Source organism: Lutra lutra, chromosome 11 (genome assembly GCF_902655055.1).
Source record: "Lutra lutra chromosome 11, mLutLut1.2, whole genome shotgun sequence".
In the NCBI taxonomy this organism is placed as follows: domain Eukaryota; kingdom Metazoa; phylum Chordata; class Mammalia; order Carnivora; family Mustelidae; genus Lutra; species Lutra lutra.
The window spans coordinates 16040998-16095746 of NC_062288.1; the positions used below are offsets into that span (position 1 = coordinate 16040998).

Here is a 54749-nt window from a genome sequence, read left to right on the forward strand (position 1 = left end):
CACCCAAAACTATAAGATACCTAGGAATAAACCTAACCAAGGAGACTAAGAATCTACTCACAGAAAACTATAAAGTACTCATGAAAGAAATTGAGGAAGACACAAAGAAATGGAAAAATGTTCCATGCTCCTGGATTGGAAGAATAAATATTGTGAAAATGTCTATGCTACCTAAAGCAATCTACACATTTAATGCAATTCCTATCAAAGTACCATCCATTTTTTTCAAAGAAATGGAACAAATAATCCTAAAATTTATATGGAACCAGAAAAGACCTCGAATAATCAAAGGAATAATGAAAAAGAAAGCCAAAGTTGGTGGCATCACAATTCCGGACTTCAAGCTCTATTACAAAGCTGTCATCATCAAGACAGCATGGTACTGGCACAAAAACAGACACATAGATCAATGGAACAGAATAGAGAGCCCAGAAATGGACCCTCAACTCTATGGTCAACTCATCTTCGACAAAGCAGGAAAGAATGTCCAATGGAAAAAAGACAGCCTCTTCAATAAATGGTGTTGGGAAAATTGGTCAGCCACATGCAGAAAAATGAAATTGGTTCATTTCCTTACACCACACACAAAAATAGACTCAAAATGGATGAAGGATCTCAATGTGAGAAAGGAATCCATCAAAATCCTTGAGGAGAACACAAGCAGCAACCTCTTCGACCTCAGCCACAGCAACATCTTCCTAGGAACATCACCAAAGGCAAGGGAAGCAAGGGCAAAAATGAACTTTTGGGATTTTATCAAGATCAAAAGCTTTTGCACAGCAAAGGAAACAGTGCACAAAACTAAAAGACAACTGATAGAATGGGAGAAGATATTTGCAAACGACACATCAGATAAAGTGCTAGTGTCCAAAATCTATAAAGAACTTAGCAAACTCAACACCCAAAGAACAAATAATCCAATCAAGAAATGGGCAGAGGACATGAACAGACATTTCTGCAAAGAAGACATCCAGATGGCCAACAGACACATGAAAAAGTGCTCCATATCACTCGGCATCAGGGAAATACAAATCAAAACCACCATGAGATATCACCTCACACCAGTCAGAATGGCTAAAATTAACGAGTCAGGAAATGACAGATGCTGGCGAGGATGCGGAGAAAGGGGAACCCTCCTACACTGTTGGTGGGAATGCAAGCTGGTGCAACCACTCTGGAAAACAGCATGGAGGTTCCTCAAAATGTTGAAAGTAGAACTACCCTATGACCCAGCAATTGCACTGCTGGGTATTTACCCTAAAGATACAAACGTAGTGATCTGAAGGGGCACCTGCACCCGAATGTTTATAGCAGCAATGTCTACAATAGCCAAACTATGGAAAGAACCTAGATGTCCATCAACAGACGAATGGATAAAGAAGATGTGGTATATATACACAATGGAATACTATGCAGCCATCAAAAGAAATGAAATCTTGCCATTTGCAATGACGTGGATGGAACTAGAGGGTATCATGCTTAGCGAAATAAGTCATTCGGAGAAAGACAACTATCATATGATCTCCCTGATATGAGGGAGAGGAGATGCAACATGGGGGGTTGAGGGGGTAGGAGAAGAGTAAATGAAACAAGATGGGATTGGGAGGGAGACAAACCATAAGTGACTCTTAAAATATATATATTTTTTAAGATTTTATTTATTTATTTGACAGAGAGAGACATCACAAGTAGGCAGAAAGGCAGGCAGAGAGAGAGGAGGAAGCAGACTCCCCGCTGAACAGAGAGCCCGATGCGGTGCTCGATCCCAGGACCTTGAGATCATGACCTGAGCTGAAGGCAGAGGCTTAACCCACTGAGCTACCCAGGCGCCCCCCATAAGTGACTCTTAATCTCACAAAACAAACTGAGGGTTGATGGGGGGAGGGGGGTGGGGTTATGGATATTGGGGAGGGTATGTGCTATGGTGAGTGCTGTGAAGTGTGTAAACCTGGCGATTTGCAGACCTGTACCCCTGGGGATAAAAATATATGTTTATAAAAAAATAAAATTTAAAAGAAAAAGATGAGAAACAATGAGGCTTCTGGAAGAAATGCTTTCCTTCTGTTGGTGAATGATCTTCCTGTACCCTTTTGTCCTTCTTGCTGGACTTACAATCAAATTGATATGAGACAGATTAACAGAAAAAAATCAGATTCAATAGAAATATGTATGGGGAGTTCACACAGACACAGAAATCCTAAATACAGTGAGGCAAAAGGAAGTTTATATGAACTGAGGAGAGAGGCAAGATCTGAGAACAATAACGGCCAGGAGCAAGAGAGTGAGAAGAAATGTTTGGAAGAACAAGATTGCCCAGTTTTGCAGGTGATTCCTTAGGTAAAGTGGAGTGAGTCCCTGTTAATAGCTGTCTCGCTGCCACAGGCACACCCTTCCTGGGTAAATTTCTGCCATTCAGGGAGAGGCAGAAGTTTTCCTGCATCTGCTGGGTTTTGATGATTTTAACTCAAAATAATCTTCATGCCACTGTGGCTCATCAGGGGAAGCCAGCACTGGTCCCCACTCTTTTTACCTGTAATTGATTAAGCTTTTGTGATTCCATAGCAAAGGGTGATTCCCCAGCATGCTACTTATGACTTTGTTTTAATAATGGGTTAGTCAGGGGTGCCTGGGTGGCTCAGTGGGTTAAGCCGCTGCCTTCGGCTCAGGTGGTGATCTCAGGGTCCTGGGATCGAGTCCCGCATCGGGCTCTCTACTCAGCAGGGAGCCTGCTTCCCTCTCTCTCTCTGCCTGCCTCTCTGCCTACTTGTGATCTCTCTCTGTCAAATAAATAAATAAAATCTTTAAAAAAAATAATGGATTAGTCATCTCCCAAGACAAATGATTTTTTTTAAACTTTTTCCAACACAAAGTGTTATAAAGGCATAGGTTGAAGTTAAAAGAACAAACATTTTATGCACAGTCCTCTCATCAAAATATATCAATTACTTTCCTCTTTTGGGATTTCCAAGCTTGTCTAGTTCACTAAGAGTTGACTCTCAGCCCGCTGAGGCATACAGAAATACTCTTCATAGGTGGATGAACAAGACAGTAAAGGACCTCCAGGTCAGTCATGGTGATTGAATTGAGAAGTTGTTTTGACTACTATGTTTGCTGAATCAGAATTGGTTATTTTCTTCTTAATTCTTTTACTAATTACATACATTTTCAGAAAAAGGACTATAAGAATTTTTAGAATTAAAATATTATTTAACAAAGCCTTTCTTATTTTTCAATAATAATAAAAATACAAATAGACTCAAAATGGATGAAGGATCTCAATGTGTGAAAGGAATCCATCAAAATCCTCGAGGAGAACACAGGCAGCAACCTCTTCCACCTCAGCCGCAGCAACATCTTCCTAGGAACATCACCAAAGGCAAGGGAAGCAAGGGCAAAAATGAACTTTTGGGATTTTATCAAGATCAAAAGCTTTTGCACAGCAAAGGAAACAGTTAACAAAACCAAAAGACAACTGACAGAATGGGAGAAGATATTTGCAAATGACATATCAGATAAAGGGCTAGTGTCCAAAATCTATAAAGAACTTAGCAAACTCAACACCCAAAGAACAAATAATCCAATCAAGAAATGGGCAGAGGACATGAACAGACATTTCTGCAAAGAAGACATCCAGATGGCCAACAGATACATGAAAAAGTGCTCCATATCACTCGGCATCAGGGAAATACAAATCAAAACCACCATGAGATATCACCTCACACCAGTCAGAATGGCTAAAATTAACGAGTCAGGAAATGACAGATGCTGGCGAGGATGCGGAGAAAGGGGAACCCTCCTACACTGTTGGTGGGAATGCAAGCTGGTGCAACCACTCTGGAAAACAGCATGGAGGTTCCTCAAAATGTTGAAAATAGAACTACCCTATGACCCAGCAATTGCACTGCTGGGTATTTACCCTAAAGATACAAACGTAGTGATCTGAAGGGGCACGTGCACCCGAATGTTTATAGCAGCAATGTCTACAATAGCCAAACTATGGAAAGAACCTAGATGTCCATCAACAGACGAATGGATAAAGAAGATGTGGTATATATACACAATGGAATACTATGCAGCCATCAAAAGAAATGAAATCTTGCCATTTGCGATGACGTGGATGGAACTAGAGGGTATCATGCTTAGCGAAATAAGTCATTCGGAGAAAGACAACTATCATATGATCTCCCTGATATGAGGGAGAGGAGATGCAACATGGGGGGTTGAGGGGGTAGGAGAAGAGTAAATGAAACAAGATGGGATTGGGAGGGAGACAAACCATAAGTGACTCTTAATCTCACAAAACAAACTGAGGGTTGATGGGGGGAGGGGGTTGGGAGAGGGGGTGGGGTTGTGGATATCGGGGAGGGTATGTGCTATGGTGAGTGTTGTGAAGTGTGTAAACCTGGCGATTCGCAGACCTGTACCCCCGGGGATAAAAATAAATGTTTATAAAGCTGTAAAAAAAAAGAAAAAAAAAGGAAAAAGAAAGGATGAATACCCAAGTTTTGTAGCAACATGGACGGGACTGGAAGAGATTATGCTGAGTGAAATAAGTCAAACAGAGAGAGTCAATTATCATATGGTTTCACTTATTTGTGGAGCATAACAAATAGCATGGAGGACAAGGGGAGATGGAGAGGAGAAGGGAGTTGAGGGAAATTGGAAGGGGAGGTGAACCATGAGAGACTATGGACTCTGAAAAACGATCTGAGAATTTTGAAGGGGTGGGGGGTGGGAGGTTGGGGGCACCAGGTGGTGGGTATTGTAGAGGGCACGGATTGCATGGAGCACTGGGTGTGGTGCAAAAATAATGAATATTGTTATGCTGAAAAAATAAAAAAATTAAAAAAAAATTAAAAAAAATAAAAATACAACTTGAGAACATCAAAAGGATATATTATTGCCAGGCAAAGAATGTCCTTTATGTTCATTATCATTTTCAGTGTCATGATGTAATTTAACTTTCTAAAAGATATTTTTATGACAATCAAAAATATAGAAACTCAGACATGAAAAAATTAAATTAACCCAGCCACCATCCAAAGGGGTAAGTAATATAGGATGGTACCTATTTTCACAGGTCATTACTAGTATTCACAATAACTTTTTAAGGACCTGATAAATTTTCAAAACACAATGTTAACTAAATGGGTTAAGTGATAGAGGAGGGTGTTTAATTGTTTTTGCAATTAGAAATATTCTCATAAAGACTTGAAGTATTATTCACAATAATACTTTGACCAAAAAAAGAGAATAAAAATCAAATGTGCAAATCTTAATTAAAAATGAATATTTGCATATAAAATTGCAAGCTTGCTTATTTATATTTAAAAATATGTGTGGTACACCTAGGTGGCTTAGTAAGTTAAACTTTGGACTCTTAGTTTGGCTCAGATCTTGATCTCAGGGTTCTGGGCTTGAGCCCAGCGTCTAGTTCTGAGTACAAGGTGGAATCTGCTTGAGATTCTCTCTCCCTGTCCTTCTCCCCCTTCCCCCATCCATTCTCTTCCTCTCTCTTTAAAGATATGTATCTTTAAAAAATTTTACATATGTAGGGAAAAATCAAAGTAAAAGTAAATGATAGGTGCCTGTGTTGTCATTTTTACAGTTCATTTTTCTCAAGACTTCCTTGTCTTTAAGGAAGTATGTTTCTTGTGTGTGCTCTGTTATGTACCAGCTCTGTGTTTTTGCCTCAGTCACTTCTCTTTGTCACTATCCTCATTTGGGAACTGGAGATTAATCATGGCAGCTCTCTCATGAGGCTGCAGAGAGTAATAAATAAAATGATGTAAGAAAACGTTTAGAACACTGCCTGACACATTGCAAGTCCACAACAGACATCGGAATATTAATTGTAAAGCTCATCCTTACTTATGTGACATAACATTCCTTTGCAAATGATCCTGCCTATGACATCATGCTCACAAGACTTTTGCAAGCCCCAGGGCAAGTAGAAGCTGGTTTCCAGAGACTGCTCTGACCCGTGTATCCCCAGCAATTGTAGCCTAGTCCCTTCTTGGAGGCACCCAGATGATAAATGAAATTGCATTTCTCTGAGTCCTAATCTGCCTGGTGACATCTCAGTTAATTTTAAAAATGCTTATGCACAACTCACATTCAACAACATCTATGAGATAGTTCACTGCCTGTTGTTCTGTTGTGCTGTGTTAAAGAAGAGTTAAGGTCAGATTTCCCATCCCAGTCCCAGATCAACAGCAAGTCAGAGACAGACAGACATAGGGGCTGAGCACAGCAGGCACATCCTCATGTTTCTGAGCAATGTTTCTGCAGTATGCGATCCCGGGGGGATGGCTGATGGGTGTGAGAATCATCCTGTCCTACCCCAGACAGACACATTCATACTAGAGATTTCCTAGCAGATACGGAACACTCTCACCCCATTTGCCCAGCAATGATGGGACACAGGAAGCCCCAGACTGCTCAGATCTGTGGCTGATCATGAACAACGTCAGGGAACTATCTAAGCCACCACTTCTGAGAAACCCAAACGAGCCCCACCCTCCTGCCACTGACATGTCAAGTCCTGCCAACAGGGACCTCACTTCTTACCTTGTCACTAGGGAGCCAGCCAGGCCAACGGGATGCCACTTCTGGAAGCAGTCATCTTCTCCTGTCTCTGGGCCTGTGAGTTGTCTCCCAGGCACTTCAGTCTACAGGAGAGATTCAAGAAATTCTTTATTATTGCCTTTTTCTGTATCATTTGTTCATGGGAATTTCTCTTCTTTGCTTTGCAGTTGGCCTTGGGCAGGTGAAGTTGGAGCAACCTGAAATATCAATTTCCAGAGCAAGATATAAGAGTGCCCACATATTATGCAAGGTGTCCTCTAAGGACTTTACCAATGCAGTCATACACTGGTACCGGCAGAAAACACATAAGGAGATAGAACACCTAACATATGTCTTGTCAAGCTATACTCAAGTTTCTTTAGGTGGGAAGAAAAACAAACTTGAAGCAACTAAAAATGCTATTACTTCTACTTCAACCTTGAAGGTAAATTTCTTAGAGCAAGAAGATGAGGCCATGTACTACTGTGCCTGCTGGGATTAGATCCACAGCATCAGAGTTGCTAAGAAATGCTACACAAGAACCAATTTCAGGTCTGACTTACCCACATCCTTTTCAATATGGCAACCACAGAGGTTGCACAGCTGGGTGCCCAGCCTGAGCTCTCTCTCTGCTATATTTCCTGAACTCTGCAGGAAGACATTTTAGATTCTACTCATACAATGAGCTCCACATGATACCAGCAGCACTGGTACAAACATAAACGTTTTGATGCTATTTCCCATGAAATTCAGTTGCCTGGGAACTCTGAAAATGCAAGATGAATGGTTCAGAGAAAAATCCATTTATCTGTTAATTCACCATAGAGAAAGAGATTTTGAGTATTTGAATGGTTCAGAATGAATCCAGGAAGAGGTATACATTTTACATAAATATTTCCTGTTATTACTACTTTCTGATTTTATTCATTTATTACAGTTCTTCAGAGGTGCAATGATCTGTTGAATGTAAATATTGCCTTCTATTTGTATCTGAGGCCATCCTGAAGGGATCTGACCATTAATTCCTGAAGTAAACAGTCAGGTATTTGTTGGTATAGGAGAGACCAAGGTTTAAACCCTGTATTCTAGAGGTAGAAGCAGAAACTCACTCCGCATTCAGGGATCAATTCTGGGAGAAAACCAGCACATTGAGTGTCTCCAACGTGGTGGATATGCCTCTGACTTTGTTCTCTAGGGTTCTACAAAGAAAACTAAGGATCTAAGGACCAAATGGTTAAAGAGAAAGATAATACACCCTGCATACATCTCTAAAGAAAAAAAAAAGGCACTGTCCCTCACAAACCAATGAAACAAAAAATCATTATTGAGAATTGAGTTCTGTGATTAGTAACTGGATGGTTGTGAGTTTATAAGAAATAGGGAAACAGTGGGTCTGGAAGAGATTATGCTGAGTGAAATAAGTCAAACAGAGAGAGTCAATTATCATATGGTTTCACTTATTTGTGGAGCATAACAAATAGCATGGAGGACAAGGGGAGATGGAGAGGAGAAGGGAGTTGAGGGAAATTGGAAGGGGAGGTGAACCATGAGAGACTATGGACTCTGAAAAACGATCTGAGAATTTTGAAGGGGTGGGGGGTGGGATGTTGGGGGCACCAGGTGGTGGGTATTGTAGAGGGCACGGATTGCATAGAGCACTGGGTGTGGTGCAAAAATAATGAATATTGTTATGCTGAAAAAATAAAAATTAAAAAAAAAAGAAATAGGGAAACATGCAGTGTAAAAATTCCACTACCTTTCTTGCTTCAACAGCACATATGCTAAAATTGGAATGATACAGAGAAGATTAGCATGGCCCCTGTGCAAGGATAGCATGTGAATTCATGAAGTGTTCCATATTTTTCTAAAAAATATATAATAATTCCACTCCTGCATCTTTAGAATCCACTTTCAAAGGATGAGGAAAAACCTTTACTTCGCAAACCTTGTACCTTTGGTAACATGGATATCTGATTACATAATTGCCATGCCTGCATTTAATACTTGGTTCCCGAGATCATGACAACATAGTCATTCTTCTTCTCTTTCTAAGAATCAGGTGGTGCTACCAAGTACAGAGGTGCTATAGAAGCAGAATGAAGTCCTCCCACAGCAGTGTCATCCCCTTCTCAGAGGCAAACACATGATCTGATGTCCTACACCCTGTCCATTATGACTCCTATTTGTGGTGGATCCCGGGAGGAGAACACTGAATGAATGGTTTCAACATCGCCTTACCTTTCACCTAATAAGTCTACAGAAGCAAAGGTGAGAAGACCACTTCTTCTTGTGATGTGAATGAAAGATGTGAATGAAAAGAGGGAATAAGGGGCACTGGGTGGCTCAATCATTAAGCATCTGCCTTTGGCTCAGGTCATAATCCCAGGGTCCTGGGATCGAGCCTCACATCAGGCTCCCTGCTCAGGAGGAAGCCTGCTGCTCCCTCTCTCACTCCTGTTTGTGTTCCCTCTCTCACTGTGTCTCTTTCTGTGAAAATAAATAAATAAAATCTTAAAAAAAAAAAAAGAAGCACTGATACGCTTCTCACAGTATCAGTGCTAAATACAGATTATTTCATTTAATCCTAAAAAGAACAGTGCAGACCTTGATTAACACGGTCACATGGCAGTGAATCTCAGGAGATGGAACCGCCCTTACAAAACAACCATGACACACTACAGTGTGAGCAGTAGGGCATAGGGTACCTCATCTATGAGGCTTTGAAGTGAGAGGATACCATATAGCTCTTAAAAACATGCTTTTTGAAGAATTATAAGTAAAATTTACAACTTTACTGAAGGTCAAACCAATTCTCCCCTCACGCGGACCATGGCAGGCATTACTAAGATGTGCATATTAACCTCCAAAGGCACCCAGAGCATGGAGCCTCAAGAGAGGATCTGATCAAGATGGAGGGCCAAAGGTAAATTCAGTATTTTCAGCAGCCCTGCCATCAATATTTTTGGGTTTTTACATTTAATAAAGATTGTTTGTATAATAATTTAAAATGTAACTATATAAAAATAATAAAATAAAACTGTCTATATGACATTTCAAATGGTTATATATTTATATTTTCCATTCTATGGTATTACTGCTTACACCCCCAGAAAAAAGAATAACTAGAAAACTATGATTAAATACAATGACAAGAGTGGTTACCATGGAAAAAGAGGGCCACAAACTATGCCCAAGTCCAGCAAACCCCCAGTTTAGTAAATGAGGTTTTACTGAAACACAGCCTGGACCATATGCTTACAAATTGTAGAAAGCTGCCCTTGCATTACAATGGCAGAGCCCAATATTTGCAACAGAGACCCACAAACCTTAAACTATTGATCATTTCGCCCTCTACAGAAGATATTTGTCAGTCACCTCCCTAGAATGATATACTATGGAGTGACATTTATTTTTATTTTATCTTTCCTTCTGTTTCAGGGTTTCCTCAATGACCCTTTGTTACATATCCACTCTCCCCATATTAACTATCTCACTCTGGATAAATATCTTGCCATATCTTTGATTCATTTTCCTCATTTGGAAATAGAAAACATAAACATATTTACCTGGAGGAACCACTGAGAGAAGTAACTTAGAGAATACATATAAAGTTCTTCCACATGCTTGGAGCAGGCCTAATGTTCATTATGTTGAGGCACTGAATTTCTTATATGGGTTATTATGGCATATTTGACCATAATATAACAAAATATAAAACCAAAACCAAAACTTATTATTTTCTCTACTTCTTAATTTTAAATAATAGAATAAGTGAAAATAGAAAACTTTTCCTCTCAGATTTTCTAACAGAAAACCTGCTGCTGACATTCCTGGAATACAACCATGCCTATTCATTTCCTAACTGTCTGTGATGGCTTTTGTGCTACCGTGGCTGAGGTGATGAATTAGAAGAGAGACCTTAGGGCCAAACAGCCCAAGTAAAGCATTTGTTATCTGACTCTGAACTGAAAAATGTTGGCAGCTCCTTCCATGCGAAAAAAAAAAAAAAAAAGAGTAAAGAAATGAGTTTTTAACTACAATTAAAATTCAAGATACATGAGTACTTTATAGTTTTCTGAGTATAGATTCTTAGTCTCTTTGGTTAGGTTTATTCCTAGGTATCTTATAGTTTTGGGTGCAATTGTAAATGGGATGGACTCCTTAATTTCTCTTTCTTCTGTCTTGTTGTTGGTGTAGAGAAATGCAACTGATTTCTGTGCATTGATTTTATATCCTGACAATTTACTGAATTCCTGTACAAGTTCTAGCAGTTTTGGAGTGGAGTCTTTTGGGTTTTCCACATAGAGTATCATATCATCTGCGAAGAGTGATAGTTTGACTTCTTCTTTGCCGATTTGGATGCCTTTAATTTCCTTTTGTTGTCTGATTGCTGAGGCTAGGACTTCTAGTACTATGTTGAATAGCAGTGGTGATAACGGACATCCCTGCCGTGTTCCTGACCTTAGCGGAAAAGCTTTCAGTTTTTCTCCATTAAGAATGATATTTGCGGTGGGTTTTTCATAGATGGCTTTGATAATATTGAGGTATGTGCCATCTATCCCTACACTTTGAAGAGTTTTGATCAGGAAGGGATGCTGTACTTTGTCAAATGCTTTTTCAGCATCTATGGAGAGTATCATATGGTTCTTGTTCTTTCTTTTATTAATGTGTTGTATCACATTGATTGATTTGCGGATGTTGAACCAGCCTTGCAGCCCTGGAATAAATCCCACTTGGTCGTGGTGAATAATCCTTTTAATGTACTGTTGAATCCTATTGGCTAGTATTTTGGCGAGAATTTTTGCATCTGTGTTCATCAAGGATATGGGTCTGTAGTTCTCTTTTTTGTTGGGATCCTTGTCTGGTTTTGGGATCAAGGTGATGCTGGCCTCATAAAATGAGTTTGGAAGTTTTCCTTCTATTGCTATTTTTTGGAACAGTTTCAGGAGAATAGGAATTAGTTCTTCTTTAAATGTTTGGTAGAATTCCCCCGGGAAGCCGTCTGGCCCTGGGCTTTTGTTTGTTTGGAGATTTTTGATGACTGTTTCAATCTCCTTACTGGTTATGGGTCTGTTCAGGCTTTCTATTTCTTCCTGGTTCAGTTGTGGTAGTTTATATGTCTCTAGGAATGCATCCATTTCTTCCAGATTGTCAAATTTGTTGGCGTAGAATTGCTCATAGTATGTTCTTATAATTGTCTGTATTTCTTTGGTGTTTGTTGTGATCTCTCCTCTTTCATTCATGATTTTATTTATTTGGGTCCTCTCTCTTTTCTTTTTGATAAGTCTGGCCAGGGGTTTATCAATCTTATTAATTCTTTCAAAGAACCAGCTCCTAGTTTTGTTGATTTGTTCTATTGTTTTTTTGGTTTCTATTTCATTGATTTCTGCTCTGATCTTTATGATTTCTCTTCTCCTGCTGGGTTTAGGGTTTCTTTCTTGTTCTTTCTCCAGCTCCTTTAGGTGTAGGGTTAGGTTGTGTACCTGAGACCTTTCTTGTTTCTTGAGAAAGGCTTGTACCGCTATATATTTTCCTCTCAGGACTGCCTTTGTTGTGTCCCACAGATTCTGAACTGTTGTGTTTTCATTATCATTTGTTTCCATAATTTTTTTCAATTCTTCTTTGATTTCCTGGTTGACCCATTCATTCTTTAGAAGGATGCTGTTTAGTCTCCATGTATTTGGGTTCTTTCCAAATTTCCTCTTGTTATTGAGTTCTAGCTTTAGAGCATTGTGGTCTGAAAATATGCAGGGAATGATCCCAATCTTTTGATACCGGTTGAGACTTGATTTAGGACCAAGAATGTGATCTATTCTGGAGAATGTTCCATGTGCACTAGAGAAGAATGTGTATTCTGTTGCTTTGGGATGAAATGTTCTGAATAGATCTGTGATGTCCATCTGGTCCAGTGTGTCATTTAAGGCCTTGATTTCCTTGTTGATCTTTTGCTTGGATGATCTGTCCATTTCAGTGAGGGGAGTGTTAAAATCCCCTACTATGATTGTATTCTTGTCGATGTGTTTCTTTGATTTTGTTATTAATTGGTTTATATAGTTGGCTGCTCCCACGTTAGGGGCATAGATATTTAAAATTGTTAGATCTTCTTGTTGGACAGTTCCTTTGAGTATGATATAGTGTCCTTCCTCATCTCTTATTATAATCTTTGGCTTAAAATCTAATTGATCTGATATAAGGATTGCCACTCCTGCTTTCTTCTGATGTCCATTAGCATGGTAAATTCTTTTCCACCCCCTCACTTTAAACCTGGAGGTGTCTTCGGGTTTAAATGAGTTTCTTGTAGGCAACATATAGATGGTTTTTGTTTTTTTATCCATTCTGATACCCTGTGTCTTTTGATTGGGGCATTTAGCCCATTAACATTCAGGGTAAGTATTGAGAGATATGAATTTAGTGCCATTGTATTGCCTGTAAGGTGACTGTTATTGTATATTGTCTCTGTTTCTTTCTGATCTACTACTTTTAGGGTCTCTCTTTGCTTAGAGGACCCCTTTCAATATTTCCTGTAGAGCTGGTTTGGTATTTGCAAATTCTTTCAGTTTTTGTTTGTCCTGGAAGCTTTTAATCTCTCCGTCTATTTTCAATGATAGCTTAGCTGGATATAGTATTCTTGGCTGCAAAATACTCATGAAAGAAATTGAGGAAGACACAAAGAAATGGAAAAATGTTCCATGCTCCTGGATTGGAAGAATAAATATTGTGAAAATGTCTATGCTACCTAAAGCAATCTACACATTTAATGCAATTCCTATCAAAGTACCATCCATTTTTTTCAAAGAAATGGAACAAATAATCCTAAAATTTATATGGAACCAGAAAAGACCTCGAATAGCCAAAGAAATATTGAAAAAGAAAGCCAAAGTTGGTGGCATCACAATTCCGGACTTCAAGCTCTATTACAAAGCTGTCATCATCAAGACAGCATGGTACTGGCACAAAAACAGACACATAGATCAATGGAACAGAATAGAGAGCCCAGAAATGGACCCTCAACTCTATGGTCAACTCATCTTCGACAAAGCAGGAAAGAATGTCCAATGGAACAAAGACAGCCTCTTCAATAAATGGTGTTGGGACAATTGGACAGCCACATGCAGAAAAATGAAATTGGATCATTTCCTTACACCACACACGAAAATAGACTCAAAATGGATGAAGGATCTCAATGTGAGAAAGGAATCCATCAAAATCCTCGAGGAGAACACAGGCAGCAACCTCTTCGACGTCAGCCACAGCAACATCTTCCTAGGAACATCACCAAAGGCAAGGGAAGCAAGGGCAAAAATGAACTTTTGGGATTTTATCAAGATCAAAAGCTTTTGCACAGCAAAGGAAACAGTGAACAAAACCAAAAGACAACTGACAGAATGGGAGAAGATATTTGCAAATGACATATCAGATAAAGGGCTAGTGTCCAAAATCTATAAAGAACTTAGCAAACTCAACACCCAAAGAACAAATAATCCAATCAAGAAATGGGCAGAGGACATGAACAGACATTTCTGCAAAGAAGACATCCAGATGGCCAACAGACACATGAAAAAGTGCTCCATATCACTCGGCATCAGGGAAATACAAATCAAAACCACCATGAGATATCACCTCACACCAGTCAGAATGGCTAAAATTAACGAGTCAGGAAATGACAGATGCTGGCGAGGATGCGGAGAAAGGGGAACCCTCCTACACTGTTGGTGGGAATGCAAGCTGGTGCAACCACTCTGGAAAACAGCATGGAGGTTCCTCAAAATGTTGAAAATAGAACTACCCTATGGCCCTGCAATTGCACTGCTGGGTATTTACCCTAAAGATACAAACATAGTGATCCGAAGGGGCACATGCACCCGAATGTTTATAGCAGCAATGTCTACAATAGCCAAACTATGGAAAGAACCTAGATGTCCATCAACAGACGAATGGATAAAGAAGATGTGGTATATATACACAATGGAATACTATGCAGCCATCAAAAGAAATGAAATCTTGCCATTTGCGATGACGTGGATGGAACTAGAGGGTATCATGCTTAGCGAAATAAGTCAATCGGAGAAAGACAACTATCATATGATCTCCCTGATATGAGGGAGAGGAGATGCAACATGGGGGGTCGAGGGGGTAGGAGAAGAGTAAATGAAACAAGATGGGATTGGGAGGGAGACAAACCATAAGTGACTCTTAATCTCACAAAACAAACTGAGGGTTGATGGGGGGAGGGGGTTGGGAGAGGGGGTGGGGTTATGGATATTGGGGAGGGTATGTGCTATGGTGAGTGTTGTGAAGTGTGTAAACCTGGCGATTCGCAGACCTGTACCCCTGGGGATAAAAATATATGTTTATAAAGCTGTAAAAAAAAAAAAAAAGAAAGAAAGGATGAATCCCCAAGTTTTGTAGCAACATGGACGGGACTGGAAGAGATTATGCTGAGTGAAATAAGTCAAGCAGAGAGAGTCAATTATCATATGGTTTCACTTATTTGTGGAGCATAACAAATAGCATGGAGGACAAGGGGAGATGGAGAGGAGAAGGGAGTTGAGGGAAATTGGAAGGGGAGGTGAACCATGAGAGACTATGGACTCTGAAAAACGATCTGAGAATTTTGAAGGGGTGGGGGGTGGGAGGTTGGGGGCACCAGGTGGTGGGTATTGTAGAGGGCACGGATTGCATGGAGCACTGGGTGTGGTGCAAAAATAATGAATACTGTTATGCTGAAAAAAATAAAAAAATTAAATAAAAAAAATATTTAGATGCAAAAAAAAAATTCAAGATACAATAAGAAAATATTTTGATAAATTTTACTCTGAAAATGAAAACAAAGCTTGCATGGCAAAAAGCAGCTGAAAGGGGCGCCTGGGTGGTTCAGTGGGTTAAGCCGCTGCCTTCGGCTCAGGTCATTTTCTCAGGGTCCTGGGATCGAGCCCCGCATCGGGCTCTCTCTCAGCAGGGAGCCTGCTTCCTCCTCTCTCACTGCCTGCTTGTGATCTCTCTGTCAAATAAATAAATAAAATCTTTAAAAAAAAAAGCAGCTGAAAATAAATTTAAAAAATTTTTTAAAAATGGGCAAAAGACTTTACAGATACTTAACAAAACAGATGGCAGATAAGCACATGAAGAATTGTTCTGCATCATTAGCCATTAGGGAAATGCAAATTAAAAGCATGACAAGATAACACTGTACAGTTGCTAAAATGATTAAAATTAAAAATACTGACAAAAAAGCAGTATAACTTAAATCAAAAGTCAAATAACAATCCATGAGGAAATACTTTCAAGTTGTACAGCACATGATGATCAACTATCCTCAAAATAAAAATACATTTTAAAAGTGGAAGGAAAATGGCAAAAGATATGAAAATCCAATTCAGAAGAGAAATATAAAAATAGTTCTTGAATATATTCATGTTCAACTTCACCTTTAATAAGGTAAATATCAATTAAAATGACATTGAGATACCATTTCTCATTCATGAGACTGAATAAAAGCAATACACTCTGTTGGGGAAGTTGTGGGAGACACTCTGACACATTGCTGGAAGGATGCAAAATACAACCCTTTCATGGAGGAATTTGGAAATATCTAACAAAATTTCACATGCATTTAACTTTAACCTAGCAAAAACCTTTTAGAAATTTACTCTGAAAGTACAGTTTCAACACTATAAACATATATATATATATATATATATATATATATATGCACAAAAGTATTCATTGGGTAACTGCAAAATGTTAGAAATGATATAAATATCGAAATATAGTGAGTTTAGTTGGATAAATGATGGCACATACACCTAGTAGAGGAGTATACACTGCTAAATAGAATGTGAGATGTAAAATCCATTGTAATACATTTTTCTGGCAAATCACAATTGGAAGGTAAAATTTAAAAAATATTTCATTTACAATAGTCACACTAACAATATGAAGAGAACCTCTATAATATGTAGAGGTTAAATTTAACCAAAAATGGGAAGGATTTGTATGCTAAAATCAATAAAACTTTACTGACAGAAGTAGAAGAAGAAGTAAATAAATCTAGAGTTATACCATGTTCACAGATTGGAAGACTCAATACTGATAAATACGTTCAATGTAATCCCTACTAAAATCCCAGGAGAACCTCTCATACAAATTAATAAACTGATTCCAATATTTATATGGGAAGATGAAGAATAGTGCATTGCAAAATAGTTTTGAAAATAATTTAAGCACTTACTATGAACCTACAGTGGTCAAGACAGTGGGGTATTGGTGAAAACATAGATACATAGATAAGAGGGAGAGAATCCAGAAATAAGGCAACACATAAGTGGTTAACTAATTTCTAACAAAGATGCCAGGGAAATCCATTGGACAAAGAATGGACTTCTCTACAACTGGTTATGAAACAACTTTTCATCTATGTAAAAAAAATAATAAACCACAATCCATATCAAATATCACATACACTAACGAAAAACAGATTCTAGGACAAAAATATTTGTGACCTTGGGTTAGCCAAAGGTTTCTCATATAGAACACAAAAAGTGAGAATCATAAAAGAAATGTTTGGCAACTTGCACTTCCTCAAAATTAACATTTCTGTTCTTCTCATGACTGAGAAGTGAAAAGTCAGGGAGGGAATCAGGAATGTCTCCCTCCCTGACTTTTCACCCGAATGGATGGAAAATAAAAAGTGAATCATATAAATCAAATCAAGACAAATAAAATAAAAAAGCCACAGATTAAAAAAAAATTACCCAAATACCTATCAGAGAAAAGACTGAGATCCACCATATCGAGAGAAGTGTCAAAGCTGAGTATTAACAAATTACAGTTAAAAAATTATAAAGAGATATAATGGGAATTTGGGCAGAACTCAACTGAAATTTAACAACAATTTATACTAAAGAAAAGCAAACAGGGGCACCTGGGTGGCTCACTTGGTTAGGTGTCTGCTTTTAGCTCAGGTCATGATCTCAGGGCCTGGGATTGAGTCAGGCTTGAGTCCCCGACTCTCAAGTCCCAGGCTTGAGCTCCCTGCTCTGTGGGGAGTCTCCTTGTCTCTCTGCCTCTCCCTTCCAGCACTACCCCAACACCACCACCACTTGTGCTCTCTCTCCCTCTCTCTCATTCCCTCACTCTTCCTCTCAAATAAATCAGTAATATCCTTTAAAAAATAAAGGAAAACAAACAAACAAAATATAGGAAAAAGGACCCACATGTGTTCCAAGGTGTTGAGAGCTAGAAATAGCTCAGGTCTCATCTTAAAATAACATCCAAAAAAGGAGGAGCTGAAATGTCATTCTGTATATCCATTGGAGAACTGAGATTGTACTTAAATAAAAATTGGAGACAGGCTCTTGCAGGGAGAAACAGGAAGTGAGCATTTGTTCATCTTGGATAGATGTTGTCAAAACACATTCACCTGGTCACAAGATTAAAGTGGAAATTTCTAAAGAAATATAAAGAGCTGAGTATAGACTAGTGGAAGAGTGTGAACCCTGAGGGACCATGTATAAAGTATTTCCCATCACCTTTTAAGTGTCTTCTCCAGGAACTCCATAAAATTCTTGGAGGGAAGATCAGGGACATTCCAGAAAAATGCTTCTCCCTTGATGCTGCAGGAGGGGAACAACAGCTAAAGCTAAATCCACCCAGACCTAATCTATGCCATCACCACTGTAAGAAACAAGTGACTTCATCTGCAGGGGAAGGTGCTGGTGGAATCCCCCTGCTGTTGAGGGAAGGCAAAGGAGGAGATCACAAAAATGTTCACCAGAAACATCTCCTCTATGTCCAAAAGTACCACCTTTTCATTTACAGAAGGATGGGCATCAAAGTACAACCTGAAGTAGGTGGGTACTTATTGTGGCTGAGGGAGTGAAATAGGGATTTAAAATTTCCTACTTCTGGAAAACTGGAAGGAATAGTTGTGAAGACCACATCCTTAAAACCCATTTTTACTGCATCTGCTTAAAATTGAGACTTAATGAAAATATCAGGAATGTCTCCCTCCCTGACTTTTCACCCAAAGGCCAGCAAACCTTTAGTAAAAGTCACAGTGGAATAGATCTCAGAGACCTTCAAAAGATGGACTCTCTCTGGTGAGCAAAACAAACATTAGACTCAAAGACAAGTGAGGAGAAAAGACAAAGTAGAACTATGGAATTTTTAAGTGTCTGAACACTAACAAAACAAATTTCAACCCTGATAACTTAACAACAACAAACTTCAACTCCAGTCTAACTCCTGATCCATTAACATAAACCCCCAAAGTAAAGGCCTAACAGGAAAGGTGTGTTCACTTTCAAACACAAAACATATTTACTTCAGTATCTACTATACCACACAACATGTCCAGCTTCCAAACAAAAATTTCATAGACGTACAGTAGGTCAGGAAAAATACACTCTGAGGACTCAAAGCCATTACCACAACCAGATTGAGACATGACACAGATGTTGAACTACAGGGAATTCAAAATAACTATGATTAATATATTAAAGGCTCTAATCTAATGGAAAAGGTAAACAATACTCAAGATTAGACAGATAATTTCAGTAGAGAGATGGAAAGAACCAAATTAAAGGCAAGAAATAAAAACACAATAAAGGAAATGAAGAATGCCAAAAAGGCTCACCAGTGGATTTAAGAGATACAAGGAAAGAATTAGTCTACATGAGTACAGACCACTAGAAATTATCTCAACTGCACTGGAGGACTAGAGAGAGAGAAAAAAAGGAAAGGAGGGAGTGGATAAGCATAACTCATAAAAGCAAAGAACTGTAAGAACTTCCTCCATCTCTCTCTCTCCCTCTCCACTGATTTCAACCAATTAGGGACTACAGTCCATTAACAAGAAAATGGCTTCTTTACATTAATATCATTGGATGGTAACAGTCACACAGTGATGAGAGAAATCTGCTGATAAAAAGAGTTAGTAGACCTATTTTGCAGGATGATTTGGTGTAAATACTGTGGCTCCCTTTCTCTGCTGTCTATGGGTCTTACCAGCAAGCCTCGGGATTCACCAAGTTAGTGAGGAAGACGCTGGGCTGGAATACTACACCTGCTCAAATACACTCCAGTGAAGTGTGGAAATGCTCCGCTGCCACTGGACAAAAGCCCTCCCACAACTCCACACCTCTGCCATCATATACATGCTCCTTTCTACCTCCCAAAGGGACCTGACTAATGTCTATACAGGAATTTTCTCCTGAATCTGTGTCCTCAGCAAGGTCTGAGCTAGGAGCCAGGGACCGAACCTGTGATGTTTCTTTCAGTCAGGTCACTTTATCAACTATCCTTACCTTTGTGGGACCTACACTAACTTCTGCAAGTGTTTTGATTTTTATACTTCTGCATCTATGAGAAGTTTCTGGGGAAGGAAGACAAATCAATGTGCAAAATGGTGTGCTGAGTTTGAATGAACGAACAAATGAACAAAGGAATGAAAGGTGGAAGATACAAGACTTTTGAGTGTTACAGATCTGGATTTCAAATTCCTGCTCAGCCACTTAACCAGCAGCATTGACTGAGGAAAGGTACTAAATCGTTGTTATACTGTGTTCCCAGTTTTAGGTATTAACCTGCTGGATTGCTGGGAACTAAAGAAGGTTGCATACAGACAGTTCTAGTATGGGATCAACACATCACAGTGTCCTTTCCCATAACTGAACTACTTCATGAGCCATCTCAGCGAACACAGGATCTCAGGGAGTCTTTAAAAATCACATCTCATTTTGCCCTCTAAACAACAGTAAAGTGTTGCTTTAATTCTAAAAAGCTAAGAATTGTGAAGAGGAAAGAGTCAAGGGTAATAAATGAAAGATATTTTTCCTCCCATATTTTTCTTTATTCACAGTATAGAAATGTCATAGCATCTAAAGCAATAACTATAGTAATTTTAAATATTCATCAAACTTTGTGAACTTTCTATAAACTATTGATCTATAAAATATACTTACTTCTGCATAAGGTTGTGAGATTAGTATCTCGTTTGTTATTATATAATAAGACTTTTCTTCCAATTTGCACGCTAAGTTAGAGCTCTCCACACTTTCAATCTGAGTGAAAAAGAGCTCAAGGATAGGTGTGTCTGAAGTAAAAGCTAAAGGAAAAATGCAAGGTTGTTGTTCCCAAGGGGAATATACATTGAATTATTATAACACGGGTGTTTTGGTGAGGTCTTCCAGGATCTGATAGTTCTTTATACCAAGAACATAATAAAATAACACAGAAAGATCTTACTATGAGGGTCTTTCATTGGTTCTAAAGCAAACCTTCCTTCCCCATTCTTGCCTCTGAGGAAAAAGGGCTCCCTCCACTACTACCTCCCCAGTCCTGATTCATGCTCCCTCTTGGAGCCCATTCTAATTAGTCACTGGCAATGCCAAACCTATGGATGTATGTATATCTTTGGCTTGGGTTTGTAGGTGACTATACACCTTCTTGTCTTTTCACTGTTTTTTATGTCCACTATCAACTTGTGCAGTACCTCTGAACGTATTCCCTTGCATTTCAAATGGAGACACCAAAATGAGAATCTCTCAGAATCAACTCTCTTTTACCTGAACACCAGTCAGAACTTTTCATATACATTGCAAGCAGTCTAGGGTTTCCCTTGAGAAGGTCATTGTCCCCTGGTACCAATTAAAGAAGAGCCCCTGAAATGAATCCTATCTCAACCAACATTGCCTGTAAGACTAGCCAAATTCTGGCTAATCACAGATAAGAAAAACAGTCTTCTACCTGATAGTCAATAAGGTCCTCATGTCCCATGAAGCCCCCTGATATTGTCCCTACTGGAATCTCACAATATCAGAGAGTGAGAAGGACCTGTAAGTAAACCTTCTCTATTACTAACCCTCATAACCTTCTCACTTGAGCAACCACAGCAGACACTTTCCTGCTCTTAATCACAGGTTCATAAGCTGTGGGAACAGAAAGCACCCTTTGAACATTCATAGCCCAATGCCCACACAGCAAATGGGATGTGGGAAAGCAGGGGTGGCAAATGTCTTGTCCAAAGCTAGTTAACCACAGAAGTAGGGCTACGCATGCATTTCTGAAGATCACAGAATAGCTTCCAAGAGGCTGCTTCTTTCAACATTTCAGAGAAATGGATTGGGTTTTCAAATTTGGAGTTAAAATGGTATCTATTTTTTCATAGAAGATAGATTTCTATAAATTGATTCTTTCATTCCAGGGATAATATGTCATTACACAAATTATTTTCTCATTTGATTGTGCAGGAAAAAATCATTTTGCTGTCATTAAAGTAGCTGATCACAGAATGGAGAACATTGTTCACATTTTTCAAATATATTTCTATTGGTATATTTGCAGTGTAAGTTACTGAAGAATTTCCCTCTTTAGAAATACAATCCCAAATTACTAACAGAGGAGGTCTGGTGTTTGTGAGAACACAAAGGCTTTTCCTTTGATGCACACTCTGAGCAATTTCACATAATTGAACACCTGGATATCAACCTCTTAATTCACTGAACGCTTTCCTGATAATGTAGATATGTAGTGGATTGACCAGTTAATCCCAATCTCTCTCTCTCTCTCTTTTTTTTCTTTTGTTCTTAGTGTTTTTGTTTTCTATCAGCCCCTTTCAGTAACTATTGGCTTCTTGGAAAACAGACACTTGGGTCAACTAAGCTCAGGTAAACTTATAAAATATCAGATGCTATGAAGCCTATATTCAAGGATTCCCCAGGAAACTCTGAAGATCAAATTGCCAGTACAAGGTTTCTTCCTGCTGGTCTTGCCATGAAGCTCAGGAGAAGGCTGATGTTTTTGTAGAACCTCTAACCAATGTGGTAACAGTCTGGGTCAAAAGATTTGCACAAGGAACTAAGCTCATAGTAACACCCCCAGGTAAGTAACTTTCTTTTGTTTAAACCTTGTGAATGAAAAACTGATAGATGATTTTTAGAAAAAACAATGTAGGATCACCTCAGCATAGGGACAGCAATTTTGCTGTCCATATGTAGGGATATATGGAAAGAAAACTCTTTGCATATTATTTATTTACTTCCCTTCTTGAAAGCAGATTTATTATTTTTATTTTTTTATTTTTTATAAACATATAATGTATTATTAGCCCCAGGGTACAAGCAGATTTTAATTCTACTTTTAGAAAATACACAAACACACACACACACACACAAATACACACACACTAAAATATATTCAGGTTTGAAATTAAAATTATTTTGAGAACTGTGTTTATAAAGCATTGGTGTGAGTTCATGGTTCAATACACTTTTCTTGTAGTCACTTATGTAAGAAATACTTGTAAGTACCTCTAATATTAATAGGGCTCCTTTCTTAGTGAATAGTGATTCTTTCTCAAATAACTTGAAATTTATATGATTACTTTTGTGTCATCTTTTAGACCAGTGCAAAAAAAAAAATCTTAGAGTAAATGACTATAGAACATCAATAATCCCACTTATTCTTATTACTGTAGCATCTTAGTGGGGAGGCTGGCACTAGTCAAAATTTTTGCTATTGTTAGTCTTATAATATTGCCTAGAGATGGTCTAGTTTAATGAATTTGTGAGCTAATTAAACCGATTCAGCTCCAGAACTCATAAAAAGAGTCTTCATGGTTTTAGGAGAGTTTGGTGTAGAAAAAAATTATGGAGTGTATAATCATCTGTTAGCAAATAAATTTTGATTCACTTGTTATTGCTTTCTTAAAATTATAAAAATTATATTTGTTCATTATGGAAAAAATTAGAAAAGAAAAAATTAAAATTTTATAATGACAGTTGTTACTGTTAACATTTTGGATTCCCATCTGTTCATATTATCAATGTAATAACAATCTCAAGTGAATGGTGCTAAGAGTATATGAAATTAAATGCAAAAACAGCTATCATAAAAATTGGGACATGGTCAGTGATAAAGAATATCAATTTTTCAGAATTCAAATGACCACCCCCTGGATGTCTTTGTAAAATCAGGAGTACAGAAAAATATGTTAATTATTCCCATTTAGTCTACAGATCAGTTCAGAACCAATGGTCTAATTTGTGGAATACTTCAATTTCTAAGACTCACTGTCACTTGCTTCTAAAAATGTTGAGAATGTAAAAAGCATTGTCTCAAATATTGTTAGCCTGAATATAAGATGCTCTCTCATGCTTTCGTGAAAATATCCAGACATAAAGGAAAAAGAAAGGCTGTTTTGCAACTTGAATATATAAATTTATAGTAATATGGATAAAAGTCAAATAATCACTTGTTAATTTAATATCTTAATTAAATTATACCTACACAGTTAAAAACTATTTCAATACAAATACCAGTTGAGAAATACTGCCTTTTTTACCCCTAATTTCATTAAAAAGAGTTTTGTTCAACACTTCATATCCATCTAAAACATCCAATTTGGAGCAAATTTCTGGATCGTCTTAGGGTCTAAGTGTCTGTTTTGAGATCCCCTTATAATGATGTCACTGGATAGTTTATTTGAATAGAAAACTACCCACTTAAAAAATTTTTTAAAATGCATTTTTATTCCCTCTGGTATTCTATATTTTTCAATGTAAGTATAACATGTAGAGATTTTTGTTCCAGGTAATATTTACCAAATCCATATTAAACTTCTTTACTGTCTTTACCAGCTCTACCTCTTATGTCAATGTTGAGTTTATTTCAGGTTGTTTTGAGTATTTGAATATTGAATATTGAATTGAGTATTGAATTGAATTGAGAATTTAATTTGGAGGATTGAATATTTCAGTATTGTTTGATCAAAGAAGAGCATTAGAAGAGCCTCTTTTAATATGAGAGGCTGAAACAAAAGGCAACTCCCATGTTGTGAGGGATAATATTGGGAATGAAAGCTTCACCTTATGCTCTGGCATTTCAATGTGTTTGATTCCACATGCTTTGTGTCTATATCTCAGCAGGATTTGTAAACATCTCCTGGTTTTCATGTCATCTTTGAGGTAGACCTTGCCAAACAGTCAAGCTCTGGGGCAGAAAAAGAAACAAGCTCTGGCGCACAAACTATTTATCATTTATTTATACTACCTATTTCCCAAATCTATTTGAGAAGACTTAAAATAAAATACACAAGTAGAGTTCTGTCATGAACTAAAAATAAAAGATCCTAAGCACTGAGGAAAGCAGAAGAAAAAGAAAAAAGGCCTGTAGTTATCTATCAGGAAACACAGAGTCAAATTTTAGGTTCAAAGGTAGGGAAAACTGTGATGAAGTACATACTTTATATCACCTGTGAAAATGAAGCACACTGACTTTTCACATTTGTTATGTTTTTCCCACCATAAAATGAGAAAGTACTTTAAAGTACAAGTCCCTTAGGAGGAATGTGAAGTGAAAGAGTGGACATTGCCTTCCACATCCACTTTATAAAATGGAAGAAATGGTCTTAAGAAAAGCACATTCTATGCTCCCACTATGTCATTACTTTGGGCACCACAATATTTAATGTCATTCACAGATGGTGACCTTCAGCAGACCTAGTCAGACACCAACAAATTTGACCTTCATGCTCATATTTATTAGAAAAAAGTTTAAATATTTTAAAAACAGAATTTTAAATAAAGTTAGAAATGTCATAAATTTGAAATTCATATTCCAGTATGAATTAGCTTTATTTATTGCATAAAAGAAAAATAACAAAAAATAGAGAACAATTAAATCAACACCAATATGCAGGTTTGAAATATCACACTTGCACTTGAAAATGTAGCTGACATTTAGTAAATTTATATAGAATTCATACTGCTGCATCTTAATAAAATATAAATAACTCAGACTATTTAACTCCAATGTATTTTGTGATTATTCCAATTAATGTATATGAATGTGTTGAAGAGGTTTATGTACTTTGGAATATGATTTCTACTTCATGAATCATAAAAATGATTTGGGCCATAATATAATAATGTTTAAAAAGAATGTTGAAGGAAAAACCATGTAATCTAATTACCTAAAGGCAATAACCATGCGTAATCAACGTCACTATTTTAATGTTCAGTTAATATTCCATTGAGAAAATTGTGGAAGTTCAAGATTCATTTTATCCTGGGGTGCCTGGGTGGCTCAACTGTTGAGTGACTGCTTTCAGCTCAGGTCATGATCCTGGAGTCCCATTATAAACTCCCTCACTGGGCTTCCTGTTCAGGGAGGAGTCTGCTTCTCCCCCTTACCCTTCCCCCTCTTATGCGCTCTCTCTCTCACTCTCTCACTATCTCTCTCAAATAAATAAATAAAATCTTAAAAAAAAAAAGCAAGATTCATTTTGTCCTGGAAAGAATAAAATAAGAATCTAACAAAGGGAAAGGACAGGAGGCAAAACAGTGTGTTATATTCTAGAAAGTTTTCATTCATCATTTGATTTTCAATTTCTTGACTATAATGAATCAGAAGTGTTCCTATAAAAAATACAAAGTTTCTAGGATGTAAATAGGATTCCTTAACATATTGACCAGAGACTAAAACTATGTAAATAACATAAAATGGAAAAATTAATCTTAACTACCATGCTTTCTAAATTAAAAACAAAGTATATGGTTGGAAAAATATGCAGTGTCTTACTATTATAATATATATAGTATATTTAATATATTAAAAAATCATATATATTATTATAAACAAATATATATTATAGTATATTTATATATTGTATATTTATATATTGTATGTATATGTATATACATATATAATTATATAATATATATAATATATACACACATATATACACATAATATATACACACATATATAATTACATTATAATGTATATAATTTATATATAGTTATATATAAATTATATTATATTATATACATTATATATATATACACACATATATACACATGATATTTACACACATATATAATTATATATTTAATATATATTATATTATATACATTATATACATTATATATACATTATAATATAATTATATATGTGTGTAAATATTATGTATATATGTGTATATACATATATAAGTTATATTATATTACATAACATAATATATATAATTACATAATATACATAATATAATTACATATATACTTATATAATTATGTAATATAAATATAATTACATATATAATTATGTTATATTATATTTATATATATTATTTATATTGTAATATAATATAATTTATATATTATATTTATATTTATATTTATATATATTACTATATATTATATTTATATATTGTATATTTATATACTGTATGTATATGTATATACATATATAATTATATTATATTATATATAATATATACACATATATAATTATATTATTATATAAATATATTATTTATATTGTAATATATATTATGTAATTATTGTAATATATATAATAATGTAATATATATTATGTAATTATATATGTAATTATATTATGTATATTATGTACTGTATATATAGTATGTATATTGTGTAATATATATACATTATATATTATATATTATATATACTTATATACATTATAATATAATTATATAGTGCATAAATATCATGTATATATGTATATACATATATAAAAATTATATTACAATATAAATAATATATAAATATAATATAACATAATTTATATATATGTATATATACAATATATAATATATAAATATAATATAATATAATTTATATATAAAAGCATATAGCAGTATATGTATAAAAATATATAAATATATATTTAATTATTTAATATATATTTAATATATATTATATTTACTAATATATATACTTAATAATTAATTTAATATATATTTAATAATTAATTTAATATATATTTAATAATTAATAAATATTTTAATATATAATATTATACACTATAATATATAATAATATATATTATAAAATATTATTGATATATATTTAATAATAATTAAAATTTAATTATTTAATGTATATTTAATAATTAATATATAGCATATATTAACATATTTTTATACATATACTGCTATATATTTATATAGCAATATATATTTTATTGATTAATTAATTTTGATTATTTATTATCATTTATTTATTACTTATTTATAATTTATTACTTATTACTTATTTATTATTTATTATTATCAATTAACTAATATATCTGTATTTTTATACATATATTGTACATATATATTGTACATATATTGTACATAAACATTATATACATATATTACTATAAAAATAAATATATAAAATTTATAAAATAATTATTTAAAAATTTATTTATATTTAAATATATAAATTTATATATAAATTTATATAAATACATAATATGTATATATTTATTATACATATTATATATATTTTTTTACTACAAGCAAGATTTTTTTTTAGATTTTTATTTACTTATTTGAGAGAGAGAGAGAGAGAAAGAGAGCACAGGAATGGGGGTGGGCAGAAAGAGAGAGAGAGAGAAGCAGACATCCTGCTGAGCCAGGGAGCCTGACCTGGTATTCAATTCAGGGACTTCAGGATCATGACCTGAGCTGAAGGCAGACGCTTAACCAATAAGCCACCCAGGCACCCCCAAGATGTATACTTAAAGTAAGCATATCATGACCTAATTCTATGTATATCATAAATAAGATCTCATCACTTGCTTACTGATTTAGTATAAAAATCAGGAGCTTAGAAATTCTCAATATTTTTTTTCCTAAAAAAAGAGAGAGAGTATTATGAACCACCCCCAAAAAGAATTGTCCCCTTTCTTCTCAAATGAGAAATCCAGTTCCTCTTTTCTTAAGAGATTGCCCATTGAATTAGTAAACTAACTCCAAATTATCTCAAAGAGAATATCAGAAAAGCACTTGGATTTCCTTTAGAAATCAATTTTTTAAATTTTTTTATTTAAGTTATTTTCAGTGTAACAGAATTCATTGTTTATGCAACATGCAATACATGCCCTCCATAATACCCACCACCTGGCTCCCACCTCCCACCCCCGCCCCTTCAAAATCCTTAGATTGTTTTTCAGAGTCCATAGTCTCTCATGGTTCATCTGCCCTTCCAATTTCCCTCAACTCCCTTCTCCTCTCTATCTCCCCATGTCCTCCATGTTATTTGTTATGCTCCACAAATAAGTGAAACCATATGATAATTGACTCTCTCTGCTTGACTTATTTCATTCAGCATAATCTCTTCCAGTCCCATCCATGTTGCTACAAAAGTTGGGTATTCATCCTTTCTGATGGAGGCATAATACTCCATATGTATATGGACCACATCTTCCTTATCCATTCGTCTGTTGAAGGGCATCTTGGTTCTTTCCACAGTTTGGCGACCATGGCCATTGCTGCTATGAACATTGGGGTACAGATGGCCCTTCTTTTCACTACATCTGTATCTTTGGGGTAAATACCCAGTAGTGCAATTGCAGGGTCATAGGGAAGTTCCATTTTTAATTTCTTAAGGAATCTCCACACTGTTCTCCAAATTGGCTGCACTAACTTGCATTCCCACCAACAGTGTAAGAGGGTTCCCCTTTCTCCACATCCTCTCCAACACATATTGTTTCCTGTCTTGCTAATTTTAGCCATTCTAATTGGTGTAAGGTGGTATCTCGATGTGGTTTTAATTTGAATCTCCTTGATGGCTAGTGATGATGAACATTTTTTCATGTGTCTGATAGTCATTTGTATGTCTTCATTGGAGAAGTGTCTGTTCATGTCTTCTGCCCATTTTTTGACATGATAATCTGTTTTGTGTGTGTTGAGTTTGAGAAGTTCTTTATAGATCCTGGATATCAGCCTTTTGTCTGTACTGTTATTTGTGAATTTCTTCTCCCATCCTGTGGGTTGCCTCTTTGTTTTGTTGACTGTTTCCTTTGCTGTGCAGAAGCTTTTGATCTTGATGAAGTCCCCAAAGTTCATTTTCGCTTTTGTTTCCTTTGCCTTTGGAGACATATCTTGAAAGAAGTTGCTGTGGCTGATATCGAAGAGGTTACTGCCTATATTCTCCTCTAGGATTCTGATGGATTCCTGTCTCACATTGAGGTCTTTTATCCATTTCAAGTTTATCTAAAGGATGCTAACATTTATAATTTCAGTCATTAACAATAAATGTATAATCAAGTAACATACCCATGTCAAATGACATGCCCTTTAAAACTATGTTTTGTTATATGTCTTGACATTAGGACTGCAAGAAACTCTGGAACCATAACTTCTTTTTCTTTAATTTAAATTCAATTAGCCATTATAAAGTATATCATTAATAAAGCAATAACTTTTAACACTACAACAGTTACATATATATTTTGTTCAGCAGTTAAAATCACAGATACTGTGGGGTTTTAAATAACAATTATCAACTTTCTAGAGCAGATTCAACTTTAAAGGGAGACTCTGAAAGTCAAAATATGGTGTCTTTTTAGTTATATATAAATGTCAAATGAAATTCCAATACAAAATATGTTTTCAGTGAACATTTTCCAAATCAAAACAAAATTCAGGGGCGCCTGGGTGGCTCAGTGGGTTAAAGCCTCTGCCTTCGGCTCAGGTCATGATCCCAGATTTCTGGGATTGAGCCCCGCATCCAGCTCTCTGCTCTGTGGGGAGCCTGCTTCCTCCTCTTTCTCTGCCTGCCTCTCTGCCTACTTGTGATCTCTGTCTGTCAAATAAATAAATAAAATCTTTAAAAAAAAAAACAAAATTCAGATAAGTGTGTTACTTGATAAAGTTAATACAAAAGCACTTCTGGGTGTGTGTGGGGGGGAAGTTTCCTAAAAACAGTTTTGGAAATACTGTTACTTTGCTACTAAATTCAAGGTATTGTAAATATTTGGGAGGAAAAGTTTTGAACATCGTCCTACTCAAAATCCTGGAATGGTTCAGATGTGAGATTGAGATGTTTTATAAAATCAGGAATTAAGTAGAAGACCTCCATTACTTTAGAAGTGGGCTCAGCTCACGTCATGATCCCAGTGTCCTGGAATCAAGCCCCATGTCATGTTCTTTGATCAGCGGGGAGCCTGCTTATCCCTCTCGAGCTCCCCCATGCTTGTTTTCCCTCTCTTGTTAACTCTCTCTGTCATAAATAAATCGAATCTTAAAAAAAAAAAAGGAAGTGGGTTTGGAATCTATATATGAAGATTTGAAGGTCAACTTGATAGATTGTCAAGTATGCATTATAGTAGTTCCATTCAAAATGTGAGTGTGTATTGTTTCAAAAAATCTCATATTTTAATCCAGATTCTGCCATTTAATAGTTGTTATTTGAGCAGGCTACATGACTTCTTGTAACTATTTCTCATTGAAAATAAGAACAGTCAATATCTCATAACCCACTGTGGATGAAAGGCCTGAGATAAGCACTAATTCTATGGCAAATTTCTTTCATTTCATTGTGAGGTGGTTCCAAACCACATGTTGTTTGTGTTACTTTAATAAAGTTTTAATTGCTATTCCACTTCCCCACAGATAGAAACCTTGATGTAGCCATTTTCCCCAAGCCTACAATATTTTTTCCATCAATTGCTGAAAGAAGACTCCATAAGTCTGGAACATATCTTTGTCTCCTTGAGGATTTTTTCCCTGATGTTATCAAGATAGATTGGAAAGAAAAGGATGATGAAACAATTCTGACATCCCAGCAGGGAGACACCATGAAGACTAATGACACATACATGAAATTCAGCTGGCTGACTGTGACTGAAGCGTCAATGGATAAAGAACACAAATGTATCATCCAACATGAGATGAATAAAGGAAAGGCTGTTCAAGAGATTCTATTTTCTTCCCATATAAAAGGTATGTACATGTATGTATGTGTGTGTGTGTGTGTGTGTGTGTGTGTATATATACTGGTACTCTTTTCTTCAAAGGATATACCCCACTTCCCTGTCAAGTATTAATGAAAAGAAACAAATAAAAGTCTTTCTAAATGTTGGTATCTTAAATGGTAGTATGAATGTCTTGCTATTTCCCCATAGAACTGAAAGAGAATGGGCTTTGGAACATACAAAGAAAAAGACAAATTCGCTTAGCTTTTCTTGCCTCAGTTTTATCATCCAAAATAAAGGTCACAATAATGTTTTTTAGGGCCATTGTATAGAATAAATGAAAAAATACACATGAAAACACCTACCAACCTCGCAACAAGAAATGCTCTGAAGAGAGTCCACTTTTGATTATCTTACTTGATCAGGAAATAAAAACAATTATATACCTCTCAGGAATGTTCTACTCAGCAATCAGAGTCCTTCTCCCTTCAGTATTGCTCTACTCAAATTATAACCCTGGCTGGGCTGTGATTAGTAACTCATTAGATTCAGAAGTCAAGTCCTGGCATTAACATCACAGACCAAAGCCCCAGAGAGCCCATGAGAAAGAACCAGTTTGCACTCTTCCCTGTGGTTCACAAGTCCTTGGGAAGCAGTGGGAAACAAACACTTACACAAAACATACAAAGACCCTTGCAGTGTGCAACTCTGAATTGTTGAATTAAATCTTTATCCTCTTGGATCTTCAGTGATTCCATTGATCAAATTTAGATTAAACACTGACATACCTTTCCTTTTTCCTGGCATGTGATGAAGAGGAAGCACAATAAATGTCAGTGAAAATGCTTGTTTTTGAAAACATAACATGGATACATTTATTCATATTTTTATTGTATATTCTTCCCTAAAATAACTAAAGTAATATTTCAAACAGTCTGAATTATTTTTGTTTCTACAGCTAAGATAAAGAAAGGAGGCAAATAAGCTAAGCATAACTTTAATGTAACCACTGGCTGAAGTCCTTTAGGTATCGATTTTTATACTGATCAATGTAAAAATATACTATAGTAACATTCCATGGTGATGATCATAGAAAAGGGAGAAGTTCTTCTTTACGGTGAGTTTTACTTGGGAATTAAATTCTGAAAGGAATGTCAACCAAGGTCTTCTCATAGTAGCAAAGCTAGTGAGAGCATTTCCTTTAATGCCTTTCCTCAACAAATTTCTTTTTTTTTTTATTAACATACAACATATTATATGCTTCAGGGGTACAGGTCTATGATTCATCAGTCTTACACAATTCACAGCATTCAATGTAGCACTTACCCTCCCCAAAGTCCACCACCCGGCCACTCCATCCCTCCTACCCCCTTCCCTCCAGCAACCCTCAGTTTGTTTCCTGAGATTAAGAGTCTCATCTTATGGTCTGTCACCCTCTCTGGTCTCATCTTGTTTCATTTTTCCCTCCCTTCCCCTATGATTCCTCATATCAGTGAGATCATACAATAATTCTCTTTCTCTGAATTATTTAGTTCGCTTAGCATTATAGCCTCTAGTTCCATCCACGTCCTCGTAAATGTCAAGATTTCAGGGTTTTTTTTATGGCTGGATAGTATTCCATTGTACATATAGACCACATCTTTATCTATTCATTTGTTGTTGGACATCTAGGCTCTTTCTATATAGTTTGGCTATTGTGGACATTGCTGCTATAAGCATCTTTGGATCACCACATTTGTATTTTGGAGTAACTACCCAGTAGTTGAATTGCAGGGTCATAGGGTGGCCCTATTTTCAACTTTTTGAGGAATTTCCATACTGTTTTCCAGAGCAGCTGCATGAGCTTGCATTCCCACCAACAGTGTAGGAGGGTTCCCCTTTCTCTGCATCCTTGCCAGCATCTGTCATTTCCTGACTCGTTAATTTTAGCCATTCTGACTGGTGTGAGGTGGTATCTCATTGTGGTTTTGATTTGTATTTCCCTGATGCCGAGCAATGGTGAGTACTTTTTCATGTGTCTGTTGGACATCTGGATGTCTTCTTTGCAGAAATGTCTGTTTATGTCCTCTGCCCATTTCTTGATTGGACTATTTGCTTTTTGGGTGTTGAGTTTGATAAGTTATTTATAGATTTTGGATACTAGCCCTTTATCTGATATGTCATTTGCAAATATCTTCTCCCATTCTGTCAGTTGTCTTCTGGTTTTGTTGACTGTTTCCTTTGCTGTCCAAAAGATTTTGATCTTGATAAAATCCCAATAGTTCATTTTTGCCCTTGCTTCCCTTGCCTTTGGCGACGTTTCTAGGAAGAAGTTGCTGCGGCTGAGGTCAAAGAGGTTCCTGCTTGTGTTCTCCTTAAGGATTTTGATGGATTCCTTTCTCATATTGAGGTCTTTTACCAATTTGGAGTCTATTTTTGGGTGTGGTGTAAGAAAATGGTACAGTTTCCTTTTTCTGCATGTGGCTGTCCAATTTTCCCAACACCATTTGTTGAAGAAACTGTCTTTTTTTCCATTGGACATTCTTTCCTGCTTTGTTGAAGATTAGTTGACCATAGAGTTGAGGGTCTATTTCTGGGCTTTCTATTCTGTTCCACTGATCTGTATCTGTTTTTGTGCCAGTACCACATTGTCTTGATGATGACAGCTTTGTAATAGAGCTTGAAGTCTGGAATTGTGATGCCACCAACTTTGGCTTTCTTTTTCAACATTCCTCTGGCTATTCAGGGCCTTTTCTGGTTCCATATAAGTTTTAGGATTATTTGTCCCATTTCTTTGAAAAAAGTTGATGGTATTTTAATAGGGATTGCATTAAATATGTAGATTGCTTTAGGTAGCATAGACATTTTCATAATATTTGTTCTTCCAATCCATGAGCATGGAGTGTTTTTCCATTTCTTTATGTCTTCCTCAATTTCTGTCATGAGTACTCTATAGTTTTCTGAGTCTAGATTCTTTGCATCTTTAGTTAGTTTTATTCCTAGGTATCTTATGGTTTTGGGTGCAATTGTAAGTGGGATCAACTCCTCAATTTCTCTTTCTTCTGTCTTGTTGTTCATGTATAGAAATGCGATTGATTTCTGTGCATTGATTTTATATTCTGACACTTCATTGAATTCCTGTATGAGTTCTAGCAGTTTTGGGGTGGAGTCTTTTGGGTTTTCGACATAAAGTCTAATATCATCTGCAAAGAGTGAAATTTCTTTGCCAATTCGATGCCTTTTACTTCTTTTTGATGTCTGATTGCTGAGGCCAGGACTTCTAGTTCTATGTTGAATAGCAGTGGTGATAGTGGACAGCCTGCTGTATTCCTGGGCTTAGGCTCTCAGTTTTTCTCCATTGAGAGTGATATTCATTGTGGGTTCTCATAGATGGCTATTACAATATTGAGGTATATACCCTCTACCCCTACACTGTGAAGGGTATTGATCAAGAAAGGATGCTGTACTTTGTCAAATGCTTTTTCAGCATCTATTGAGAGCATCCTATGGTTCTTGTTCTTTATTTTATTAATGTATCATATCACATTGACTGATTTGTGGATGTTGAACCAAACTTGCAGCCCAAGAATAAATCTCACTTGGTTGTGATGAAAAATCCTTTTAATGTACCATTAGGTCCTATTGGCTAGCATTTTGGTGAGGATTTTTGCAACCATGTTCATCATGAATATTGGTCTGTAATTTTCCTTTTTGATGGGGTCTTTGGTTTTGGGATCAAGGTAATGCTGGCCTCCTAAAATGAGTTTGGAAGTTTTCCTTCCATTTCTATTTTTTGGGACAAGAATGGGTATTAGTTCTTCTTTAAGTGTTTGGTAGAATTCCCCCTGGAAAGCCATCTGACCCAGGGATATTTTTGGTTGGGAGATTTTTGATTACTGCTTCAACCTCCTTACTGGTTATGGGTCTGTTTAGGATTTCTCTTTCTTCCTGGTTCAGTTTTGATAGTTTAGAAATCTCTAGGAATGCATCCATTTCTTCCAGATTGTCTAATTTGCTGGTGTATAATTGCTCATAATATGCTCTTATAACTGTTTGTATTTCTTTGGTGTTGATTGTGATCTCTCCTCTTTCATTCATGATTTTATTAATTTGGGTCCTTTCTCTTTTCTTTTTGATAAGTCTGGCCAGGTGTTTATCTATCTTAATAATTCTTTCAAAGAACCAGCTCCTAGTTTCATTGATCTGTTCTACTGTTCTTTTGGTTTCTATTTCATTGCTTTCTGCTCTGATCTTTATTTCTCTTCTCTTGCTGGGCTTAGACTTTATTTGCTGTTCTTTCTCCAGCTGCTTTAGGTGTAGGGTTAGGTTGTGTATTTGAGACCTTTCTTGTTTCTTGAGAAAGACTTGCATTGCTATATACTTTCCTCTCAGGACCACCTTTGCTATGTCCCAAAGATTTTGAACAGGATGCTCTTTAGCTTTCATGTATTTAAGTTCTTTCCAACTTTCCTCTTGTAGTTTAGTTCTAGTTTCAAAGCATTGTGGTCTGAAAATATGCAGGGAATAATCCCAATATTTTGGTACTGGTTGAGAACAGATTTGTGATCTAGGATGTGATCTATTCTGGAGAATGTTCCATGTGCACTAGAGAAGAATGTGTATTCTGTTGCTTTGGGATGGAATGTTCTGAATATATCTGTGATGTCCATATGGTCCAATGTGTCATTTAAAGCCTTTATTTCCAGGGTGCCTGGGTGTCTCAGTGGGTTAAAGCCTCTGCCTTCAGCTCGGGTCATGGTTCCAGGGTCCTGGGATCGAGCCCCCCATCAGGCTCTCTGCTCCCTGCTTCCTCCTCTCTCTCTCTCTGCCTGCCTCCCTGCCTGCTTGAGATCTCTGTCTGTCAAATAAATAAATAAAATCTTTTAAAAAAAATTAAGCCTTTATTTCCTTGTCGATCTTTGCTTAGAGGATCTGTTCATTTCAGTCAAGGGGTGTTATAATCCCCTACTATTATTGTATTGTTGTAAATGTGTTTCTTTGATTTCATTATTAAGTGGTTTATATAATTGGCTGCTCCCATGTTAGGGGTACAGATATTTTAAATTTTTAAATCTTCTTGTTGGACAGACCTTTTAAGTATGATATAGTGTCCTTCCTCATCTCTTATTATAGTCTTTGGCTTAAAATATAATTTATCTCATACAAGGATTGACACTCCAGCTCCTTTTGATGTCCATTAATATGGTAAATTATTTTCCACCCCCTCACTTTAAATATGGAGGTGTCTTTGGATCTAAAATGAGTTTCTTGCAGACAGCATATCGATAGCTCTTGTTTTATTATCTATTCTGATGCCCTGTGTCTTTTAATGGGGGCATTTAGCCCATTTACATTCAGGGTAACTATTGAGAGATATGAATTTAGTACCATTGTATTGCCTGTTGGGTGACTGTTACTGTATACTGGCCTGTTACTTTTAGGCTCTCTATTTGCTTAGAGGACTCTTTTCAATATTTCCTGTAGGCTTGGTTTGGTGTTTGCAAATTATTTTAGTTTTTGTTTGCCCTGGAAGCTTTTTATTTCTCCTTCTATTTTCAATGAGAGCCTAGCTGGGTATAGTATTCTTGGTTGCATATTTTTCTCATTTGGTGCTCTGAATATATCATGCTAGTCCTTTCTGGTATGCCAGGTCTCTGTCGATATGTCTGCTGCTAATCTAATATTTCTACCACTGTAGGCTACAGACCTCTTGTTCTGAGCTGCTTTCAGGATTTTCTCTTTGTCTCTGAGACTTTAAGTTTAAATATTAGATGACAGGGTATGGACCTATTTTTATTGATTTTGAGGGGGGTTCTCTGTGCCTTCTGCGTTTTGATGCCTGTTTCCTTCCCCAAATTAGGGAGGTTATCTGCTATAATTTGCTCCAATATACCTTCTGCCCTCTCTCTTTCTTCTTCTTTGGAGATCCTAATTATTCTAGTATTGTTTCATCTTATGGTATCATTTATCCCTTGAGTTCTCCCCTTGTGATTCCATAGTTGTTTCACTCTCTTTTCCTCAGCTTCTTTATTCTCTACCATTTGGTCTTATATTTCACTAATTCTCTCTTCTGCCTCATTTGTCCCAGCAGTAATAGCCTCCATTTTTTATTGCACCTCATTAATAGCTTTTTAAAATTTCAACTTGGTTGTATTTGTTCTTTTATTTTCTAATAAAGAAACTCTCTAATATCTTCTATGCTTTTTTCAAGCCCAGCTAGCATCTTTAGAATCATCATGCTGAACTCTAGTTCTGACATCTTACTAATGTCCATATTGATTAGGTCTAGCAGTCAGTTCTGCCTCTTATCTTTTTTTTTTTTTTTTGAGGTTTTTCTGTCTTGTCATTTTGTCCAGAGAAAAATAGGTGAATGAGAGAACAAAATGCCAAAAAGGTAACAATGAACCCAAAAGAATATACACTAACCAAATCAGAAGATACCATCTATAAAATGTTCACTTTTCTGTTCATAGAATTGTTGCTATTCTCTTTGATCTCCTGTTTAGTTTGTAGGTGTCCAGAATGGTTTGATAAATATTTAGCTGAATTCCTTGGACCAGATGAAATTTAGATCTCCTACTCCTCTGCCATCTTGCTCCTCCCTCCCTTCCTTGGCATATTTCTAATGCTAATGCTCATAAGTTTTTTGTTTGTTGTTTTTGTTTTTTTTTTTTTTAATGAAATATATAAAACATGGAAGCACAAAACAGGGAAGGAATTTTGAAGAGAGATAAAACTAATCTGGTCCAAGTTTTCAACCAACATTGATTAAGAATGTGAAACTAGAATACACATAGATTTAATTTGAAAAATTATTACCTGAATGTTTAAACCTCAATAAATGGTGGTAAGTGATTTATATTTATTTTTTTTTTAATGAGCAAAGTCACTGTATGGAAAATAAAGATGCTTTCAAGACACTCAAAAACCAGTTCTTGAGGATATTTTAACATCTAAACACAATTATGTAAATATTTCTGTTCTTGAGATTTACACAAAAGCCTATAGCTCAGATTCATTCTTTTAAAGCATACCAAAATAAGATTATGTGAAGTGGATAATTTACATAACAGAACAATATCTGGAGAGAATACATCAAGGAGAAAAATAATGAACATGCTAAGACTCTCTTCCTCCATCCAACAGTCAATGATCCTTTTTTTTTATGTTCAGTTGGCCAACATATAGTACATCATTCGATTTTGATGTAGTGTTCAATGATTCATTAGTTGCATATAACACCCAGTGCTCATCCTCAACATGTGCCCTCAACATGTGCCCTCCTTGATACCCATCATCCAGCTATCCCATCCTTCTCCCCTTCTCCTCTGAAACCCTAAATTTGTTTCCCAGAGTCCAGAGTCTCTCATGGTTTGTCTCCCTCTCTTATCTCTACAAGCAAATAATCCAGTCAATGATCTTTTTAAGGAATTTTGGTTTTGTATGCATATCGGGTTTTTGTTTTTGTGGGTTTTTTTTACACTGTAGAGTAATACAACCCTCACCTCAGTTATATATTCAGAAAACCTATGATTATTCCTTGTCCAGTCTTTCTGTCCCTGGAAAGAAGCACACTGAAATGCTGAGCTTCTGTAATAAAAAGGTCATTTTCTATGAGTAATTATGATAGGAGAAGAGATAATGCCTGAGCCTCCACTATGGTGTAGTCATATGAATTTCTATGGATTGTTTTACAAGCTACTTCCCACATGTTCTAGCTTATCTAAACCCTCATAATGGAACGTTGAGTGCTGGCTCTGCCAATCACTGGTATGACTACCAGCAAGTTATTTAGACTTTCTAAGCCTCATTTCTTCATGGCTAACATGAATACAGCTCACATTAGTGTCATGACCTAATACATGTGAATCTTTCACATACTTCCTGGCACAGTAATAATCATTCAATAGGTATTGGCTTTCATTAGTATTATTGTCATGTCCACAAACATCACCACTCCAAAAAATCATGTGTATGAGTTGGGGATATTGGGAACATGTGTGCTTTGGAAAGGTGGGACCTCCTTCTTTTGCTTAGATGGGGAATTCCCCTATTCCAGATTCCTCCCAAAATGTAATATTCTGCTGTGCATTCTAGGGTTGGATGAATTCATTTCGGTAACAACCCTTCATGTTAGCAGTGGGTGCTGAGGAATGTATAGCAGCCACTGTTTCAGTTATTTTTTCCATTTAACAAGAATTTATAGAACACCTACTGTGTAGCAAGCACTGTGCTGGGAGCTATGAGCACAGAGGGAAAACAAGAGAGTCCTAGGCATTAAGTTTTGAGAAAAGAAGGAAAAATGCATCATTCATGAACTTCAACCTCTTCATGTGCAGAAATACAATAAATTAATTGATCTACTAGCTTACACAGACTCAGAACAATCAGTTCTGGAATTGTGGGGCTCATATTAGTAATGGCTCTCTCCTCTCTGTTTACATATTCTATCATCTACCTATCTATTTATATACCATCCATCTATCCATCCACAAAACAGACAACATATCAAATAATGAATATAAACAATACAATAATACTTGTCTTTATTTCTTTTAGAGCTCTCTGCTATTACATCTAGAAAAGCCTCCCTGAAAGATGAAACTGGTAAGTTTTTGTCTATGTTTGCTCTTAGTTATGCTATAGCATTTTTTCCTCCTGATCAACTTAACTTTTGAAATTCCCTGGTTTCAGGGAGTCACCTCAGAATGGCCAGATCTTGCAAAATACACTGAGTTATATTTTAAGTCAATCCATTTCTCGGGAGTCATTTTCACACAGTAAATGCTGGTTTTGGTGTGAGAGGACCATAAATTAGGGGTACAGTGATGTACTCTGAATTCTTTCTGCAATGGACTCCGTTCACTTCTGTGGCCTTTGTTTCTACTGACTGAGGAAAACATGACATCAAGTTGCTTCTGGATATTTTTAAGTCTATTCTTGTTGATGGTTAATAACATGAATTGACACTGAGAGTGTCTTATACAGGGGGCATTGTACTGCACTGTGTGTCCATGTTGTTCAATTCTCTTAATATTCACTGTGGAGGATTTTATCCCCATTTTACACAGTGGGGGGGGGCAAGGACCTAAAATTAATTCTGTCCCTTGCGTCATGCCACACAGTGATCTGGGGCTTCAACCCAGTCCTTCTGAATTGGGAGTACAAATACTTACTGGGTTCTTATTCTTTCTCTAATTCCCAAAGCCAAGGCCCTGAGATAGGTGCACACATGGGAGAGGGGGTGTAAGTGCAGGGCTTCACGTACCACAGACTGGACATTAACCCCAGTCTTTTACTTCTTAGTTTCATGAATGTGGGTACAGTATTTACATTTTCTGGAAAGCAAGAATAACACAAATAATGTCTCACTCAGTTACTGAAGACATAAGGTCACATTTGTAGAATGTCTAGCATAAGGTATCTCATTTAGCTGTCACATTGTAAGTACTGGTTTCTGGTCCTTTCTACTACAAGAAGTTACAAGAAACTACAAGAAGCACTGGCTCTAGCCTTGCTGATTTTCCCCCTCCATGTCCAATCTTAAGGATCCTCTAGACGTCAGCTAACATATTACCTAACCAAAGGCAAGGAGCAATGAGCACAGCACCACTTGATGTCCTTTTCCACAGTAAGGGTTAATGATTCTTGAGTTCTGACTCTTTTGGAGATAAACACATAAAAAAAAATTACCAGGTGCAGCTGGGTAGCTTAATCGGTTAAGTGTCTGCCTTCAGTTCAGGATATGATCCCAGGGTCTTGGAATATTGAACCCCATGTTGGGCTCCCTGCTCAGTGGGGAGCCTGCTTCTCCCTTTCCCTCTGCAGTTCCCCCTGCCTGTGCTCTCTGGCTCTTTCTCTCTCTTTGGTAAAATAAAATAAAATAAAATAAAATAAAAGTCTTTAAAAAAAAAAAAGAAAGAAATTTCCAGATGAACAGACTCAAGACCCAACCTAGTCGTTCATTGAATGGCCAGTCTGGTCCACCATCATTGTCATTTCTTTCTTTTTTTTTTTAAGATTTTATTTATTATTTATTTGACAGAGAGAGATCACAAGTAGACAGAGAGGCAGGCAGAGAGAGAGAGGGAAGCAGGCTCCCTGTCAAGCAGAGAGCCCGATGCGGGACTCGATCCCAGGACCCTGAGATCATGACCTGAGCCGAAGGCAGTGGCTTAACCCACTGAGCCATCCAGGCGCCCTGTCATTTATTTCTTGACATCATATATTGTCATTATTTCTTGACATCATATATTTCTTACAAAACTTCAAAGGATAAAAAATGCAATTATCATATAACATCATAGATACAATGAGGGTATTCAGGAAAAACAAGGGAGTTAGTTTGAGCTCTTAAAGTTGCAGATAATTTGGATTTGCCCCTTTCTTCCATTTTTTTAAGTTTATTTTATTTTATTATTTCTTCAAGATTTTATTTAAATTTCAGTTATTTAATATAAGGGTAATATTAGTTTCAGGTGTACAATATGATTTAACACTTCCATACATCATCCTGTGCTCATCACAACTAATGCCCTCTTTACTAAAACCTCCCACCCATCCTACCTTGAACACAACCAAATTTGTACCCCTGATAGTAATCTCAGTAGTGGCTAAGATGCTTCTAAATCAACAATTCATCTTTATATTTATGCTTAACTCTTTGTTGTTGAAGGTATTTATTACACGTGGAGGTATAGAAATACAGAGTAGGTAAGAATGTGTTCTTTTTTTAAAGATTTTATTTATTTATTTATTTGACAGAGAGAGAGACATCAAGAGAGGGAACACAAGCAAGGGGAGTGGGAGAGGGAGAAGCAGGCTCCCTGCAGAGCAGGGAGCCAAATGCAGGGATCAATCCTAGGGCCCTGGGGTCATTACTGAGCCAAAGGCAGATGCTTAATTACTGAATTACCCAGGCTCCCCAAGAATGTGTTCTTGAACATTATGTTGCTGGGATAAAAATCTGGCTTGTGGTACTTACAAACTGTAGACATCAGGCAAATTAGTTCTCTGTTCTCAATTAATTTATAAAATGGCAATGAAAATAATCTCCTAGGTTATCGAAAAATTAAGTAAGATTAAAGTTTTACACACAAACCTCTCAAATTAATCTGTAGTTTAGATAGTAGTTAAAGCATATATTAGCGATTATTCTTACTTAGAGAAATGGTGGGGATGAAGAAATGGTAAAAGCTATTTTCACCAATGTTTTTTTCAGGTTGACTCATTCATGTAAGATATAACCTTACTTCTTAATACTTTGGAATGTTCTTAGTGAACCTCTGATGTTGTTGATTGACTTCTTTATCTGCAAGCTGGATTATGAGTTATTTGGTGGTGGTGGTAGTAATGGTGGTGGTACTGGTGATGTTGATGGTGTAGACATTTGCTACCAGGTTTTGCTGTTGTGGGGACATCAGAAATGTATAATGTGACCCGTCTCCCATTAATAAGTTATAGCCCTTCAAAAGAACAGAAGGTAAAACTAATAAATGACCTATTTTAGACACCCTGCAGGTGCAGCTCATGAACACCTCTGCCTACTACACCTACCTTCTCCTCCTCTTCAAGAACCTGATCTACTTTGCCATCATTCTCTTCTATCTGATTGGGATACCAGCACTCTGTGGCAATGGGAAGAGCTCCTAGCACATGGTGGCATCACGTGTCCACTTGTCTCCATTGGCTATTGTTGCCTAAAGCATCATCTGAGTATATAATGGGGCATTCTGGGTTTGGGTTATTTCAGTTCACATATGTCTTTCTATTGTGTCATTATTGCAGAATGATTTTACAAACAATTGGGCAAGCAGAAAAGTTCACTCTGCAGCAAGAACAACTTCTGCCGTGACTTAAGTGTAGGGTCAGGGGGTTATCCACAGGGGCTTCAACACTGCTCTTTCCTTAATGCCTGCCAGCTCCTCAGAGCCACCTGTGCCTCTGAGTTTAGCCAACACCGAGCTTCTAGGGGCATCTCCTGGGGCCCTTTAACCAGATAATTGCTTCAAAACCTTTTATTTTGCACATCTGGAAACTGACATCTTTGCTTTCATAATAGGCACAATAAAAACAATCAAAAGTCTACTTCTGCATCTGTGTACTTTCATTTGGGGCAATCTGAGAGGCCAAGGTAAGGGACAGCATGACAAATGAGCCTTCAATTTCAGAACTGGTTGTAATATTGGTCAATTCCACATTTCAAATCTTTCCCTGAGATAGTCCTTATGAAACCTAAGGGGCACCCACCCCAGGGGAAGCCATAGCCAGTGAAGGTGCCCTTCACCTCCTTCAAAGGTGAGCAGATTCAGACCCACTTGGTTTGAAACATTCTGGTAGTGGCAGTATAACATTGTCGCATGACAGGCAGGTGTGCTCAGACCCATGGTTTCCTAATCTCACAAGAACCCCATCAGAGCCCCACCAACACTGAAAAAGTAGAGTAGTAGAGGAGTTAAGTGCATGAACTCTGAACCTGCCAAGTACCTGGGTTTAAATCTTGAGTCTATAGCTATTTGAACTGTCTATGCCACAACTTTCTCATTTATAAAATGAAGATATGTTATGCCCCATCTCCTGGAGTTGTGTATATGAGATAGTTAATCTTGTTGAATATATATGAATCTTCAACAACATTAGCATCTACTGTTGGCAGTTCTACTTTAGAAATAAGAGAAAACACATCTGCTTGCACACCCTTATTGTAAGCACTAAGATTTACATGCAATACCATACCACTATTTACAACAGTCCTAAATTAAATCAAATGCCCAATAAGAAACTAAAAAACTAAAATAAATAATGTTGTATGATGGGCTAGTATGCATCTACACAAAAATATAGATTGTTGAAGAAATGTAAAATTAATCAGAAAGTATTATTGAGGTAGTAGCTGGCTGATTCAGTTTAAAGAATGAGAGATTTTCTATTTACATTCATTGTAAATTCATTGTAGTGATTACATAAATAAATAAAAACTAAAAAAGATTTTACCCTTTTTATCCCCTTTCTCCCCCCTCACAATTCAGGATCTCTTCTGATTTGGCTAAAGCATATTTTCCTGGGGTTGTTGCCACCCTTTTAGTATTTTACTTGCTCCTTCATAAACTCTTATCTGGACAAAATGACAAGGCGGAAAAATTCACAACAAAAAAAAGAACAAGAGGCAATACCAAAGGCTAGGGACCTAATCAATACAGACATTGGTAATATGTCAGATATAGAGTTCAGAATGATGATTCTCAAGGTTCTAGCCGGGCTTGAAAAAGGCATGGAAGATATTAAAGCAACCCTCTCGGGAGATATAAAAGCCCTTTCTGGAGAAATAAAAGAACTAAAATCTAACCAAGTTGAAATCAAAAAAGCTATTAATGAGGTGCAATCAAAAATGGAGGCTCTCACTGCTAGGATAAATGAGGCAGAAGAAAGAATTAGCGATATAGAAGACCAAATGACAGAGAATAAAGAAGCTGAGCAAAAGAGGGACAAACAGCTACTGGACCACGAGGGGAGAATTCGAGAGATAAGTGACACCATAAGACGAAACAACATTAGAATAATTGGGATTCCAGAAGAAGAGGAAACAGAGAGGGGAGCAGAAGGTATATTGGAGAGAATTATTGGAGAGAATTTCCCCAATATGGCAAAGGGAACAAGCATCAAAATCCAGGAGGTTCAGAGAACCCCCCTCAAAATCAATAAGAATAGGTCTACACCCCGTCACCTAATAGTAAAATTGACAAGTCTTAGTGACAAAGAAAAGATCCTGAAAGCAGCCCGGGAGAAGAAGTCTGTAACGTACAATGGTAAAAATATTAGATTGGCAGCAGACTTATCCACAGAGACCTGGCAGGCCAGAAAGAGCTGGCATGATATATTCATAGTACTAAATGAGAAAAACATGCAGCCAAGAATACTATATCCAGCTAGGCTATCATTGAAAATAGACGGAGAGATTAAAAGCTTCCAGGAAAAACAAAAACTGAAAGAATTTGCAAATACCAAACCAGCTCTACAGGAAATATTGAAAGGGGTCCTCTAAGCAAAGAGAGACCCTAAAAGTAGTAGATCAGAAAGAAACAGAGACAATATACAATAACAGTCACCTTACAGGCAATACAATGGCACTAAATTCATATCTCTCAATACTTACCCTGAATGTTAATGGGCTAAATGCCCCAATCAAAAGACACAGGGTATCAGAATGGATAAAAAAACAAAAACCATCTATATGTTGCCTACAAGAAACTCATTTAAACCCGAAGACACCTCCAGGTTTAAAGTGAGGGGGTGGAAAAGAATTTACCATGCTAATGGACATCAGAAGAAAGCAGGAGTGGCAATCCTTATATCAGATCAATTAGATTTTAAGCCAAAGATTATAATAAGAGATGAGGAAGGACACTATATCATACTCAAAGGAACTGTCCAACAAGAAGATCTAACAATTTTAAATATCTATGCCCCTAACGTGGGAGCAGCCAACTATATAAACCAATTAATAACAAAATCAAAGAAACACATAGACAAGAATACAATAATAGTAGGGGATTTTAACACTCCCCTCACTGAAATGGACAGATCATCCAAGCGAAAGATAAACAAGGAAATCAAGGCCTTAAATGACACACTGGACCAGATGGACATCACAGATCTATTCAGAACATTTCATCCCAAAGCAACAGAATACACATTCTTCTCTAGTGCACATGGAACGTTCTCCAGAATAGATCACATTCTTGGTCCTAAATCAAGTCTCAACCGGTATCAAAAGATTGGGATCATTCCCTGCATATTTTCAGACCACAATGCTCTAAAGCTAGAACTCAATAACAAGAGGAAATTTGGAAAGAACCCAAATACATGGAGACTAAACAGCATCCTTCTAAAGAATGAATGGGTCAACCAGGAAATCAAAGAAGAATTGAAAAAATTTATGGAAACAAATGATAATGAAAACACAACAGTTCAGAATCTGTGGGACACAACAAAGGCAGTCCTGAGAGGAAAATATATAGCGGTACAAGCCTTTCTCAAGAAACAAGAAAGGTCTCAGGTACACAACCTAACCCTACACCTAAAGGAGCTGGAGAAAGAACAAGAAAGAAACCCTAAACCCAGCAGGAGAAGAGAAATCATAAAGATCAGAGCAGAAATCAATGAAATAGAAACCAAAAAAACAATAGAACAAATCAACGAAACGAGGAGCTGGTTCTTTGAAAGAATTAATAAGATTGATAAACCCCTGGCCAGACTTATCAAAAAGAAAAGAGAGAGGACCCAAATAAATAAAATCATGAATGAAAGAGGAGAGATCACAACGAACACCAAAGAAATACAGACAATTATAAGAACATACTATGAGCAACTCTACGCCAACAAATTGGACAATCTGGAAGAAATGGATGCATTCCTAGAGACATATAAACTACCACAACTGAACCAGGAAGAAATAGAAAGCCTGAACAGACCCATAACCAGTAAGGAGATTGAAACAGTCATCAAAAATCTCCAAACAAACAAAAGCCCAGGGCCAGACGGCTTCCCGGGGGAATTCTACCAAACATTTAAAGAAGAACTAATTCCTATTCTCCTGAAACTGTTCCAAAAAATAGCAATAGAAGGAAAACTTCCAAACTCATTTTATGAGGCCAGCATCACCTTGATCCCAAAACCAGACAAGGATCCCAACAAAAAAGAGAACTACAGACCCATATCCTTGATGAACACAGATGCAAAAATTCTCGCCAAAATACTAGCCAATAGGATTCAACAGTACGTTAAAAGGATTATTCACCACGACCAAGTGGGATTTATTCCAGGGCTGCAAGGCTGGTTCAACATCCGCAAATCAATCAATGTGATACAACACATTAATAAAAGAAAGAACAAGAACCATATGATACTCTCCATAGATGCTGAAAAAGCATTTGACAAAGTACAGCATCCCTTCCTGATCAAAACTCTTCAAAGTGTAGGGATAGACGGCACATACCTCAATATTATCAAAGCCATCTATGAAAAACCCACCACAAATATCATTCTCAATGGAGAAAAACTGAAAGCTTTTCCGCTAAGGTCAGGAACATGGCAGGGATGTCCGTTATCACCACTGCTATTCAACATAGTACTAGAAGTCCTAGCCTCAGCAATCAGACAACAAAAGGAAATTAAAGGCATCCAAATCGGCAAAGAAGAAGTCAAACTATCACTCTTCGCAGATGATATGATACTCTATGTGGAAAACCCAAAAGACTCCACTCCAAAACTGCTAGAACTTGTACAGGAATTCAGTAAAGTGTCAGGATATAAAATCAATGCACAGAAATCAGTTGCATTTCTCTACACCAACAACAAGACAGAAGAAAGAGAAATTAAGGAGTCCATCCCATTTACAATTGCACCCAAAACTATAAGATACCTAGGAATAAACCTAACCAAAGAGACTAAGAATCTATACTCAGAAAACTATAAAGTACTCATGAAAGAAATTGAGGAAGACACAAAGAAATGGAAAAATGTTCCATGCTCCTGGATTGGAAGAATAAATATTGTGAAAATGTCTATGCTACCTAAAGCAATCTACACATTTAATGCAATTCCTATCAAAGTACCATCCATTTTTTTCAAAGAAATGGAACAAAGAATCCTAAAATTTATATGGAACCAGAAAAGACCTCGAATAGCCAAAGGAATATTGAAAAAGAAAGCCCAAGTTGGTGGCATCACAATTCCGGACTTCAAGCTCTATTACAAAGCTGTCATCATCAAGACAGCATGGTACTGGCACAAAAACAGACACATAGATCAATGGAACAGAATAGAGAGCCCAGAAATGGACCCTCAACTCTATGGTCAACTCATCTTCGACAAAGCAGGAAAGAATGTCCAATGGAACAAAGACAGCCTCTTCAATAAATGGTGTTGGGAAAATTGGACAGCCACATGCAGAAAAATGAAATTGGATCATTTCCTTACACCACACACGAAAATAGACTCAAAATGGATGAAGGATCTCAATGTGAGAAAGGAATCCATCAAAATCCTCGAGGAGAACACAGGCAGCAACCTCTTCGACGTCAGCCGCAGCAACATCTTCCTAGGAACATCACCAAAGGCAAGGGAAGCAAGGGCAAAAATGAACTTTTGGGATTTTATCAAGATCAAAAGCTTTTGCACAGCAAAGGAAACAGTGAACAAAACCAAAAGACAACTGACAGAATGGGAGAAGATATTTGCAAATGACATATCAGATAAAGGGCTAGTGTCCAAAATCTATAAAGAACTTAGCAAACTCAACACCCAAAGAACAAATAATCCAATCAAGAAATGGGCAGAGGACATGAACAGACATTTCTGCAAAGAAGACATCCAGATGGCCAACAGACACATGAAAAAGTGCTCCATATCACTCGGCATCAGGGAAATACAAATCAAAACCACCATGAGATATCACCTCACACCAGTCAGAATGGCTAAAATTAACGAGTCAGGAAATGACAGATGCTGGCGAGGATGCGGAGAAAGGGGAACCCTCCTACACTGTTGGTGGGAATGCAAGCTGGTGCAACCACTCTGGAAAACAGCATGGAGGTTCCTCAAAATGTTGAAAATAGAACTACCCTATGACCCAGCAATTGCACTGCTGGGTATTTACCCTAAAGATACAAACATAGTGATCCGAAGGGGCACGTGCACCCGAATGTTTATAGCAGCAATGTCTACAATAGCCAAACTATGGAAAGAACCTAGAAGTCCATCTACAGACGAATGGATAAAGAAGATGTGGTATATATACTCAATGGAATACTATGCAGCCATCAAAAGAAATGAAATCTTGCCATTTGCGACGACGTGGATGGAACTAGAGGGTATCATGCTTAGCGAAATAAGTCATTCGGAGAAAGACAACTATCATATGATCTCCCTGATAGGAGGGAGAGGAGATGCAACATGGGGGGTTGAGGGGGTAGGAGAAGAGTAAATGAAACAAGATGGGATTGGGAGGGAGACAAACCATAAGTGACTCTTAATCTCACAAAACAAACTGAGGGTTGATGGGGGTAGGGGGTTGGGAGAGGGGGTGGCGTTATGGATATCGGGGAGGGTATGTGCTATGGTGAGTGTTGTGAAGTGTGTAAACCTGGCGATTCGCAGACCTGTACCCCTGGGGATTAAAATATATGTTTATAAAGGTGTAAAAAAAAAAAAAAAAAAGAAAGAAAGGATGAATCCCCAAGTTTTGTAGCAACATGGACGGGACTGGAAGAGATTATGCTGAGTGAAATAAGTCAAGCAGAGAGAGTCAATTATCATATGGTTTCACTTATTTGTGGAGCATAACAAATAGCATGGAGGACAAGGGGAGATGGAGAGGAGAAGGGAGTTGAGGGAAATTGGAAGGGGAGGTGAACCATGAGAGACTATGGACTCTGAAAAACGATCTGAGAATTTTGAAGGGGTGGGGGGGTGGGAGGTTGGGGGCACCAGGTGGTGGGTATTGTAGAGGGCACGGATTGCATGGAGCACTGGGTGTGGTGCAAAAATAATGAATACTGTTATGCTGAAAAAAATAAAAAAATTTAATTAAAAAAAAAACTAAAAAAGATTTTAGAGATTACATAAATAAATAAATAAATTTACAAAAGATATTGTAGAGATTACATAAATAAATAAAAACTTTAAAAAAGGAAAGTTTATTGAAGAAATAGGCATGGCAGTGTCCTACTAAAATTTTTAGATTATACATTCACATGGTTCCAAAATTTAAACACTCTAAAAATTGAACTACAAAATTTTACTCCAACCACTGTCTCTACCTGCCCACCACCTACAGGTCACATCTTTTGTTTCTTGCCCATCCTTCCAGGTTTTATTTAGGCAAATATGAACTTAGGTATAAAAAAAACAAATACATATAGATCTAATTTTCTTCCTTCTAACACACAGGTAGTAATGACATACATTATCCTGCACCTCTCACTTATATACCCTTCTATTCTTTTTATGTCAATTTAAAAGAACACTTACATAGCTGGAGAATATTTTATTGGTGACTATATACTTTACAAGGTACTTTATAAGATCAGTTCCCTGTGATAGACCAGTGGATTATTTTCAATGTTTTATTATCATAAAATATATTGAAATTATAATAATGTTTTATGACACTTTGGATGTATGCTTTGGTCACTTTGATTGGTACTGCCAACTTATCCTGATAGTGTTAGCACCAGTGTACACTCCTTCCATGATGTAGGTGAATGTCAGGACAGTGCTGTCAAACATCACAATTTTCCTTATCTGATGGGTGAAAAGATAGGTTCTCCTCATGTCTTAATTTGCTTTTCTAATGAGGATAATCATCTTTTTGTATATTCAGTCCATTTCTATTTCTTCTTTTGTGCAATATATGTCCAGTCCTTTGACCATGATTTCTATGAGTAATAATGCTAATAAGTATGACACTCATTTATATGTGTGTGTATATCTCTACAAACATGAGTGTAAAACAAAATGTTCAATGCATGGTTGATGGGTGAAGAAATAAATTATTGTTTTTCTCTTTTACAAATGAATCTTTTTAAAGTAAAAGTTTTTGTATACTAGAATAAAACAATGCCTCGTTTAAAATTGGGAAGGAGGAGGAGTCAAGATGGCAGAGAAGTAGCAGGCTGAGACTACTTCAGGTAGCGGGAGATCAGCTAGATAGCTTATCTAAAGATTGCAAACACCTACAAATCCAACAGGAGATCAAAGAGAAGAAGAACAGCAATTCTAGAAACAGAAAACCAACCACTTTCTGAAAGGTAGGACTGGTGGAGAAGTGAATCTGAAGCGACAGGACGATAGACCCCGGGGGGAGGGGCCGGGCTCCCGGCAAGTGGCAGAGCAATGGAGCACAAAATCAGGACTTTTAAAAGTCTGTTCTGTGGAGGGACATTGCTCCAGGGGCTTAACCGGGGTGAAGTCCATGCAGGGTCAGTGTGGCGTCAGGTCCCGCAGGGTCACAGAAGGATTGGGGGTGTCTGAGTGTTGCAGGGCTTACAGGTATTAGAACGGGGAAGCCAGCTACAGAGACAGAGACAAGGAGTGAGCTCTAAACTCGGGGTTACCTTGAACCGGTTGCAGGCTCGGTCAGCTTGGAGCGCGGCTGGAGGCCAGGGTGACAGGAGTAATTGGGCGCTGTTCTCTGAGGGCGCACTGAGGAGTTGGGCCCTGGGCTCTCGGCTCCTCCAGGCCAGAGACTAGGAGGCTGCCATCTTCACTCCTGCCCTCCTGAACTCTATGGAAAGCTCTCAGGGAACAAAAGCTCCCAAAAGCAAACCCGAGCAGATTACTCAGCCTGACCCCTGTTAAGGGCGGTGCAACTCCGCCGGGGGCAAAGACACTTGAGAATCACTACCACAGGCCCCTCCCCCAGAAGATCAACAAGAAATCCAGCCAAGACCAAGTTCACCTACCAAGGAGTGCAGTTTCAATACCAAGGAGGCAGCGGAATTCCAGAGGAGGAGAAAGCGAAGCTTTCTCTTTTTTTAAAGAAACCCATGATTCTTTAGCCTTGCAGTTAATTTAATTTTTTTTTCTTTTTCAATTTTTTTTCTCTTCTTCTGCTAAATTTTTTTTAACTTTTACCCTTTTCTTTTTTAACGCTTTTTAACTAGCTTATCTAATATATATATATTTTTTCCTTTTTATATTTTTTCTTTATTCGTTTTCTTCTTTTAACTGTTTCATTTTTTTTTTCATTTCTGAACCTCTTTTTATCCCCTTTCTCCCCCTCACGATTTGGGATCTCTTCTGATTTGGCTAAAGCATATTTTCCTGGGGTTGTTGCCACCCTTTTAGTATTTTACTTGCTCCTTTATATACTCTTATCTGGACAAAATGACAAGTCGAAAAAATTCACAACAAAAAAAGGAACAAGAAGCAGTACCAAAGGCTAGGGACCTAATCAATACAGACATTGGTAATATGTCAGATCTAGAGTTCAGAATGACGATTCTCAAGGTTCTAGCAGGGCTCAAAAAAGGCAGGACGATATTAGAGAAACCCTCTCGGGAGATATAAAAGCCCTTTCTGGAGAAATAAAAGAACTAAAATCTAACCAAGTTGAAATATAAAAAGCTCTTAATGAGGTGCAATCAAAAATGGAGGCTCTGACTGCTAGGATAAATGAGGCAGAAGAAAGAATTAGTGATACAGAAGACCAAAAAACAGGAAATAAAGAAGCTGAGCAAAAGAGGTCCAGCTACTGGACTACGAGGGGAGAATTCGAGAGATAAGTGACACCATAAGATGAAACAACATTAGAATAATTGGGATTCCAGAAGAAGAAGAAGAAAGAGAGGGGAGCAGAAGGTATATTGGAGAGAATTATGGGAAGGGATTTCCCCAATATGGCAAAGGGAGCAAGCATCAAAATCCAGGAGGTGCAGAGAATCCCCCTCAAAATCAATAAGAATAGGTCCACACCCCGTCACCTAATAGTAAAATTTACAAGTCTTAGTGACAAAGAGAAAATCCTGAAAGCAGCCTGGGAAAGAAGTCTGTAACATACAATGATAAAAATATTAGATTGGCAGCATACTTATCCACAGAGACCTGGCAGGCCAGAAAGAGCTGGCATGATATATTCAGAGTACTAAATGAGAAAAACATGCAGCCAAGAATACTATATCCAGCTAGGCTATCATTGAAAATAGACGGAGAGATTAAAAGCTTCCAGGACAAACAAAAACTGAAAGGATTTGCAAACACCAAACCAGCTCTACAGGAAATATTGAAAGGGGTCCTCTAAGCAAAGAGAGACCCTAAAAGTAGTAGATCAGAAAGAAACAGAGACAATATACAATAACAGCCACCTTACAGGCAATACAATGGCACTAAATTCATATCTCTCAATACTTACCCTGAATGTTAATGGGCTAAATGCCCCAATCAAAGGACACAGGGTATCAGTTGGATAAAGAAACCAAACCCATCTATATGTTGCCTACAAGAAACTCATCTTAAACCCGAAGACACCTCCAGATTTAAAGTGAGGGGGTTGAAAAGAATTCACCATGCAAATGGACATCAGAAGAAAGCAGGAGTGGCAATCCTTATATCAGATCAATTCGATTTTAAGCCAAAGACTATAATAAGAGATGAAGAAGGACACTATATCATACTCAAAGGATCTGTCCAACAAGAAGATCTAACAATTGTAAATATCTATGCCCCTAATGTGTGAGCAGCCAACTATATAAACCAATTAATAATAAAATCAAAGAAACTCATCAACAATAATACAATAATAGTAGGGGACTTTAACACTCCCCTCACTGAAATGATCTCACTGAGATCATCCAAGCAAAAGATCAACAAGAAAATAAAGGCCTTAAATGACACACTGGACCAGATGGACATCACACATATATTCGGAACATTTCATCCCAAAGCAGCAGAATACACATTCTTCTCTAGTGCACATGGAACATTCTCCAGAATAGATCACATCCTGGGTCCTAAATTAGGTCTCAACTGGTATCAAAAGAGTGGAATCATTCCCTGCATATTTTCAGACCACAATGCTCTAAAGCTAGAACTCAATCACAAGAGGAAATTTGGAAAGAACCCAAATACACGGAGACTAAACAGCATCCTTCTAAAGAATGAATGGGTCAACCAGGAAATTAAAGAAGAATTGAAAAAATTCATGGAAACAAATGATAATGAAAACACAATGGTTCAGAGTCTGTGGGACACAACAAAGGCAGTCCTCAGAGGAAAATATATAGCGGTAGAAGCCTTTCTCAAGAAACAAGAAAGTTCTCAGGTACAAAACCTAACCCTACACCTAAAAGAGCTGGAGAAAGAACAAGAAAGAAAGCCTAAACCCAGCAGGAGAAGAGAAATCATAAAGATCAGAGCAGAAATCAACGAAATAGAAACCAAAAAAACAATAGAACAAATCAACGAAACTAGGAGCTGGTTCTTTGAAAGAATTAATAAGATTGATAAACCCCTGGCCAGACTTATCAAAAAGAAAAGAGAAAGGACCCAAATAAATAAAATCATGAATGAAAGAGGAGAGATCACAACTAACATCAAAGAAATATAGACAATATAAGAACATACTATGAGCAACTCTACGCCAACAAATTTGACAATCTGGAAGAAATGGATGCATTCCTAGAGACATATAAACTACCACAACTGAACCAGGAAGAAATAGAAAACCTGAACAGATCCATAACCAGTAAGGAGATTGGAACAGTCATCAAAAATCTCCAAACAAACTAAAGCCCAGGGCCAGACGGCTTCCCAGGGGAATTCTACCAAACATTTAAAGAAGAACTAATTCCTATTCTCCTGAAACTGTTCCAAACAATAGAAATAGAAGGAAAACTTCCAAACTCATTTTATGAGGCCAGCATCACCTTGATCCCAAAACCAGACAAGGATCCCATCAAAAAAGAGAACTACAGACCAATATCCTTGATGAACAG

At 37.0% G+C, this 54749-nt stretch overlaps 1 non-coding gene and 1 gene segment (V, D, J or C); both read left to right on the forward strand.

The window, feature by feature from the left end:
* Positions 1-6518: 6518 nt before the first annotated feature.
* Positions 6519-43344, forward strand: LOC125080597 (T-cell receptor gamma chain C region C10.5-like). The segment is given in 6 exon segments: positions 6519-6645; positions 6756-7067; positions 22390-22449; positions 30977-31306; positions 39817-39864; positions 42767-43344. Coding segments are annotated over 6 exon segments (936 nt in total).
* LOC125081504 (U6 spliceosomal RNA) lies at positions 8329-8431 on the forward strand. The gene has a single exon (XR_007121709.1). It is a non-coding gene; the product is annotated as a U6 spliceosomal RNA (small nuclear RNA).
* Positions 43345-54749: the final 11405 nt, after the last annotated feature.